This window comes from Loxodonta africana, chromosome 15 (assembly GCF_030014295.1).
Source record: "Loxodonta africana isolate mLoxAfr1 chromosome 15, mLoxAfr1.hap2, whole genome shotgun sequence".
Taxonomy (NCBI): Eukaryota; Metazoa; Chordata; class Mammalia; order Proboscidea; family Elephantidae; genus Loxodonta; species Loxodonta africana.
Genome location: NC_087356.1, coordinates 63264157 through 63336245, shown reverse-complemented (window position 1 = coordinate 63336245; position 72089 = coordinate 63264157). Strand labels below are relative to the sequence as shown.

The 72089-nt window shown below is 38.7% G+C and overlaps 3 protein-coding genes across 3 annotated transcripts; 1 reads left to right on the top strand and 2 right to left on the bottom strand.

The window, feature by feature from the left end:
* The first annotated feature begins 1831 nt into the window (after positions 1 to 1831).
* LOC100676757 (olfactory receptor 143-like) lies at positions 1832 to 3605 on the top strand. The gene has a single exon (XM_003422596.3). It carries the CDS (start codon positions 2343 to 2345, stop codon positions 3417 to 3419), a length of 1077 nt encoding a protein of 358 aa, XP_003422644.3. The 5' UTR covers positions 1832 to 2342; the 3' UTR covers positions 3420 to 3605.
* A 26289-nt stretch (positions 3606 to 29894) lies between these two features.
* LOC100676473 (olfactory receptor 8B4) lies at positions 29895 to 32071 on the bottom strand. The gene has a single exon (XM_023541836.2). The coding sequence runs from the start codon at positions 31575 to 31577 to the stop codon at positions 30546 to 30548; it is 1032 nt and encodes a 343-aa protein (XP_023397604.2). The 5' UTR covers positions 31578 to 32071; the 3' UTR covers positions 29895 to 30545.
* A 13776-nt stretch (positions 32072 to 45847) lies between these two features.
* On the bottom strand, positions 45848 to 46831 carry LOC100657024 (olfactory receptor 8B8). Its single transcript, XM_003422608.4, has one exon. It carries the CDS (start codon positions 46793 to 46795, stop codon positions 45848 to 45850), a length of 948 nt encoding a protein of 315 aa, XP_003422656.3. The 5' UTR covers positions 46796 to 46831.
* Between the last annotated feature and the right edge of the window lie 25258 nt (positions 46832 to 72089).

The following is a 72089-nucleotide window of genomic DNA, read 5'->3' as shown; positions in this document are numbered from 1 at the left end:
AGCCCCACTGACATTTGATTTTGGTCTGAGCGGAAATCCAACTGTGCCCATGTCAGATTTCTGGCTTACAGAATGTGAATAATAAATGGGTGCTCTTTTATGTTACTGCATTGTTGCAATGTGTTACAGAGCAATAAAAATTTAATACAATAGGTGACGGTAGGACTGAAGTTTAGGAAATCTTTAGGGTATTCCAGATCTAAGACAGCTTTATCAAAGTACAGTAAAGAGGAAGGGTCAGAGATTTTAAGAAGATTGAATCACACAAAATTTCAACACCAGATGTTAATGCCGATTGAGAAGGAGGATCCCAGAATGACAACCTGTTTCTGAATTAGTTAACAGGCGAAGGTGGTATCATTGGCACAGAAAAAGATAATAAGAGAAACAGTTCTGGGATCACAAGGAGACGCTGAATTCAGTTTGGGGCACTTTGAGTGGGGCTGCATAGTAAGCAGTTGGACACAGAACTGTGACCTTAGAGAAGAGGTCCATGCTATAGATACGGACAAGAAGAATAAAGAAGGGGGAAAAAAAAAAAAAAACAGTTACCATCTTTTCCGACTCATGGTGACCCCATGTGTGTTAGAGTAAACTGTGCTCCATAGTGTTTTTCAATGGCTGATTTTTCAGAATTAGATCACCAGGGCTTTCTTATAAGGCATCTCTGGGTGAACCAGAACATCCAAACTTTCGGTTAACAGTTGAGCATGTTAACTGTTTATACCACCCAGGGACCCCAACACTTAATTAGCACTTATAACATGCCAAGCAACATTCTAAGTGTTCTAAAGGTTATAAGGTATTTATTCCTCAAAACAATATTTGGAAGTAGGAACTATTAGTAAACTCATAATGTAGATAAGTCAAAAAGGCTCAGAGAGGTTAAGTAACTTGTCTAAGATCACACATGTGTTAAGTAGAGGAGTTTGAGTTCAAGCTCTTATTTCTCTATTATACTCTCTATGGGTATGAAAGGAGCCCTGGTAGTGCAATGGTTATGTTCTTGACTGATAACTAAAAGGTCAGCAGTTCAAACGCACCAGGCACTGTATGAGAGGAAAGACCTAGCAATCTGCTCCTGTAAAGATTACAGCCTAGGAAACCATGTGGGGCAATTCTACTCTGTCATATAGGGTCGCTATGAGTCAGAAGTGACTTAACAACACACAGCAACAACATAGGTATGAAAGACACCAGAAGATGGATATTATTAAAGTATAGCATGACATAATACTATATCAATTACAGAGAAATGTAAGAAAGTTTTGGAAATTGTAAATGACTCTTCCCCAAATGTTCCTCTTTTAGAATTGAGCATGGGTTCTGGGGGACAGTGCAGCGAACACAAGGGAGGCTACTCCCTCCTGCTCAGAGAATTCAAAATTCCTAATGTGAACTGATACTTGGAGAACATTGAGCCCCAAAGGAACCAGTGTTAACTCACAGATGATGTAAACATAGGCTCAATAATTTCTTCCCTTGAGAGCCTGATCAAACTTTGCCTAAAATCCTAAATAAAAGGCTCATTTGCCAAGCTTCCAATTAAGATGCTGATATCCATGCAGAACAAGATAAATTAACACTGATGGTGGAGAAAAAAGTTATGCTCTTGCCTAGCCCTGAAGAAGATATTATAGGCAAATCCACAAACAGAATCACCTCCTTTCCACTAAAAAACTAATCCAGCTGTTCAGAGACTGAGATCTGTCCTCAGGATACTGCCTCCTTCATTATCAGAACCTTTGTGTTCTTCAGGACAGTGGAGAGGAATGAACATTTAAGGGCCAGCAGTAGTGAGGTCTCCAGACAGAAAGAAGTTGAGCATCTGAGTAGTCTCTGTTCTGGTGTTTTCCCTCCCAGAGCTACAAGAGTGGAGAGTTCTGGGCAGGCCACCTGCCCTCCCTGAACAATTCATTTTGATTTTGAGGTAAGACTGAATGAAGGGAATGGGTAGGAGAAATGCAGGGTATTAGAGGACATCCTTAATACTTTCTCTAAGCCAGGCACTAAGTATCAGAAAGGTAAGAGGGAAAGAATGGGTTGAGTATTAGGTGCAGGGAGGAACATGGTGACTTTCTTGTTTCAGAGCTTCAGGCATTTCCACAGGAAGCAGTCCGAAGTACCGTTCCTGGCTCCTTTGTTCTCCTGCTGTATAACCTTGGTCAGCCCATTCATCTCTTCAAGGTATCATTTCATTGTCTCTCAAATGTAGAGGTCAATTTTAGTACTCGTACTAAAAGGCTTTATACTGGGCAGTGTCAGCACACGAAAGATGAGAAATTACAGTTGGTGTTTGAAAATACAGAAGGAAAGGACAAATAAGAGAAGAAAGGTAAAACATGAGGAGTCATAGTTGCCCTGGCAACAGCCAGTCTTGGGACTTGAGCCCACCAACAAAACCAGCCTCCTCTAGAAGCAAAGAATCTGAGGCTCTTCCTGACGTGGTAGTCTCCCATTTCCTCACAGATCATTCCCTAAAGACAGTGGCTATGGAAAATGATTCTTCAGTAATTGAGTTCATCCTGATAGGATTGACCAACCAGCCTGAACTCCAGCTACCCCTCTTCTTTCTCTTCTTAGTGAACTATGTGGTCACGGTGGTGGGAAATTTGAGCTTAATGAATCTCACTGTCCTGAATTCTCATCTTCACACCCCCATGTATTTTTTCATCTTCAATCTGTCCTTCATAGACCTCTGTCACTCTTTGGTCCTTACCCCTAAAATGCTAATGAGCTTTATGTCAGAGAAGAACATCATCTCCTTTGCAGGATGCATGACTCAGCTATTTTTCTTCTGTTTCTTTGTCCATTCTGAGTGCTATGTGTTGACAGCCATGGCCTATGATCGCTATGTGGCCATTTGCAAGCCCCTGCTGTACACAGTTGCCATGTCCCCTCAGGTTTGTTTTCTGCTGATGTGTGGTTCATATGTTATGGGGTTCGCTGGTGCCATAGCCCACACAGCTAACATGGTCAGACTGTCCTTTTGTGACACCAATACCATCAACCATTATATGTGTGACATCTTCCCCCTCCTCCAGCTCTCTTGCAGCAACACCTATGCCAATGAACTGGTGGATTCCATTATTGTGAGCACAGTTGTAACACTATCCAGCTTTATTATTTTCATTTCTTATGCTTTGATCCTTTCCAATATCCTCCACATCTCATCAACTGGGGGTTTGTCCAAAGCTTTCAGCACCTGTGGCTCCCACATGATAACTGTTGCTCTATTTTATGGTTCTGGATTGTTCACACATCTCAAGACCTCTTCTGCTGATTCTGTGGACCAGGGGAAGTTCTTCTCAATATTTTATACCAATGTAGTGCCCATGCTTAACCCCCTCATCTATAGCCTGAGGAACAAGGATGTCAGATTTGCTCTGAAGAAAACCCTGAAGAGATTTGCAAATTAAGTAGAACTGATGTTGCTGGGTTGTTGTGTTTTTTTGGTGTGCCTTTTTTCACTGAAATTTCTTCAGAACAAGGTCTTTAAACATTTTTTCCTCTCTAAGCATGCCATGAAAACATATTGTTGAACTCTGTGGTTATTCTCAGTCCTATGATTACCCCCTCAGTTGAAACTTGTTCTTCAAAGGATGTCCCAGGGACTCAGCCTGACTCCCAATCCTTTTTAGACCACCTCACGCTTTGCCTCTTTCTATGTATTTTTCATAAGTAGTAAACATTGGAGTGGAACAATGTCTGAAAAGGTTACCCACTCTTTGTTTTCCCTGAAAACAATTATATATGGCCCTTTCTGCTTTTAAACATTCTAAAAATTAGTGCTACATTACGACAAAATATTAAAAAAAAATTAGGTGACAACATTTATAAACACTTTTATAAACTTTGCAAGATTTTCAAAATTCTTTTAGTCATGGTTTCTGTACTAGATTTCCTGCCTCATATATGAGATAGAGCCATATACTTTGTTGAACCTTTGCTTTTGTCTTTATTCCTGAGAATACATAAGGATATCTGAGGCTCACCAACGGGCCTACCTTCTTAAACCCATCAAAGATGAAAATTACAGATATCCCTTGAGAAATATGGCTCTGTTTCATGGCACTGGGTAAATGGTTTGATATCATAGAAAGAAAGAACATTGCTACTGTCTTGTCTGTTGATTTTTTCTCAAATATTTACATAATTATAGACAAAGATTTTGAGATCTATAGGTGAATGAAATAAAATTCACAACTTAGTAAGCGTCTTTAGTTTCAGAAAAATGAGTCAGGTTCAACATGAGATTTCTTCGCCCAGCTGTTCAAAAGAATTTCCCTTTGCAAAGCCAGAAACCTGTTTCATCTTCAAGACATGAAAACAACCATGGGTTAGCTTTGTCCTGAAGGGTGTTATGCTTTCATTTTGTAACTTTCACTTTTGAGAAGAATTTACATTTGTTGAGTTCTTATTACCAAGAAGGGATTGGGTACTTTATAAAGGCTATCATAATATAAGGCTTAAAGTCCTGTTTTGTAAATGAGGGAACAGATTCAGAGTGGTTATGTAAGATGCTCAAGGTCACAAAATTAGCTTATGGCAGAGCCCAGCTTTGAACCCAGTTCAAGCAACTCCAAATCCTGTGTCCTTTCCACGGTATCATTTTGCCTCTCAAGAAGGAATTGAAGGAAAAATACGGGAAATAAAAGAGATGGGAGATAAAAATCTAGAGAATTTTTTAGGAATCAGCCTAAAACTGAGGCTGTAAATGGCCCCTTGGCCAAAAAATCTCTGTATAGAAGGATGGTCCATAAAGGCTTTGGCTCCAAACTGTAGAAATGCTTATACCTCTAGATACATTTAATCAGTCTTTATCATAGTGATTCTCTCCTAAATTGGAGAGGTATGACAGAATCTTTGTGAATATGTAAGAAAAATCCAAATAGCTATTATATTTTATATTTAGAAACGGGAAAAAACTTGTAGTTTCATAATGCAAAATATCAAAAATTGATTCTGATCAAATTTTCTAAACCTATGAATATACAGAGATGCAGCACTAATTTATTCCCATTAATGATCCTCCAAACCAAAAACCAAACTGGTTGCAGTCGGGTGGATTTTGACTCATAGCGACCCTATAGGACAGAGTAGAACTCCCCCATAGGGATTCCCAGAAGCAGCTGGTGGATTTGAACTGCTGAACTTTTGGTTAGCAGCCGTAATCACTGCACCACCAGGGCTCCTAAAGATACTCTGTTAGGAAAAAATAATAATAATAGAACGTGTTCCCATCGAGTGGATTCTGACTAATATCAACCCTATAGGAAAGCGTACAACTGCCCCCACAGAGTTTCTAAAGAGCGCCTGGAAACCTTGGCGGTGTAGTAGTTAAGAACTATAGCTGCTAACCAAAAGGTCAGCAGTTTGAATCAAAGATACTCAGTGGGGTCAAAAAAAAAAAAGATACTCCCTTAGGTACTGCATCAGGGACTGTGAAAGCTCAAGGAAGGCTCAATGACATCTGAGATGCTCATGCTTAGTGAAAGGGGATCACAGGTATTAAGGCTTTTGTAAGAACAATTACCATTATAAGAATAATTATGGAATTACATTATTATAATGTAAACCGTGAGGTATAAACAAATTTATGACAGTCTGATATATTGGATATGTGTACATAAAAATCAAACACAAAAAAAAAAGCGAACCCACTGCAGTCGAGTCAATTCCGACTCATAGTGACCCTACAGAACAGAGTAGAACTGCACCATAGATTTTCCAAGGAGCACCTGGCAGATTCAAACTGCCGATCTCTTGGTTAGCAGCTGCAGCACTTAACCACTACACCACCGTGGTTTCCACAATGCAAATAGGGTGCATAAAATCACCCAATACAATTATGTGACCTTGCAGCAGTTAGTCAGTTACTATGCAAATTGACTGATGTGTGGTCTACCAGGGGATTGTTCAGTTCATGGTCAGGCTGGGAAGGCCATACCTTGAAATTGAATATAAGGGCCAATCCCACAGAGGTTGAGAGAGACCGCACTACCATTAAGAAGAACCTGGAGCAGAGTCCATCCTTTGGACCAGGAGTCCCTGCACTGAGAACCTCCTAGACCCAGAAGAGAGAGCTGTCACACTGAAGACAGCAAGAAACAACGACAAGCACAGCAGAGCCCAGTGGCAAAGAAGCAGCAGCAGCAGTACAAGCAGCAAGAACCATGGGACTGGCAGTTGACAGGCATGGCCAACAGAAGGGCTGTCAGCTGGTGCAGCTGAGAGAAGGGCCTGCCTGCAGGCACAGCCAAGTAGGAGCTGAGAGCCATCCTGGCTGGAAGCTGTCCTGATTGACGAACTGTGTCCTGTCTCCTGAGTGGTATCCTGTTCTTCCAAGTTGATCCTGATCCCAGGTTGCAGCCTGTTACTTTCCTAATCAACCACGTAATTGTGAGTACAGTCTGTGAGTTCTGTATGGCTATTGCAACAAGTTATCGAACCTCACAGAGAAGCAGAGAGTGTGATGGGGAGGACAGCTGGTGTCAGAAATGGTGAAAAAGCTGAACTCCACCTACTAGGAACCAGGTTTGTGCTGATTCTGGTGATTCTTCTGTCCCCTAAAATTAGAGGATTTCTGACGTTAGATTATACCCAGCTGGCACAGGGGTTAAGGGTTTGTTTGCTAACCAAAAGGTTGGCAGTTTGAATCCACCAGCCACTAACTGGAAACCCTACGGGGCAGTTCTACTCTGTCCTATAGGGTCGCTATGAGTCGGAATCAACTCAGTGGCAATGGGTTTTGTTTGATTTTTTCAGCATGCCATTTAATGTTCATTTTCTTTCAGCTCTACACTCACCCTTCTATGCTCTCCATGGTACTGGGTAGTTCCAAGGCTAGAAACTTCCTGGCTACATTTCAATAACACTACTGCCAGTTTGATAAAATGACAAATGATTTAAACAAGACCTTTGTCCTGGAAGAACATAAAGTCTGCAGTTGAATCTGACAAGCAATTTTATGCTCACAGTGAGAATGATAAGAACATTGATGTCCAAGCATATAAGATTGGTTTAAGAGCCTGAGAGGCTTAATACAGAAAGCAAGATTCAAACGTAGAACAGAACAAGGAAACGGGTCAACTTACCAAAAGGAGAGGTGTGTAGTGTCAGATAAGGGTGTGGGACCATGGCAGGGAGAGAACACTCTAGAAGGAACAGCCTAAGAGTCAAATATGATGCATTCCAGAAAGACCATAACCATACGATGGGATATCAAATGACAATTACAAAATAGAATTGGAAGGAAATAAAGCAAGATGGTAACGGCGGTTATCTCCGGGTGATGTCTAAAGTGTAGCCTAGGATTTAGGGTGAGAATCTTGTCAGTCCTAGCAGGGGCTGGAGTGTAATCAGGAATCCAAGACTGAGGCTAGACTTGAGAATCTTGGTAATTTTCAGCTTAGAAATGAATATGGGTGAACCAGCAGAACACAAACCTCAGTACTTGAGACTGAGTACAACAGGAGAGAGGACTGAGACTCCTTCCTCTCCAAGGCAACCAGCCTGAAGCATTCTTCCTGTCTTCTCCATAGTCCTGTTATTTAGATATAGAACACTAAGTAAATTCACCCTTCAGCTTTTTCAGTGATTTCTCTCCTAAATTGGCTAAGAAAATAATTAGTGGTAATATGTATTTATTCTTTCATTCAATCATTCAACAACTATTTCTTTAACCCCTACCACAGTAGGTGCAATGCTTGGGATGTAATACAAAGCAAAACAAAGTGTTCCCTGCACTCATGGAACTCACACTACGGAATGTCCCATGAAGGCAAAAATGTGTGCAGCTGTGCCTTTAAAAGTTTTACGCAGAGGTAGATGGTCCTTTTGTTTCTGTGATTGATACTGTTCTTTTTCATAGAAAGAAATTCCTTATTTATTATCCAACCTTTTCCAAATGTCATCAGGGTTACAATTACAATTAAAAATAGGAAACCTCCAATTGTGTCACAGTTAAACGATTCATTTCATAATGAATGCTAATGATATAATGGCCATGTCCCTCTAGAGTTCATGGGGCATTTCCTCTGATTCACAGAGCCTCCTAATAATCACAAAAAAGAAAAAGTAAACTCTTAGCTAAGATCACCTAGAAAACCTTCCCAAAAGGAAACCTTGATTTTCTAGCCCCTATTTTTGAAACTTTCTCTCCTAAGTAGGATAGTCACAGGTGGACGTCAAAAGAAAAACCCAATAATGTTAAACTTCTTTAGGTTATTAAAAGAACATACCCAAAAGAACATAGATTTGAGAAAATGTTCAGGACCTAAGGCTAGGCACCAAAAACACAGTCCATAAAAGAAAAATGTATAAATCTAACCTTATCAAAATGAAAATTTTTTTCTCTGTGAAAAACAAGCTACAGCCTGGAAGAAAATATTTGCAAACTCCATATATGACAAAAAAACTAGCATCAAGAATATTTGAAGAGTTCTCCAAACTCAGCAATTGATAGACAAGTCATCGAATTAGAAAATGAGCAAAAGATATGACAAACAACATTTCACCGAAGAGTCAAATGGATGGCAAATAAGCACACGAAAAGATGTTCAAAACCATTGGGAAAATGCAAACTAAAACCACAATGGGATATCACCACACACCTATCAGAATGGATAAAATAAAAAATAGTGGGAACACTAATGCTGGTGAGATGTGGAGAAACTGTATCACTCATATTTGGGAATGTAAAAATGTCACTGCTACTCTGAAAAGTTTTGTATTAAAACTAAATATGAGATTACTATATGGCCCTACTATATGGCCCAGTGATTATACTCTCAGACATTTATCCCAGAACAATGAAAACTTATATTCACACAAAATCTTGTCCATGAATGTTCACAACAGCATTCTTTGTAATAGCCAAAAAACTGGTAACAACACAGATGTCCTCCAGGGGATGAACTGTTAAACAAAACAGTGGTACATCCACACCATGGATCATCAATAAAAGGAATAAACTGTTGGTACATGCAATAACTTGGATGAATCTCAATGGAATTATGCTGAATGAAATAGTCAATACCGAAAGGTTCCATGCTGTATGCTTCCATTTATATCACATTTGTGAAACTACAAAATTACAGAAATGGAGATGAGATGAATGGTTTCCAGGGGTTAAGGATCGGAGGAAGGGAAGAAGGGAAGTGGATGTGGTTATAAAAGAATAACTGGAGGGGTTTTTGTGTTGATAAAACTATTCTATATATTGATTGTTGTGGTCAATGCACAAACATACACATGTGATAAATTTGTATAAAACTAAATACACACAGACACACACACCTGCCCGAATGGCTGCAAGTAAAACTGGGGTGATCTGAATTAGGTTGATGGATTGTACCAATGTCAATATCCTGGTTATGATATTGTCCTATAGTTTTGCAAGATGTTACCATTGGGGGAAACTGAATAAGAGGTATATGGGATGTTTCTGCATTATTTCAAACATCTACATGCAAATCTATAATTAATATGTTGTTAGGCGCCGTGTACTCAGTTCCAACTCATAGTGACCCTATGCACAATATAACAAACCACTGCCTGGTCCTGCACCATCCTCAGAATTGTTGCTATATTTGAGACCATTGTTATAGCCACTGTGTCAATCCATCTCTTCAAGGGTCTTCCTCTTTTTCACTGACTCTCTACCTTACCGAGCATGATGTTCTTCTCTAGGGACTGGTCCCTCCTGATAACATGTTCAAAGTACATGAGACAGAGTCTTGCCATCCTCACTTTCAAGGAGCACTCTGGCTGTACTTGTTCCAAGATAGATTTACTTGTTCTTTGGGCAGTCCATGGTATATTCAATATTCCTTGCCAACACCATAATTCAAAGGCATCAATTCTTTGGTCTTCCTCATTCATTGTTCAGCTTTCGCATGACTATGAGGCAGTTGAAAATATCATGCCTTGGGTCAAGCGCACCTTAGTCCTCAAAGTGATATCTTTGCTTTTCAACACTTTAAAGAGGTCTTTTGCAGCAGATTTGCCCAATGGAATACATTGTTTGATTTCTTGACTGCTGCTTCCATGGGTGCTGATTATGGATCCAAGTAAAATGAAATTCTTGACAACTTCAATGTTTTCTCCATTTATCATGATGCTGCTTATTAGTCCAGTTGTGAAGATATTGGTTTTCTTTGTGTTAAGGTATAAACCAACAATTAATATAAAAGCTTGATTTTTAAAAAGGAGCATAGGGTTTTATCTTAGATACAGAAAAGCTATTTAGGGGAATTTTTTTAAATTATATTCTCCTTGAAACCGAAGTATTTAGCTATTGCCCATTTAGGTTAATTTTATTATTATTTTGAACATGAGATCAATAGTTTCAGTGTAATCAACATTTTACCTACTAGAACAGCTTTCTCTTAAGCCTTGGTATGCTCTCAATACATATTGTTAGGGAATATCCTATGTGCACGTTGTTCCTACCTGCGTGAATTCTCCCCACTAATAAAGGCCCCAACATGCCAGCGGACTCCCAAGATTGAAAACTGGGCGTACTAGAATTGTATGTATTAAATACTTGATCTGTCCTACACCAGTTTAGATGGGTGAAAACAAATCACATTTAAGCTGTTGTTGTTGTTAGTTGCCATCAAAGTCAGTTTTGATTCATGGCTACCTCAAGAGTGCAGAGTAGAACGGCTCCATTGGGTTTTCAAGGCTGTGAAGTTTTGGAAGCAGATTGCCAGGCCTGTCTTCAGAAACTCAACTGGGTGGGTTCAAAGCACCAACTTTTCATTAGTAGTCTGGTGCTTAACTGTTTGTACCCCTTTGTTTAAAACCAAAGAGCTGATCATACATTCCCTGATCCCTACACCTTTGCCTAACTCATTCTTCTGAGATGTACAAGGTTTTCCATGGCCAACACAGCCAAAATCTACCTTTCTTTCCCCCCTTCTGCTACCTCTACATCCATATAACTTTATTAATTATCTTGAGTCTGAACTACCCTTCCAGGAATCTCTGTTCCATGTCTCAATTTCCAAAAGCATCCACACTCTTCCTTCCCTGGGAACATTCACCTGACCGAGGTATCTACCAACTTTAAAGTAACAAAAGCTTTGTGCAATCCTGAGCATAAAAGAAAAAGGTTCCAAACGCTCAGTTTCTGGGCTCCCTAAAGGTCTAGCAACTTCATAACACACATGGTATGGAGTATATGCTTTTTACCTGTGATTCAATGGGCTATTATTATTGTTGTTGTTATTTAGATTAAGTTTACAATTTCATCATTAAACTCAATATGGATTAATTGTATCATTTACCAAAGGTAGTAAAATCAATACTTATATAACAGGACTGCAGATGAGCCCAAAGGAGTGCTGGGCTTCATTCATTCATGGTGAGATGATCGTTTTGTGTCTATATTTATTTGTTAGAATGGGTGTTTCATGAGAACTGGGGCCACGTCTTAATAATTCCTTTTTTATATCTCCAGTGCCAAATACAGGGACAGTACATTTTAAGTATTTGTTTAAATGCTTCTTAAAAGGATAATTTTTTTTAAAGGAGATGGCAGAGGCCAGCATCCAGAAATTAGCAGATGTGTGTGGGAAATGGAAATGAAGGGCCAAGGAGGGTGGATCCTGCATCAGGACCTGGTAGCAGAGCCTTGAAGAATGTGTCTATACTTCCTTAGACCAGTTGCTGAGCCCTGGAGGGAGAGGGCAGCAGGAAAACTGGCAGAAACCCAGGGGCACCAGCAGCACATCTCTCCTCTCCAGAGCAGTGTATCACCAGCTTTGGTGCAGGAGGGTTGCAGGAGAGGGACAGAGGATGCCTGGAGGGGTAGTGATGCTACCCAGAAGATGGGCTGGTTCCTGAGCACAACCAGATCCCAGGTGTTGTTAAGGAAATTTCACAGGAGTCAAATTCCTGCAATAGTTAGTGGAAGTACAAGCATATGGAAATTAACTATTTTAATGAGTCATTAAAAATAAATAAATAAAAACAGTTGCTGTGAAGTCAGTTCTAATTCTTAGTGACCTCCTGTGTGTCAGAGCAAAACTGTGCTCCATAGGGTTTTCAATGGCTGATTTTTCAGAAGTAGATTGCCGGGCCTTTCTTCTAAGGCACTTCCAGGTGAGTTCGAACCTCCAACGTTTTGGTTAGTAGCCAACCACTTCACCATTTGCACTACCCAGGGACTAATGAATCATTAGTGGTTTTAAATTTTTAAGATTAGAAGTCTTCTAGTACAAATCATTTAGCTTCTGCCCAGATATTTCTAGCCATGGCCTCTTGGAGGAAGGGTCATCTCCAACTTCTGAGATTATATATATCATGGATCTGACAACGAGACTTTTCCCAGACCCTATTAAGTGAGCATTAAGCAGCTGCAAATTCCATAGACACTTTAAGATATTGTAAACAAGTATGAGAGTGATTATTTCCAATCCACAAAGTATTTATTAAGTCTCTAGGGAAGAGAAGAATTGTATTTAAGAAGAACATGGCACTCCCTTTGCCCTCAAGAAATTAAGTTCGGGGGGAGACAAATCAACCTATCACATGGTTTTTAGAAGACCAGGTTGTATAGCATTTTGAAACATCTAAATGTCTTTTACAAAAATGGGTTGTATACATTTTAGAGTATTTATAAAAAATTTTAAGTGTGGTTTAAAAAAAATTTTGCCAGGTCATCAGAAGAACACAGATACAATTCACAAGAGAAGCTTAGAGATTTCAAAACACTGAACCAAGCAGTTCACTTAAGCAGCCACCAGGTTGTGCTGGTGCCTCAGTCATGGTGTTTAAAGTGCAAAATGTGAACTTTTCTTGAAATTCTTATTTTTCATCTTTCTCGAAACCCGAGCCATGGATTTTATATAACTTCTTATATAAAATTTTCAATTCCTTATTAAAACACAAACTTAAAAAAAAAAAAAAAGATGTGCTTTAAAGCAAAATTTAAATTAAACCAGGAGTCTCTGGGTGGCTCAAATGGTTAAGCGCTCGACTACGAGCCAAAATGTTGGTGGTTCGAACCCACCCAGAAGTGCCTCAGAAAACAGTGCTGGTGGTCTGCTTACAAACGGTCACAGCCTTGAAAACCCTAGGGAGCAGTTCTACTCTGCACACATGGGGTCACCATGAGTCGGAATCAACTCAAGGGTGTTGTAAAGAAGACTCTCTCTTACCAGATGAAGGTCTGTGCCCTGGAACAGTGGAGCCAATGAAACATACTCCAAGTCAGAAAGAGTGAGAAAGTTTAATAAGGAGATGTATACATCACCGGGGACCCAGCAGCAACACAGGTTGTCTCTATGGAGTCCCAAAGAGCAATTTTACGTTAGAGCTTATACAGAATCTTACAAGGGTTACAAGTGTATTTGTGCCTGGCTGGAGGTAAGCTCAAGAGGAGTTATTCATTACAGGATAGTGACGAAAGATACCTGCCCAACATCTCTTTATTAGGCTAAAGATATACCTGGGCTCTGGTTTTCCTCTGGGGGTTGTAAGCCACAGGTGGTCGGACAGAATAGAAGATTATTTGCATCAGTTTAAAAACAAAGAACAAAGTCATTAACATTAGGTCAAAACAAAGTCATTAACAGAGGTATGTGAAGGAGGAGGCAGGCAGAGGAAGGAGAAAAACTTATAGCTTCATCATGGTGTTAGTTCTGTCAAGCTCTCAGTCACGCATTTTGAAAAAGGAGAAAACATGCTGTGCTGGGAGTATTGGGGTCACATCTCCTTTACTGGTTGCATGAGTACATTGATTGCTTAAAAGACATAATTGAAAGACATGGGGACAGTGGGGGTTTCGTGTTGGTTACAAAGCAATGTGACATGATGGATATTTTCAGGAATGGTTGGTTAAAAGTTACCTCGCTCAAAAAAGAAAAAAAAAAAAAGTTACCTCGCTCAGAGCGTCAATCTCATAGAGGAAATTGGGAACAAAGAATTTCCGTGTTCTATCACTTTGCCCAGTATGTCAGAAACTGGAAGAGACTGAGATTAAAGTTTCCATTAAGTGTTCACATTCTTTAGCCTGAGGGCAAAGAAACTCATTTCCTTAATGATAATGGCTTGGTTCCTAGGCAATGAAGATGGAATCTGGGGAAAAGGTTACCTGGAGCTGCTAGACAACAAGTGTAAAAGTTAAGGTGAAAGATTGCCTTGAACTTTTAGAGTTAGTCTAGTCACTTTCTGAGAGATCAGATACCTATTTTATTTTATATCCCTTATAAACAGCAACTAACAACAGAACATAACCTCCACAAGAGAAAGTACTTTTTGTAGTTTTATTCACTGCTTTATCCCTGCCACCTAGAATATAATGGGAGCACAACAAATGTTTGTTGAATGAATGAATGATTTAGTCAATTAATGATTATATAAAAGGTGTTTGTAGAAAATGCTATGAACATAAAAATGAGGTATTTTTTGGAAACTTTCTTTTCTAGTTTTAAATGGTTACCAATACAATCTACAATCTAAATGTTTTCCTATACATTTTCAACCATCTTAAATCCATTTGATGAAAATTTAAATTTTACAAATCCCCTGAGATTCTAATATATAACTCCAAAGGAATAAACTTTAGAATAAGTTATGTCAGGAAGATAGATTCTATTTTTTTTAGTGTACCTTCATTAGAGTCCTACGTATCATTAAGTTGATTTTAAATTATTTGTTCTTATTTAATTTTCAATATACAAAATTATATGACACTAAATCATTTTTTAAACTATACATGATGTCCTTGGAGATCCTGACATATTCCCAGAATGAGGTTGGCCCATCCCTCAACTTTGTGAAATTTGTTGTTATGACTTAACTGATTCAATGTTTCTTTATAGTCAACTTTGTTCATCCAGCCCTGTAGACAAACTTCTAAAGGATAGTGTGTGCATGTCTTCTTTGGCATTTACACCAATGCAGATTAGATCTCACTTATAGGGATTTGGAGTGCCTGGGTGGTGCAAATGGTGCTTGGATGATAACCAAAAGGCACTTCAGAAGAAAGGCCTGATGATCTACTTCCAAAAAATTAGCTGCTGAAAACCCTATGAAGCCCAGTTCTACTCTGACACACATGGGATCGCCACGTGGATTTAGGACATCGTTTCTGTGACTCCCCTCTCGTGCCGATTCTCAGCCATTTATCCAGATTGTCACCCTCTTCTCTCCTATTTCTCTATTTCGTCTTCTTATTCTTTCCATTCCTTTCTGGAAGGAAATGTTTATTAGTGCAAAAAACACAGGAGTTGGAGCAAAATAAAGCAGGGTTTAAAAGTGAAATCTGCCACATTTTGGTGACCTTAGCTGATTCTTTGAATCTGAATCTCAGTGTGCTCTTCTGTAAAAGACAAAGGCCAGACATACACATGTGTTATTTCTGCCTTACAAGGAGCCAAAGACATGAGTGACAGTTGCATGGAAAGGTATTCAACCCACTCCTAAGGGGTTTCTCTGCCACATTTCTGTTCTTTTTCAAACAGGAATAAAAAATCTTGTCTTCATTTGTACTAGAGAGCTCTAAGAAAACAAACTTCATGCTGCAGAAAGCCGTTTGGTCCTAAGCAAATGAGAGTATGCTGTGTCTTTTGCTCTGTCAATTATGGAGCCCAGGATATTTGTCAAAACTTGGAAATAGCAGAGAGATAAAAGGACCTATAAATACACCTGAACAAGACAGTGATAACGTTATATTTTACTTTAACATAGCATGAATTTCTTAGGGGCAGAAAAGAGTGTTCAACAAATAAAGTGGCTCTGTGAATTTTGTCCAAAGAGGGTGTGCAGTTTGATAAATATATATATATATCCCTAGAGATAAAAGTAAATGAGAAAAAGCCAACAGGATTTTCAGTTATAATAAAAGAAAATTTTTTTTAAAAGGTCCACACTTCAAATTGGCTCTATCAAGTCCTATGTTATGAGGAGAATTGATTTAAAAATGGATAATGAATCTTAATAAGTGTCTTTTAAGAATCTATGGAAATAATCATAGGTTTTCTCCTTGGCTCTACTAATGAATAAATTATATTAGCGGGTTTCGTGTTGAGTCATCCACACATTCATGGAACAAATCCCACTTAGATTTGGAGACCTATTCTTTTACTTGAGGCTGAATAATGTTTGATAGCATTTTATTGGAAACTCTATGGGCAGTTCTACTCTGTCCTGTAGGGTCGCTATGAGTCAGAATCAACTCCACGGCACTGAGTTTTTTGAGTAGAGTGTTTTATACAAGGTTTTTGTATTGATGTTTATTAAGTGAGGTAGGTCTGTAATTTTCTTGCCAGATTTCAGCATCAATGTTATGCTGACTTTATGAAAATAATTTGGGAGTTTCTCTTCTTGCTCTAGATTCTGGACCACTTTAAATAGTATTGGAATGATCTGTTCTTTAGTAAAAAATTTAAAAAAGCCATCTGGAACTGGTAATTTTTACAATATAACTGACACATTCTTTATTTCTCCTATGGAATTGGGCTCTAGATTTTCTGTTTGTTCCAGAATTCATTTTATTAAATTATATTTCCCCAGAAAATTGTCTATTTCATCCATGTCATTCGTTTGAATAGAGCTGAACAAAGTATTTTTATTTTTTATTCCTTCTGTCTCTGATTATTTCCCCCTTATATCGTACTTTTTCCACCATGAGTCTGTCAGTTATCCTAGGCATTAGTGAGCAGAAATGGACTGCTATTGGCCATTTTGAATTGTACAATCATATCGTTTCCCTACTGGGAATGACAAATTGAAGAGGAATGGTGTCCTATCCATTGTCAAAAAGAACATTTCAAGATCTGTCCTAGAGTACAACACTGTCAATGACAGGGTAATATCCATACACCTAAAAGAAAGACCAGTTAATACGACCATTATTCAAAAGTATACACCAGCTGCTAAAGGCAAAGATGAAGAAATTGAAGATTTTTACCAACTTTTGTAGTCTGAAATTGATCAAACATGCAATCAAAATGCTTTGATAATTACTGGTGATTGAAATGTGAAAGTTGGAAACAAAAAAGAAGGATCAGTGGTTGGAAAATATAGCCTTGGTGATAGAAATGATGATAGAGATTGCAAGATGGAATTTTGCAAGACCAATGTCTTCATTCTAAGTATCTTTTTTCAACAACATAAAAAGCAACTATACACATGGACCTCACCAGATGGAATACACAGGAATCAAATCAACTACATCTGTGGAAAGAAATGATAGAAAAGCTCAATATCATTAGTCAGAACAGAGCCAGGGGCTGACTGTGGAACAGACCTTCAACTGCTCTTATGCAAGTTCAAGTTGAAGCTGAAGAAAATTAGAGCAAGTCCACAAGAACCAAAATATGACCTGAATTTAGAGGCCATCTCAGGGATAGATATAACTCATTGAACACTGATGACAAGACGAGTTGTGGGAAGACATCAAAGACATTAAACATGAAGAAAGCAAGAGGTCATTAGAAAGACAGCAAATAATGAAAAGACCAAATCAGGTGCCAGAAGAGACTTTGAAACTTCCTTTTGAATGTAGAGCAGCTAAAGCAAAAGGAAGAAATGATGAAGTAAAAGAGCTGAACAGAAGATTTCAAAGGGCAGCTAGAAAAGATAAAGTAAGGTGTTATAATGAAAAGTTCAAAGACCTGGAGTTAGAAAACCAAAAGGGTAGAACACACTCATCATTCAAAGTTTGTTTTTCTGCCTAATACACAATTTTTGTGATTATTTCTTGGACTCTTGTTAAGTAAGTGTATTCTAATTTCTAGAATATAGAAGTATACACACACATATTTATATATATATGCCTATATAATTTAGATTTATTATATATAACCTGTATATAAATTAAATAATCTTACCTTCATTTTCTATATCCCTTCTCTTTCTCTTTTTCTGCAATCTTCTTTTACCATAAACTGAGAAAGGTAATTTAGTTTCTCTCTTCTAGTGTGTTTATAGCTCACTGTTGCTCCTGATATTTTATTATTAGGTGTATAGAGAGTCACGACCATTACAAAGTCATTAGGAATTGTACCCTATAGTCTTATTAAGTTTTCTTATTTAACATCTTTTTACCTGATTTCCATTCTGGCTGATACCCATAAAATGGTTAGTTGATTGTTTTTATTTACCTCATGTATCTCTGGCCACCATTTTTATTTTCAATCTTTCTGAATCACTTGCTTTTAGGTGTGTTTCTTTTTGCAGCGTGGAGTTGTACTTTTTTTTACTATTATTAAGTGAAAGTTTACAAATCAAGTCAGTCTCTCGCACAAAAACTTATATATACCTTGCTACACACTCCTAATTACTCTCCTCCTGATGAGACAGCCCACTCTCTCCCTCCACTCTCTTTTCCTGTCCGTTTCCATAGCTTCTAACCCCCTCTACCCTCTCATCTCCCCTCCAGGCAGGAGATGCCAACATAGTCTCAAGTGTCCACCTGATCCAAGAAGCTCACTCCTCACCACCATCCCTCTACATGGATTGTCCAGTCCAATCCATGTCTGAAGAGTTGCCTTCGGGAATGGTTCCTGTCCTGGGTCAACAGAAGGTCTCGGGGCCATGACCACAGGGGTCCTTCTAGTCTCAGACCATTAAGTCTGGTCTTATGAGAATTTGGGGTCTGCATCCCACTGCTCTCCTGCTCTCTCAGGGGTTCTCTGTTGTGTTCCCTGTCAGGGCAGTCATTGGTTGTAGCCAGGCACCATCTAGCTCTTCTGGTCTCAGGCTGATGTAGTCTCAGGTTCATGTGGTCCTTTCTGTCTCTTGGGCTCATAATTATGTTGCAGCCTTGGTGTTCATTCTCCTTTGATCCAGGTGGGGTGAAACCAATTGATGCACCTTAGATGGCTCCTTGCTAGCATTTAAGACCCCAGATGCCACTCTTCAAAGTGGAATGTAGAATGTTTTCTTAATAGATTTATTATGCCATTTGACTTGGATGACCTCTGAAACCATGGTCCCCAAACCCCTGCCCCTGCTACGCTGGCCTTCAAAGCATTCAGTTTATTCAGGAAACTTCTTTGCTTTTGGTTTAGTCCAGTTGTGCTGACCTCCCCTTTATTGTGTCTTTCCCTTCACCTGAAGTAGTTCTTATCTACTATCTAATCAGTGAATACTCCTCTCCCACCTTCCCTCCCTCTCCCCTCTCGTAACCACAAAAGAATGTTTTCTTCTCAGTTTAAACTATTTCTCAAGTTCTTATAATAGTGGTCTTATACAATATTGGTCCTTTTGCAACTAATTTCACTCAGCATAATGCCTTCCAGATTCATCCATGTTATGCAATGTTTCACAGATTCCTCACTGTTCTTTATCGATGCATGGTATTCCATTGTGTGAATATGCCATAATTTATTTATCCATTCATCCATGGATGGGCACCTTGGTTACTTCCATCTTTTTGCTTTTGTAAACAGTGCTGCAATGAACATGAGTGTGCATATATCTGTTCATGTAAAGGCTCTTATTTCTCTAGGATATATTTAAAAGAGTAGGATTGCTGGATCCTATGGTAGTTCTATTTCTAGCTTTTTAAGAAAGCACCAAATCAATTTCCAAAGTGGTTGTACCATTTGACATTCCCACCAGCAGTGTATAAGTGTTCCAATCTCTCCACAGCCTCTCCAACATTTATTATTTTGTGTGTATTGGATTAATGCCAGCCTTGTTGGAGTGAGATGAAATCTCATTGTAGTTTTGATCTGCATTTCTCTAATGGCTAATGATCATAAATATTTCCTCATGTATCTGTTAGCTACCTGAATGTCTTCTTAGCGAAGAGTCTATTCATATCTTTTGCCCATTTTTTAATTGGGTTGTCTTTTTCTAGTTGAGTTTTTGAAGTATCATGTAGATTTTAGAGACCAGGTGCTGATCGAAAATCTCATAGCTAAAAACTTTTCCCTAGTCTGTAGGTAGTCTTACTCTTTTGGTGAAGTCTTTGGATGAGCATAGGTGTTTGATTTTTAGGAGCTCTCAGTTATCTAGTTTTTCTTCTGCATTCTTAATAATGTTTTATACTGTATATGCCATGTATTAGGGCTTCTAGCATTATCCCTATTTTTTTTTCTATGATCTTTATCATTTTAGATTTTATATTTAGGTCTTGGATCCATTTTGAGCTTGTTTTGTTGCATGGAGTGAGCTATGGGTCTTGTTTCATTTTTTTGCAGATAGATATCCAGTTATGCCAGCACCATTTGTTAAAAAGACTGTCTTTTCCCCATTTAACTGCTTTGGGGCTTTTGTCAAATATCAACTGCTCATATGTGGATGGATTTATGTCTGGATTCTCAATTCTGTTCCATTGGTCCACGTACCTGTTATTGTACCAGTAGTAGGCTGTTTTGACTACTGCAGCGGTTTAAGAGGTTCTAAAATCAGGTAAAGTAAGGCCTCCCACTTTGTTCTTCTTTTTCAGGAATGCCTTATTTATCCAGGGCCTCTTTCCCTTCCATGTGAAGTTGGTGATTTGTTTCTCCATCTCATTAAAGAATATCATTCGGATTTGGATCAGAATTGCATTAAATGTATAGATCGCTTTTGGTAGAATAGACATTTTTATAACGTTAAGTCATGAGCAAGGTGTTTTTCCACTTATGTAAGTCTCCTTTGGTTTCTTAAAGAAGTGTACTGTAGTTTTTTTTGTATAAGTCTTTTACATCCCTGGTAAGATTTATTCTGAAGTATTTTATCTTCCTGGGGGCTACTGTAAATTGCATTGATTTGGTGATTTCCTCTTCGATGTTCTTTTTGTTGGTGTAGAGGAATCCAACTGATTTTTGTATGTTTATCTTTTATCCCAATACTCTGCTGAAGTCTTCTATTAGTTTCAGTAGTTTTCTGGAGCATTCCTTTGGGCTTTCTCTGTATAAGATCATGTCATCTGCAAATACAGATACTTTTACTTCTTCCTTGCCAATCTGAATGCCCTTTATTTCTTTATCTGGCCTAATTACTCTGGCTGGGACCTCCAACACAACGATGAATAAGAGCAGTGATAAAAGGCATCCTTGTCTGGTTCCAGATCTCAGTGGGAATGCTTTCAGGCTCTCTCCATTTAGGGTGATGTTAGCTGTTGGCTTTGTATAAATGCCCTTTATTATGTTGAGGAATTTTCCTTCTATTCCTATTTTGCTGAGAGTTTTTATCATGAATGGGTGCTGAACTTTGTCAAATGTCTTTTCTGCATCAATTGATAAAATCATGTGATTTTTGTCTTTTGTTTTATTTATGTGGTGGATTACATTAATTGTTTTTCTAATGTTGAACCATCCCTGCATACCTGGTATGAATCCCACCTGGTCATGGTAAATTATTTTTTTGATCTGTTGTGGAATTTCATTGGCTAGAATTTTGTTGAGGATTATTGAGGGATATAGGTCTATAATTTTCTTTTCTTGTGGTCTCTTTGCCTGGTTTTGGTATCAAGGATATGGTGGCTTCCTAGAATGGGTTTGGTAGTACTCAGTCCTTTTCTATGCTCTAAAATACCTTTAGTAGTAGTGCTGTTAACTCTTCTCCAAAAGTTTCATAGAACTCTGCAGTGCAGACATCCAGACCAGGGCTTTTTTTTGTTGGGAGTTTTTTGATTACCTTTTCAATCTCTTCTTTTGTTTTGGGTCTATTTAGTTGTTCTATATCTTTGCTAATTTAGGTACGTAGTGTGTTTCTAGGAATCCATCCATTTCTTCTAGGTTTTCAAATTTATTAGAGTACAATATTTCATAGTAATCTGATATGATTCTATTAATTTCAGTTGGGTCTGTTGTAATATAGCCCCTCTCATTTATTATTTGGGTTATTTGCTTCCTCTGCTGTGTTTCTTTTGTTTGGCCAGTAGTTTATTAATTTTGTTGATTTTTTCAAAAAACCAGCTTTTACTCTTGTTAATTCTTTCAATTGTTTTTGTGTTTTCTATTTCATTTAGTTGAGCTCTAATTTTTATTATTTTTTTTTTCTGGTGCCCATGCGTTTCTTTTGTTGCTCTCTTTCTATTTGTTCAAGTTGTAGGGTTACTTCTTTGATTTTGGCCTTTTCTTCTTTTGTATGTCTGCATTTATTGATATAAATTGGCCTCTGAGCACCGCTGTTGCTGTTTCCCAAAGGTTTTGAAAGGAAATGTTTTCATTTTCACTGGATTCTATGAATTTCTTTATTCCATCCTTAATGTCTTCTATAATCCAGTCTTTTTTGAGCAGGATATTTTTCAGTTTCCAAGTGTTTGATTTCTTTTCCCTACTTTTCCTGTTATTGATTTCCACTTTTATGGCCTTGTGGTCAGAGAAGATGCTTTGTAACATTTCAGTGTCTTGGATTCTGCTAAGGCTTGCTTTATGACTTAATATGTGGTCTATTTTAGATAATGTTCCATGTGCACTAGAAAAGGAAGTATACTTGGTTGCTGTTGGGTGGAGTGTTCTGTATATGTCTATGAGGTCAAGGTGGTTGATCGTGGCATTTAGATCTTCCGTGTCTTTATTGAGCTTCTTTCTGGATGTCCTGTCCTTCACCGAAAGTGGTGTGTTGAAGTCTCCTACTATTATCGTGCAGCTGTCTATCACACTTTTCAATGCTGATAGAGTTTGTTTTATGTATCTTGTAGCCCTGTCATTGGGTGCATGAATATTCAATATGGTTATATCTTCTTGGTGTATTGTCCCTTTAATCATTATATAGTGTCCTTCTTTATCCCTTCTGATGGATTTAACTTTGAAGTTTATTTTGTCAGAAATTAATATTGCCACTCCTGCTCTTTTTTGACTGTTGTTTGCTCAATATATTTTTTTCTACCCTTTGAGTTTTAGTTTGTTTTTTTCTAAGTCTAAGGTGTGTCTCTTGTAGGCAGCATATAGATGGATTTTGTTTTTTAATCCATTCTGCCTCTCTATGTCTCTTTATTGGTGCATTTAGTCCACTTACATTCAGGGTAATTATGGATAGGTATGAATTTTTTTATGAATTTAGTGCTATCGTTTTGATGTCTTTTTTTGTGTGTTGTTGACAGTTTCTTTTTCCCACTTAATTTTATGTGGCGAGTAGATTATATATTGTCCTTTCCTCATATTTGCTGTTGTTGATTTTGTTTATGCTGAGTCTCTATTTTTGTCTTGTATTTTATTTTGATGAGTAGGACACTTTGTCTCCTTTGTGGTTATCTTATTATTTACCCCTATTTTTCTAAATTTAAACCTGACTTTCATTTCTTTGTATTGCCGTATCTTCCTCTCCATATGGAAGGTATATGATTACATTTCTTAGTCCCTCTTTATTATTTTAATGTTGTCTTTTTTGATAGGATAACATCACTGTTACCCTGTTTTGAGCTTTTTTTTTTTAATAATCTTCCCTTGTGTTTTTGGATTTCCCTGTCTGGGTTGACTTCTGGTTGCTCTGCCCAGTGTCTAGTCTTGGGTTGATACCTGATATTATTGACTTTCTAAACAAAGAACTCCCTTTAGTATTTCTTGTAGTTTTGATTTGTTTTTTTTAATTCCCGAAACTTCTCTTTATGTGGAAATGTCCTAATTTCACCTTCATATTTAAGAGACAGTTTTGCTGGATATATGATTCTTGGCAGGCAATTCTTTTCCTTCAATTTTTTAAATACGTCATCCCATTGACTTCTTGCCTGCATGGCTTCTGCCGAGTAGTCTGAGCTTATTCTTATTGGCTCTCCTTTGTAGGTGACTTTTCATTTATCTCTTGCTGCTCTTATAATTGTCTCTTAATCTTTGGTTTTGGCAAGTTTGATTATAATATATTTTGGTGACTTTCTTTTCAGGTTTACCTTATGAAGTTCAATGAGCATCTTGGATAAATATCTTCTCATCTTTCACGATATCAGGGAAGTTTTCTGCCAACAAATCTTCAACAGTTTTCTCTGTATTTTTTGTTATCCCTCCCTGTTCTGCTATTCCAGTCACGCGTACGGTATTTCTCTTGATAGAGTCCCACATGGTTCTTAATGTTTCTTCATTTTTTTTAATTCTTTATCTGATTTTTCTTCAAATATATTAATGCCAAGTGATTTATCTTCAAGTTCAGAAATTCTAGCTTCTACTTGCTCAATTCTGCTCCTCTGACTTTCTATTGAGTTGTCTACTTCTTGTAATTTTATTGTTAATCTTCTGAATTTCTGATTGCTGTCTATGGATTTTTCCAGCTTATTAAACTTTTCATTATGTTCCTGAATAATCTTTCTAATTTCTTCAATTGCTTTATCTGTGTGTTCCTTGGCTTGTTCTGCATATTGCTTCATGTCCTTCCTTATGTCTTGAAGGGTTCTTATATTAACCTTTTGTAATCTGGCTCTGGTAATTCCAGGAATGCACTTTCATCTAGAAGATCCCTGGATTCTTTGTTTTGAGAGCCTATTGAGGTGATCGTGGTCTGTTTCTTTATGTGACTTGATATTGACTGCTGTCTCCGAGCCACCTATAAGTTTTTGTATTAGTTTATGCTTGCTTACTATGTCTTAGAGTCGTGCTTTGTTTTTTTGTTTTTGTTTTTGGTATATCCCTATGGGATGCTTGAGTGATCTAGCTTGATTATTTCTGCCTTTGGAGCTCTGGTGTCCTGTCCCCAGCTGGCTAGTGTTGTTATCAGGTATATCAGACTAGGAGTCCATTCAGTTTTTTTGTATGAATTCAGCTCAGATTTCCAGGTAGCTGATCGAGTGTGTGCTACAGGCTTTGTCGTACAGTCTTAGAGGGGCAGGGGTGATTGGCATATATACTGGTATCTGATTGCAGCAGAGGGTCATGCTCTCTGAATAAGGTAGGGCACTGAGAACTGACCCCCATGTGTCTCTGAGGAAAGCACGTCCCTGTTCCCTAGAGCGTGCTGGTGGGTGGGTTCTGCAGATGGACCATGGGCACACAAAGTTTTTGGTTGTAAGGAATGGGAAGCACCAGTTATCTTTGGACCCCTGTCAAGGGTGGCCAGGTGACCTCAGTGGAGCTACCAGTCCTTAGGGCCCTAATGTCGGTAGGTGAGGACCTAGTTTAATACGCAAAGTAATGTCAAACATCAAAGACCTGCCTCTCCACTACACAGCTGAAATGGTTGGAGTGTGCCAACAAGGGCCTGTTCTCCCAAAATAGGCCCACACAGGTCCATGTAGAAGGGAAAGGTGCTCAAAGTCCATTGACGGTTTATGTCTGGTAAGAGCCGGTTCCGTCTTGAGCTCCCCCAGTTAGTGGAGCTGGCAAATTATCTTTTCCCCCAATTGCAAGTGTTTTCCTTCCCCAAGGCTGGGAGGATGGCTCTAGATGTTCAACAGTGCCTATCTCAGGCCAAGAAATTCAGCCACTGAAGCTGGCTTGGGGGTGTGGGGGTGCAGTAAAATATATGCAAATACTTAGCTTTTGCCAAGAGCACCATACTTCTCTGGTTCCGGAGGTGTGAGTAGGCTGTGTGGCTGGCTGCTTCTCCCTCAGGAAACTGTGGCCAAACACTAGTACCAGTCCGCCAACACTGTTGCTCTGATTCAGGTCCAGTAACTCCTCTCCTCTTCTGAATGGTCTCTTCCTCCCCCTACCCCTCAGTTCATTTTCTAAACTTGCCTTTGAAACTCAGGGCTCCCAGCTTGTCACAAATACACTCGTTTCATTTGTTTTTTTGTGTCTTTGTTATAAAGAGGGCTCACCAGAAGCATCTGTCTATTCCACCATCTTGGCTTCGCCTCCTGTATTTTGTTTTTTCATCCAGTTTGTATGTTTCTTCTAATAGAGAGGTTAGGTATTTACATTTATTAATGTAATATAAACGCTTGCTTTAGTTCTATCAAAATATTTTGCTACATTTTCTCATCTTAAATATACATTATTTTGTCATTCACTAGGTGGTTTGCTTTCTTTGTATGTATGTGTGAAGTTCTGTTATTTAGAAAGGTTTGCATTTTGGTTCTAGTGTATATCTTTATAATTATATTTGATATCCTTAAAGTACCTATTACTTCCCTACAATAATTGATGATACAATTAATGTATTTCCTCTTCTTATCCCTTCTACTCTCTCTTCTCCACCACCCAGTTTTAGCCAATAATAAATCCTTCCTCAGTGCTTACTTTGCACTGTTTAAATATGCATACCCTTTTATCATTTGTCATCTTTTAGGCACTCTTGTTTCACCTCCAAGGAGAAGAAAAATTGTTCTAATTAGGAACATGTTCTAAATAAGATTCTTAGTTTTCAGAAAGCAATGTCAATCCCATCTCAGCTTACTTATCAATTAAAGCATGTGACTGTGCATATTAATGGAACAAAAGACAACTAATGTCCTAATAATCCAATGAAGTGAGACTTTGAACTCTTTAACTGTCTATCTGTAAAGTTTAGTGAATATCTATCTGTTGAGCCAATCAATGAATGGGGAAGTCTTGAGAAATAAACGCATCTTATTTTCTGTGAAATTATGGATGCCCTAGCCTAATTTTCTTGTCCAAATTCCCTATTATCTCTCAATGAACCTCTCTGTCCGTGGTCCTATTTGAGTTGCATTTTATGTATGTGGGAAGTTTAACAGTATTCTTCACTCATTCTGACACCCCCGTGGGATCTAACTAGTGAGGACAAGCACAAAGAGCCAAAGAGGATCAAAATACTATGACATCTTTATTAACAGCAAATGTAAAGAGGAAAACATTTCAGAACTTAAACCTCCCTCCCAGAACCTGGACCTTAACATATCAATCAAATCAGGGACATTGGAAATGAAATAGCACAGATCTGGCACAGCCTTGCCAAGAGCTTCAGTACCAGCAGGTCAATGATGAGGAGACACTGTGCATATTTCTATCAATGACCAACCTGTCAATCTCTTTCAATCTTATCTTTCAGATTAGCCTATTCTCCTCTCATAGAGTAAACCAAGTAAGAAAGCAAAAACAAGGACGAAAAATGTTCACTTAACTTGTCACTCCTGGTGAGTATAATCAAATCCTGTCCTTTAGCTGAAATTGCTAGTTGCCTAACCAATGGCAATTTTCCCTTTCTTACTTAGTAACAAAGCCCTGTTCTTTTTCCCACAGTGGCAACACTCTGAAGTAAAATGCTAAGTTTCCCACTCTTCCTTTCAGGTAGAGGTGGCTAAAGAGATGTCAATGGAAGTCACTCACTTTTGAAAGCACCCTTTTGCTTTCTTTCCCCCTTTTTCTTTCCTGTTGCTTGGAATGTGGACAAAACAGCAGAAGCTCTAGCAGCCATCTGAAAACAATGATGCCTCAGTGAGAATGAAGTCACTACTAAGAAAAGAAGGATAGAGATAGGCTGCATCCTTGATGACTCAGCAATGTCATATCAGCCCTGGACTGCCTACCTCTAGAAATCTTTTATGTTAGGGAAAAAATAAAACCTTATGTGTTTAAGCCATTGCAATCTGAATTTTATTACTAGCAGTTGAAGTAATTAGTAAATGATATATTTCATTTGGGGAAATGTGAGGAGAGGGAGTGTCATATGTATCTCTCTCTAACACTTAGGCTAGGGGTTAATCACTGACATCCTCCCATCTGCTCCACAGAGTATAGGAAAGCCTCTGGCCTTTCCTTTCCAAGCTCCATGGAAAGTTCCTCTTGGACTCTCACTCCCACTTCTTGGTGTCCAGCACTTAACCCTGCACTTTCCCACCTGTTTAGAATGTAGGAGAATGAGTAAACACCTAGAACAGTTTATCCTTCCTTACACTGAAAAACTATATCACAACCTAAAGTCAGACATCAGTGTGGATAATACTTTCATGTTCCTGACTTACAACTGATGATATATCAGGACCAAAATTATGGCTTTGGAAGTCATCATCAGATACGTAGTTGTGGAAGCCATGGGAGCTGGAGAGATGTCTCAGGCAGAGCTGAGAAGAAAAGCAGACCAAGCACTGAACCCAGGGAAATCCCAGTTTTAAGAATGTTAACCAAAGGGGAAAAAAACTGACCTTCCTTCAAATCAAAATGTCATGATGTTATAAGGTAACAGAATTGTGGTATTGTGGCAGAGGGGTTTACTTTATGAAGTCTGGCACTGAGCCATCAGATCATGTCTGTCAGTTACAGTAAGGCAGAAGTCCCCAAACCTGTTTTTATTTGCTAACCAATGAGAACCAACAATTCCTCAACACAACCTGAATGTATGTTCAGGACGACCTGGCCTTGGTTTGTGAGAGAGCTGAAGATGTCCAGAATGAATAAAATGTTGTATTTTCTACGGGAGCCTTAGATGGCTCTTACCTGGCTGCTCGCCAGAACCAGGAAAAGTTCTTCTGAGTTTGTCATTTCAGATCTCCAGTCACAATTTGACTTGTTTCCAAAAGATCCAAGCCAGTATCTCATTAATTCAAACTTACACTTTCACTTCTACTCACCCCAATGCCAATATGGAATAAATGTAGGCAGATATCCTTGAATTTTAATGCATTTATTACAAAAATATGTTCCTTTCCATTCAAATCTTTATGGCCTTACTTGTTCCTTTTTCCTACTCATTTCTACCAGTGGTAAATGATTTTTTTCTTTATCAAAGTATATTTAATTTTATCTTTCTTCATTCTTAACTCTTTCCTAATATCCCACGATCTTCATGGGCTCAGACACAGACAGTCCTCTGAAGAATAAGATTCACCTAGCCCCACAGGACATACTCACAAGGTTCAGTGTGGCATTAATTCAATCCCAGTAAAAGAGTTAGTACATGTAGGGCACCTCAAACAGTACACAATCGTATAGTACATTCTCAGGAAATGTTAAAACCAAAAACCAAACCATTTGCCATTGAGTCAATTCTGACTCATGGTGACCCCATGTATGTCAGAATAGAACTCTGGTCCACAGGGTTTTCAATGCCTGATTTTTTAGAAGTAGATCGTCAGGTCTTTCTTCCCTGTAAATGTTAAGTATCATTGTTATCATAATCTAAGAATAATCCAGGTATCATATCATTTCACCTTCTTTACAGAAATCCTCCCCGTAGCATATCTGGTGAAAATAAGGCTGGTCTCATATTTCCTTCTCAGTCCATTCCATGTTTCAGATGCTTTTCTGTGCTGCTCTCAACTCCACCTTAGGCCTCCTTGTTCCTGGCCATGACCTGGAACTCTTGTACTACTTTTCTTCTGGGTGTGATGCTTGCATCTCTGTACGAGTGCCAGCAGAAAAGTAAATGTGAGGCAAATGAAGGCATTACTTCTTTTTACTGCTTCATTCCTTACAACGGCACACACTATGAAACTATTTGATTTTATGGAAGAGTCGGGGAAATACAAGCATAAGAAAAGATATACACTCAGCACTTTATGACTCTTCATTAATCCAGAAAAGCACCAAATACTCTTCAGAGAAGTTCCCCTCAAAGACACCCCTGAATTCCTAGCCTTCACTCAGACAGTACCCCATTCTTCTGACCACACTGTGAGTCTACAGCCTCCCACCTCTCCACATCGGTTGGCTGGCTCTATGTCCATTTCCTCTTTACCCCCAGGGCAGTTTATGAGGAGATATTCCTCCAAATCTGAGCTATTCAATATAGTAAAGCAAAATCTTCAATAGAATGCTACAGAGTAGTCTTTGAGACTCAAAATCCAGATTGATTCCATATCTCCCTGAGAGTGAGAAGTGTAATATGACTCCTCTCCTTTCTGATTCTCTAATGGTTAACTGTAACTCTCACTCCCTCATTCTCTCTCTCTCTCTCTTTTTCCCTTGTGCACACAAAAACACATAAATTCTCAGGGAACATAAATCGACTTCAAAGAAAAAAATCATTTTCCTAAATGCTGCATTATCCTCACAGTGTCTCCAGGACAGGATAGAAGTAGCATTTATTATAATCATGCAAATCCATGGACGTTCTCTTTTCTTCTTTTGTTTTCAGCCGGAATCCTCCAAAGCCTAAGAAACTGGCCCAAATACACAGCCACCTACTTCATGATAACCATCCCAAAGGCCAGGAGTTTTGAAACTTTGAAAGAAAGATTTTGGTTTGAGTTTATCATTACATTTCAGGTCATGTAAAATTCTTGGACCAGGGCTTCTCCTGTGTGTACATATATGTACATGAAAGGGTGGACTTATGATCTTCCCAGCCAAGAAACCTCTAAAGGTTGAAAGACTTTGTTACCTATGGCAACAAAGTATCTACCTTTGGTCGTTGGTAAAGCTGCTTCCATAATTGAGGAAAAAATAAATTTACTCTCCTGTGCTCTCACACTGCTGCCTGCTCCATTTCCCAGCAAGAAATGTATTTTTGCTTGGACAAACCCATTTAGCCTGCCAGGAAAAGGATGGAAGACATAGAGCCTCATCTTATTCATCTCTTTAGCCTAGTACAGAGTTCAGTAAACACGAGGCACATAATAGATGCTAGGTTTCATGCAGTGAACCAACTTAAATGGTACAAAATGATCTAATCCAAGAAAATAGGATAGACAAGAGATTTCCAATTTTTAGAAACAAAGAAAAGACACCATTGAAAGATTAAAATCCCTCCATCTGTAGATAAAAAGGTACTTGAGTGTGATGCTTACCAGGAATCAAATGCCAACAAATCAAGCAAAACCGTTACAAGAGCACTCTCTTCAGAGTTTTGCATAGGGCAAGTTTAACATCCTTATTCCTCAAACTGTAGATCAAAGGGTTAAGCATGGGAACCACATTGGTGTAGAAGACTGAGGCAAATTTACCCTGGTCTGTAGATCCAGGAAAAGAAGTTGTTAAATAGGTGAATGCCCCTGACCCAAAAAACAGAGCAACAGCAACTATGTGGGAGCCACATGTGCTAAAGGCTTTGGATCTGCCCTCAGCAGAGGGAATACAGAGGATGTTGGAGAGAATCAAAACATAAGAGATGAAAATGCTGACACTGGATATTGTGATGACAACTCCAACCACAATAAAAAACACCAGCTCATTTACATGGGTGCTGGTGCAGGAGAGCTGCAAGAGAGGGAGAACTTCACACAGATAATGGTTGATAATGTTGGAATCACAGAAGGTGAGTCTCAGCATACTTCCAGTGTGGGCCATGGCCCCAGCAAAACCAACCACATATGAACCAAACATCAGCAGAGAACAGGTTTGTGGGGACATGGTGACCAAGTACAGAAGAGGATTACAGATGGCCACATAGCGATCATAGGCCATTGACACCAATACATAGCACTCAGAATTGACAAACAAGCAGAAGAAAAATAGTTGAGTCATGCATCCCACATAAGAGATGGTATTTTCTGACACCAAATCATTCAGCATTTTTGGGGTAAAGACACAGGAATAACAGAGATCTATAAAGGACAAATTGAAGACAAAAAAATACATTGGGGTGTGAAGGCTAGAATTCAGCCCAATTAGAGTGATCAAGCCCAAGTTTCCCACCATGGTGAGCACATAGATCCCTAAGAATAGAAGGAAGAGGGAGAGCTGGAGCTCTGATTGTTCTGATAATCCCACAAGGATAAACTCAGTCACCGAGGAGCTGTTTCTCTGAGTCATTCTCTTCTGGAAAGTCGTCTGTGGAATATGGGAGAAAACGCATAGAGTGATGTTGGATACATGCACGTCTGCTAGAATGCTCAGGAAGATCAGCCAGTGCATGGATGTTCATCCTTTTTCCTTCCTTCCTCTAACATATTGATAATGTGTCTGTGACAATACCTCAACTACCCTAGGCTGATCATGAAGCCGAGCTAGAGTCTGTTAGCATGGGCAGCAATAATTCTGTCCCTGATTGAGAGATAAGTATATGGCATATCCAAATCAGGTGCTCAAGGGCTCCCAGAAAGACACCAAAGTACAAACTAGACCCACTGCCTAAGGTGCACCACCAGGCTCTGAGAGATGGTAACTCTCATGCCCCTCATTTTCTCTTCCCATTCTCTGGTTTCTCTCCCAACCAGATTCCAGGTTCCCACTCTGGAGGGAAATCTGAGAGTGCCTCCTACTATTAGTGCACATTCTACTTTCTTACTCTAAGCACCGTCATTGAATCTCACCTCAGGATTAGTTCTGAGAGCAGGGAAGAGGTCAATATTTCCCAGAGCCTTTGGGTGTGGATAATTAAAAAAGTCAGAAAAGAAGGGATTTAGACAGTCACCTTCTTTCTTCTGGCCCCTTTAGTGCTGGGCCTCATGCATTGTCTTTTTCCATTAGCCAGGAAGAGAAAATGGTTCTGTTAGTGCATGAAGCAGACAGCATTGAGTGTAAACTCTTCTGATTCCCTTGGTGGTGGGAATCAGAGCTTTTACATACAGCCCCTACTCTCCAAGGTGCTCTAGGAATAGAACAAAATTTCTATTTGAGGATTTTCCCATATGGTCTCCTCCAATTCCAGGAGAAAAATATAGCAACCCTCATTTTCACCAGAACCCCAGCTGGCAGATCATGGAGAACTTTATGCTGCCTGATTATCCCAGGGACTTGATTAGACACAATTTCCTCAGGGAATTTCTTAAAGATCAGTCTCTAAAAGAAAGAAATTGCACTGACTTTGTTTACATTTGGATTATAATGCTTACTGAGCATCTTGGGATTCACAGGTTCTACTCAAACTTTCCTTTTACTCCACGGATTTCACGTCCTTTAGTGCTGAGTTTGAAGACTCATTTGTCCTTTTCTAAATTGACTCTTGAAGCCTAATCTTTACTGTGAGAGTTGTTGTTGTTGTTAGGTGCCATTAAGTCCAACTCATAGCGACCCTATGCACAACAGAACAAAACACTGAAACACTGCCTAGTCCTGTGCCATCCTCACAATCTCTGTTACATTTGAACCCATTGTTGCAGCCACAGTGTCAGTTCATCTCATTGAAGGTCTTCCTCTTTTTCACTGACCCACAACTTTACTAAGCATGATGTCCTTCTCCAGGGACTGTTCCCTCTGAGTAACACGTCCGAAGTAAGTGAAACAAAGGCTCATCATCCTTGCTTCCAAGGAGCATTCTGGCTGTATTTTTTCCAAGACGGACTTGTTAGTTCTTCTGGCAGTCTAAGGTATATTCAATATTCTTCACCAGCACCACAATTCAAAGGCGTCAATTCTTCTTTGGTTTTCCTTATCCATCATCCAGTTTTCACATGCACACAAGGCTATTAAAAACACCGTGGCTTGGGTCAGGCACATCTTAGTCTTCAAGGTGACATGTTTGCTTTTTAACATTTTAAAGAAGTTTTTTGTGGCAGATTTTTTCCAATACAATGCATCATTTGCTTTCCTGACTGCTGCTTCCATAGGTGTTTATTGTGGATCCAAGTAAAATGAAATCCTTGAAAACATCAGCCTTTTCTCCATTTACCATGATGTTGCTTATTGGTCCAGTTGTGAGGAGTCTCTTTTTTTTATGTTGAGCTGTAATTCATCCTGAAGGCTGTAGTTGTCGATCTTCATCAGTAAGTGCTTCATGTCTTCTTCACTTTCAGCAAGCAATGTTGTGTCATCTGCATATTGCAAGCTGTTAATGTCAACTTTGAGAGTAGGACTAAAAAAAAAAAAAGTCAAATAAGGGCTATAGGGGCTATAATGTTCTCCCATAGGATATCTGAGAGCATGTCTGTCAAAAGACTTCTAGCACTATAAGCTGTTCTGCTCATAACAATAGTGATATCCACCAGCAGCAACACAAAGACCACCTATCCTTAGGTCTACTAAAGGCCACAGACAAGTTTTTGCTATATATAAAGAGATTAAAATGTCACAACACACATGCAAGGAAGCACATGCACACACACACACACAGACACACACCTGCAAAAGGTTATTCTACACATGTGCATGCTGAAGGTACACAAGCAGGTGTACCTGAAGGCTTTAATTCCACCGTTCCCCAGAAGACAAAGCTGCTCTCCATATGGTCTGCTACATGAATATGTGAGCATCTGCATTTGCATGTTCCTATTGAGGCTCCCTAAAATAAGCTCAGTTTGCCCGGGACAGTACTGATTTATATCTGTTATCCCTGCATAATTACTAATAGCACACCCTCTCAATCTCAAAGCTGTCTGAATTTAGGTAATAAATCATGTGGTTAGCCTATTAAGAAGAATTCAATAGCTATTCAGGTGCTCTGTCCCCTAGATTCACTTACCTCCATTCTTTTTCCTAAGCAAGTCTCTGTTTTGCATGCTTCTTGCCCTTAAAGTCCTCCTTAAGTGAATTTACTCTTCCGGGTCAACCAATGCTAATCTCTTCAGTAGACTTCGGCTTCAAAAAGGGAAAGTGCATTGACAGCAAGATTCTTGTGATTTCTAGCTAGCCAAAAACCCTAAAGCAAAAAACTACGAACCTTGGACATCTGCCTGAAGTCACTAATAAAGTCACTGGAAGGGAAAAATAAAGGAAAGGAATTGCATTGGTACAACACATTGCTGCATACTGTTGTACATTGGTATTTATTGGTTGTTTGGCAGTATTTCACAAAATTGAACATGTACATATCTTTGACCCAGAAATTTCATTCCTAGGTGTATACCCAACAGAAATAAGTATATATGTTCATCAAAAAACATGTTACAAATGTTAATAGCAATATCATACATAATAACCAAAAACTGAAGACAACCCACATGTCAGTCAACTGTACATATTTAAAAAACAGAATTCTATATAGCCATGAAAGTTAATGGCATACAACTACATACCAAACCAAAACCAAACCTGTTGCCATCGAGTCAATTCTGACTCATAGCGACCCTACAGGACAGAGTAGAACTGCCCCATTGGGTTTCCAAGGAGAGGCTGGTGGATTCAAACTGCTGACCTTTTGATTAGCAGCCAAGTTCCTAACCACTATGACCCCAGGGCTCCTACAACCACATGCAATGTGAATAAATGTCACAAACCTATTATGTAGTAAAAGAAGCCAGACACATAAGAGTACATACTTTATAACTCCATTTATATAAAGTTCAAAACTGGAAAAATCAATCTGTGGTGTTAAAAGACAGCAGTTACCCTTGGTTAGGGGCTTGGGGGTAGTGACTGGAAAGGGATACGAAGGGTTCTTTGTGGTTAGTGGTCATATTCTGTTTCTGATAGGGTTGCTGATTACACAGATACGTTCAGTATGCAAAAATTCATTGAACTATATCCTTCTGTTACATTAAATAAAATGTGCACTTAAAACGTAAATGAAGAACAGAAATTAACATTTTAATAAACCATCTGGTGAACCAGTTTAAGAATAGAATTACTAAACATCTTTGACCCATAATTTCCTCATTTGTAAAATGGGAATTTATGGACTTAACAACTCAGCATACTAGAACATACAAAAATAACACAATTTTAATCTCGCGTGTCTTGTGCCTCTTAAAATAAAAACCCATTATATTTTTCTTATATAAAGGGAAGAAATAAAGGAGAGAATTAATATATATGGGACAACTACAGAGTGCCTGGAATTATGCTGTATGTTTCCTAATGTTATGATGTTTATAACAACTATACAATGTGTGTTTGTGTGTGGTGTGTGTGTGTGTGGGAGTGTGATGGTATTTTCCAAATATACACCATACCAACACATACACACACACATACGTACCTTGCATCCCACATGTTCTGGATACAATGTGACTAACACATCTCCCATCAAGAGATGAAGTCTACATCCCCTACCCTTGCATCCAGTCAGGGGCTTGGAACTTCTCCAACCAACAGAGTATGGCAGAAGTGATGCTTTGTGACTTCGACAGTTAGGTCACAAAAGAACACAACTTTCACTTAGATTTCACTATCTCTCTCACACTCATTTCCCTTTTGCCATCCCCCAGACTTTAGGACACTCATGTTAGAACCCTTTGGTCTTGTCTCAAGATGTACCACATAGCAGCAGCAACCAGTGTTGAGGGAGAGCAGTGCCCCCTCTGAGACATGCATACTGGTGGGTGAAAATCAGGAAAACTACTCAAGAGAAATGGCTAGAAGAATCTCTAGCACAGGACTGGATTATTTTGTCCAATTCCTCCTCACTATCCCAAAAATCTCTTATAGTTCGATATTTAGATGATACTTTTGAAATTTATTTTTATGAAGAAAGCAGCATTTCTTTTTAGTGTACATAATTCATCAGCTATTGCATTTTCCACTCTTGAATGACAGTTTAGCAGATGTGTAGCAATGGCTCAAGAAAGGAAGAGACAGAGAGAAGTATCTCTGTTCATTAGAATAGAAGTCCGTATATTCATTTATTCATTCAGTAAATATTTAATAAGGCCAACCGCTTCCAGCAACATCACAAACTTGATAAATAGAAAAATTTTTCCTGGGAAAATGAAACTAATAATTTCAGATAAAATATAAAATAATCAATTTGTTAATGCTTGAGCTGGCAAAAATTTACTGAATTCCTATGTGACCGAAGGAGAAAAGATAATAAAGCAAGAATCCAGAAGGGTACATAAGCCCTGGACCCAAAGTTCGAATGGGCTGCATATGCAGGACGTAAAAAAAATAAAGCCTGAGTCTCGAGCAGGTTCAGACTTTGGAACTATGAGTCACTCATCATATTGGATCACAAAAAGAAAACATTCAGTGGCTAATTAGAGAAGGACAAAAGTCCCACAGAGAAAGAAGACAACAATATGTGCTTAACTTGGCCTTGGCTCTCAGAGGACAGAAAAAGAGATAAAATACCTCCTGTGAATTTATAATCACCTCTGTGTCTGAGACAAAGAATTCATATTACATATTTTCAAGAGAACACAATTTAAATCCGGATATCAAAGTATTTTCCCATATAAATATCCAAAGATCAGGAGCTCATAATAAAAATCACCAAACACAAACTAGGCCTCCCTGAAGGAGAATCACCATGAATTAGAAACCAAACTGTAGAATTAGACCTGTAAAATTATAAGGCTTGTCAAGGAGAGAAAACAAAATAAATGGATATAACATGTTTAAGGCAATAAAAGAGCAACTTGAAAATATGATGAAGAGCCATCAAAACTGACCTGGCAGATTTTTGAAAGAATCAAACAGAACTTTTAGAAATAAAAATATGATAATTGAAATTAGGAACTTCATGGATATGTTAAATAGGCAATTAGACATGGGTGAAGGGAAAGTAAGTAAACTGGAGGAATTACCTGAAGAAATTATTCAGAAATCACCATCAGTGAGCAAGAGAGAGAAAAAGAGACAGGGAAAAATTGAAATATGAAGATAATTTTTAAAATGTAGACTAAAGATGGTCCAAAAATGCAGAAAACATATTTTATGTACTGTGCTTTGCTCTAAGAAGAAAGCAACAATCAAGACAGACCCAGCCACTGCCCATACAAATTTATAATCTAGGTGGAGAAAAATAGACTAAACAGATACTTACAAAAAATTAATTACAAATATAATAAGTGTGCCAGAAGAAAGTTGTGGGGTGCTATGACACCATTTAACAGAGAGGCCCTACTGATTCTGGAAGGTTAAAGAAGGCCTCCGTAAGGAACTGAAATTGAGGTTTAAAACTAGGAAGTAAGACGGGATAATGGATGCTTGTTTATTTGTAACATTCAGCATTGGAACTCCTCCCATGTTTGAGGAATCTGTCCTGCATGAGCTTTGTTGAAAACAAGACTCTCCTCCTTCTGTGAAAGCTCCCCAGACCCTGAAAGATGAGATAGGAACATAAGACCTGGATTCAGCCACTCAAATGTTCCCAAGCAGGACTCTCCTTCTGGCACAAGTGACGCAAAGAAAACAGGAACAATTCGTATTTCATTTTGACAAGACAAAATAAAACAAAAACCCCACTGACAACAAACTTTGGGCACTAGTGGCAGCAGTAATCAGCACAGCCTGACCAAACTGCTCTGTGGTATAACTTGGCTGTAATTCGACTGCCTGGCTTCCCCTAGATCCTGCCTGGTTCCAAAAGCTGGTGCCCCAGTCTGCTTTAAGATTGTGTGAACTACCCTAGTCCAGGCACTAAATTCCTTTTTACCGAAGTTAACTAAAATCAACTTCCTTTGTTTCCCGCTAAGAACCCTGAGTGGTACAGTAGGGACTGGAGCTAAAGGGGGCTGTGGGTGGAGAGTAAGGAAGGAAGCGGCATTCAGGTTGTGGGGGGCTTTCTTGTATTCTTGTGATGAGGATAGAAACACTTACCACAATCACCTTCTTAAAGGGGAGTTACAAATCCTACCTCTAAGTTTTGCTCTATTTTGAATGATTTTTTTCCTTCCAAGGAAGTGGTGTTTAGATGTGGTTTGGAGGATAAAATGAACATTTCATATTTCAGAAACTGTTATTCTTCATATTCTTGTACAAAGTTTTTAAAACCATCAATTTTTTAATGACTCCTTTTTTATAAGTTGAATTTGCTGCTTAGTGCAATGAAAATATGCTTATTTGCTGGATAAACAAATTATTCAATGATAATTATTCAATTATCTCTAAATGGAGGGCAGCTTTTTTAATATCAAGTGAACCATACACCCTCCCCCCCCAAAAAAGGATTACATTTAACGTCTTAGGATTCTAATGGCACAATAATTACTTTCACTAATTAAATAGCTAATGTATGTTTAAACTGGTCAATGTTATAATAGTTTTATTTTTCATGTACTCTATATTCACTTTATTGCTTATTAAGATGTCTTATAAAATCAAGGTATAGTACGTCTTTTGCACACTAAGCAAAACTTGAAAAATAACTGTGCTTTTAAAAATCAGGTTATTATAGAAAATATATCTTTGATTTTATATACGGTTATTTTATGCTAGATCTTTATTCAGAAACAGTCTCCAAGTATTCCATTGTTACTATGGAAATACACAATCTGCTTTATGATATAGTTTTTAAGATACATTGCTTTTCATCTTTAATAATAAGTAGAAGGTTACCAGCATAGAAAATCAGAAGGGCATTGTGAGCAATGAAACTAGAAAAGGAAGTACAAAGAGTAAAAAAGAAAAAACCCACTGCAAATTTGGAGAATGGCAAGTGACGTTGAGAATTGAATCATTGTACACATGGCTGGGAGGAATGGGAGATTGATAGGGTGGGTTAAGGGTGATAACTAATCACATCTCTCTTCCTTCTCTGTCAAGAACCAATAGAAAAATTAGATAAAAATACCACCTTTGTTGCTGATAAAGTTTATTGGTGAGCCCAACTTGGACATGTATGTACAATGGGATCCTGTAATTTCCTCTTTGTACAACATGGATTAAATTTATGAATCTAGGCTTAAACTGAGCAGTACAACAGCGCAGGGCAGGGGTTGCAAATGAAAGAGAAGAGCGTGGGTCCTGAGAATGGGGCCTGACCATGGGGCCTGACCTTACAAGTAAACTGGGAGAGGGGGTATGCGAAGGGACTGGGCCACTCTGAGTCACATTACAAATTCCTCCTCCTAATTTCTCATCAATCCTACAAATCACTCCTTTCCCTTGGGGTACAGAGGGGAGAGGATACGGGGAAAAGAAAGCATTCCTTCCTTATTTGCCTGCCTCGTACATAGAGGTTCCTCCACTTCTAGAGAAAGCAAAGATGCAGCTAGAATCACAGTTTGGGCCCAGACTGGTTGGCATCACAGAATTTAGACTTTACTGTAGTCATTGGTGAGCAAGATGGGAAAAGCTTGGCAAGGCCATACTTGCATTTTGACCTTTGGAAATGAGGAGGATGAGCTTGGAGACAAGGAAACCTGAACTAAGGTGGCGGGAGGGCTATGCAGATTTGACACCTAAGTATGACGAAGGGAATCAAGCATAATTTAAGAGACTGAAGGGAAGAGAAGGATAAATAAAAGAGAAAGCTACTCTTAAATTTTGGAAAAAGAACTTAGGATCATGCAGATGAGCACATTACTGTTAAAACGCTCTTGGCAAAGAGGAAACAATGCTGCTTTTCTGTGTAGCAGAGAGAATTTTGCATCATTCCACTGACCTTACAGCTTTAAACACAATCAATGTAGTCACTTAAAATCATGATTTTCATATACAGTTAACCACATAGAAATTTCACAACATATTGCAGAATGAAAATAAATTTACAAAACCTTTTTGCATGTATTTATAGTTTTTGCAAACTGATCTAAATCATCAAAACTATGCCCACATACACACAGAAAAATATGCCAAAAAATATTTATTAAAAGGCTAAAAGTGGTTATCTTTAAACAGTGGGATCATGGATTTTTTCATCTTTTGCTTCTCTCTACTTTCACGTATTCCTACAGCACTCAAGCATTGCTTTTGCAAATTTTAGAAAAAGGATTTAAAATTAAATTAAAAACAAAACGCTGCATAATTTAAATATTTTAAGGTCTCATTAGAGATTTGCTCAACATTCATTTAGCACCTTCTATATTTATTTTTTTTATATATCTGCCAGGCATTGAGTTCCCTGCATGTGTTAGACCACCTAGCTGAAGTTAGGAATATAACTTCAAATAAATAAATTACTTCACAATCCATATAACAGTAGTTCATCAGCTCTCATACTTATTACTAACCCTACAAGCATAGTGCATTAAAAAAGGAGAAAAATCTTTAGTATCATCTCCTTCACATATCTTTTTGGCAAAGTGTTTCCAAATAAGGATCTATAGGGGCTTGTTCAGATCAAAGGCAATATGGTAAGTAATTTGAATATTGCACAGGATGGCTATATATGCATCACATGTTGTCTTAGTTATCTATTGCTGGTGTAACAAAAATTTATTATCTCAGAGTCTACAAGTCCAAATTCAGGCCACCAGCTCCAGAGGAAGGCTTTCTCTCTCTGCTGGCTCCTGAGGAAGGTTCTAGTCAATCTTTCCCTGGGCCTAGGAGTTTCTCAGCACAGGGACCCCAGGCCCAAACAATATACTCTGCTCCTTGCTCGTCTTTCTTGGTGATAGGAAGTCCCTCTCCACTCTGTTCTCTTTTATATCTCAAAAGAGAGTGACTCAGGATACAACCTAATCCTGTAGATTATGTCCTGCCTCATTAACCAACTGCATCTATTCCTGCTTCATTAACATCATAGAGGTTACGATTTACAACACATAGGATGATTACATCAGATCACAAAATGGAGGACAACCACACAATACTGGAATCATGGCCCAGCCAAGTTGACACGTATTTTGGGGGGACATAATTCAATCCATGAACCCATAAAAAAATCCATTTCTGTCCATGACACATGTGTTAGTTCTTACACACTCAGAAGGCAGCTAGTGTTAAGAGTGTGGGCTCTAAAGTAAGACAACCTAAATTCAATTCTTTACTACTACTCTCTGTGCAATCGTAGACAAGTTCCTTAGCTTCTTTAAGCCTCAGTTTACCCATCTGTAGAGATAATTACTTCATACGGTTGTGAGTTTTAACAGATGTTATTATTAGGTTTTGAGGTTTTCAGAGTTTGAAGAGCATGAGTCATTTGAATGGGACCATCTTGTCTACCATCATCCTCAAATCATGATAGTCTGGAAAGTAAAAAAGGGCACTGGAAGACACAATGTGAGTGGAGGAAGGAATTGGGACTACCAGTCACATCTGTTAAGGAAACAAGACAAAATGGCATTTTCAACTAAATTGTGTGGCCAAGAGTCTCAGGGCTTTTTTTCCTCCTACCCATGACCTATTTCTACCTTTCATACAGTCCCACCAGTAACTGATAGGAACCTGAAGAAACTGGCATTTGAGCAGTAAAAAGTGATGCTAAGGGGACCATAGATGACATTTAGGAATCATCAGCTTTGAACCAAAAAGGATTGGTCCATTCATAAAGAGCAAGCCTATCATTTGCTCACAGACGGGAATCCTCACATGGACAAACATATAAAGAGTATTTTACAAACATGAATACTCTCCCATTAAATACCTGCTTACAGAATTTCATTAAATACATCCCATCTAGCATGCATATATCTTAGTCTTAAACATCATTCATCTATAAATAGAACCAGTGCTGAGGCAGGGAAAGTACAGGATGATACTGAAGCATGTTTTTTGCAAGAGAGTAATAAAGTGCTCAAAAATCTGATAGCCATATGTCAAAAGGACATAGGAACCAGTGGCCTATGGGGATAAGCTGAGCATCAAATTAAATAATGACAATAATTAATTATTACCCATTAGATAAAATGAGAATGCATAAATCCATAATGATAAAAATCAGTAAATGAAGGAGAAGAAAACGTGTTTCCTGACAGTAGAACGCCGACTAAAAAATGAAGAAAAACTGATGGAGCTAGAGAATCTCCATTTTTAAATCATCAAAGTAATAACTGATTCAGGCAAATATCATCAATGGATGTTAAAATTAATGTACGAACATTTGAAAAGGAACAATTTATTTGTATAGTCTCAAAACATTTCCCCAAATTTTACTTTTAGTAAAAAAGGAGAAAAATAGTAATCTTCCCTCAATAACATCACTATGAAACTTGCAAAGTTACCAAACCATTGTATTAACATGTCCCCAGAAGCCATTCTGGGAGGATATAAAACATATTCATTTGGAAGAGTAAAAAAAAGGAAAGTTTGCTATGGCGCCCTGCAAAGTCAGTATATACATATTTTCTGCTTTTTTATGCATTTATTTATCTCAGCAACATCCCCCAACTCCCTCCTGTTCTAATTAATTCCATCAGTAGATACATTTTAAAGCGGCTTTTCATAGAATTTTAAGACAAGAAAAAGAACACGTGTGTGTGTGATGTATACTGTGCAGACACACACACACACATGTATACGCAAAGACTCTAGAGAAATATACAGGTAGTACTTTTTTTTTTTCCCCCAACTTACGATGTATTTGAATTACAACAAAAGGTACTTACTTCTGTCTTTTTTTTTTCTTACATTGCCTTAGTTATCTAATGCTGCTTCAACAGAAGTACCAGAAGTGGATGGCTTTAACAAACAGGAATTTAGTTTTTCATAGTTTAGGAGGCTAGAAGTTTGAATTGAGGGAGCCAACTCTAGGGGAAGGCTTTAGCTCTCTGTCAGCTCTGGGGGAAGGTCCCTGTCTCTTCAGCTTCTGTTTCCTGGTTCCTTGAAGATCTCCATGTGGTTTGGCATCAATCTTCCCCATCTCTGTTTGACATCTTGCTTGTTTAGTCTCTTTTATATCTCCTGTCTCATTAACATAACAAAGACAATCCATTCCCAAATAGGATTATAACCACAGGCATAAAAAAAAAAGGCATAGAGGCTAGGATTTACAACATATATTTTGGGGGGACACAATTCAATCCATAACATAGATCTTATCATTAATAATATGTACTGCATACAATGTTGTAGTGCATAATTTACTGTCATCATATCTGTAAGTTTATATGTAATGTTTTCAACTCCCAAAAACAAATAAAGAGCATATTTACAAAGATATTGACAATAAAAGGCAATAATAATGAAAATTAAAAAAAAAAAAAGTCTTACATAATAACCGACTTAGGACAGAGTCGTTGGAACAAAACCCCATAGTAGTAAGACGAAACTACCTATACAAGCAACAAGTAACAGTGATTGGACATGAGGAGGAGTATAGGAGGACCTGAAACTGGAGTAAAGGCAGACTTGCACTCACTGATTATTCTTTGGTAATAATTTTAAATACCACGAACATGTACTACCCAACCGGCTCATAGCGACCCTAGTCAATATAAAAATAAATATATATTTTAAATGGAACATAGAAAGAATCTGGTAGAACATGGTCATTTTTTTTCATATAAGCAAGCATGGGCCCCAAAAGATAAAGCAATTTCCCCAAGGTCACAAAATAAATTAGAGAACATGCTGATACTAGGAGGAAGGGAGCCTAGCAGGGATGGGAACGTACTTGTCATTTAATTTTCTTAATAATTCTGTGAAAAACATTGTTAAAGATGAGACTCAGAGACAGCAAGTAACTTACTTAGGTCACACATGAGAGCTAGGCTTCAAAATTGATTCTAGCCTCCAACTCCATAATCCCTGCTCTTTCTGAAATATTATGCTGCTCTGCCTGCCCCTTTAACCTGCCTCAGTTACCTGGGCTCCATGCTGTTTGTCTATTTCATTCTATCTAAAGCACACTCCTCTCATTCTTTTTAATTCAGCCTCATTGACCTGTCCTATACTGAAAGGCAAAACTAAATGCTATTCAAACTTCTGTTTTTCAAATAGAAGAGAATTTGCCTAAGGAGAATCTCATAAGTCAAAAGTATTCAGACATGTTATCACTATTCACATATTAGCAACGTTTCACATATTGCTTCGCAAAGAATCTTTACCACTTATAATTTTCTTTGAAATCAAAAGACAACTCTTCCTCCCTCCACACAATACCCTTTGGCTATGGATTTACAAATCTGATTTGCACCAACTCTTTTACGCTTTACTGGAAGGTGCACTAGTCAGGGTCCCAGCAGAAATCAGATAATCTACTCAAAGTAATTGAAAAATATAATGAGGGGACTGCGTGCAAAAATGCAGGCAGGGTTCAGAGAAATCACAAAGGGATGGTGAAGCACCCAGGCCTAGCAAAGCAGGGAGACATTACCCCCCTCAGCCTGAAGAAGCAAGAGGAGGGAGAAGTTACTGTAATCACAGGCACCACCCCTACAATCCAGCTAGGAGGAAGTCAGGGAAATAAATACTGTAATATCTCCCTTCTCCTGCCGTCTGATTTCCTCTGCTGATGCTTCCGTTGGCCTAGCCCAACCAGAAACCAGGGAACAAAGGAGTCCGTGGACACCATCTATTAAGGAATACCTCCCACAGCATGGAGTAAGGTACATAGGGGCAGAAAGCTGACCTGGAGAGGCACACAGAGAATACCTGCATAGTCTCTGCTGCATGCAGTACCATAACACCCAGTGGTCATTTCCTCTGCTAATTACTGTCTAGTAACACAAGGTTTTGTACAGTTCTGAAACATTTTCTCAGTCCTTAACTGATCACCCTGAACTGCAGCCTTCTCCACCCTGGCTTTAAATCACAATTTAAAAGCAAGGAAAAGATTGTGTGTGAAATAATTTGCAAATTCTGTTCTTCTTAACCTTGATATTTTCTGTAAGTTCTATCCCCCCATCTCACTCCACCCCAGCATTGTCAAATCTTTTTAAATCCTAAGTCCCTGAAGCTCCACACCACTAACTCAGGAGGTGCTATGCTTGCTGCTCCCTGGGTCCTAGCACACTTCCCTGCACACTGTAAAATTCTTCAAGAATTTATCTGATCATTTAGCCAAGACCATCTCAACATAATCCCATACCTCCTACCTTCTTGCAAAAATGTGATATTTAAAATTAGTCCTGGAAAAGTTGCTTGAAAATTCTGTAGACAGAACCAGATTTTAACGTCCTAGCCCAGCTCACACTTGAAATGAAATCTGGCAGAGATTGAGGGAGGAAGAAAGTGAGCCACAATGGACAGTAACCAGTATTAGAAATCAAGAGCCTGAGTCCTAGTCACAGCTCAAAAACTAAGTAGATGAACAACTTTGGGGAAGGTACATAAGCCTGTGTTTATTCTCAGATAAAGGTGGGAGATGAATTAACTGATTCTCAAGACCCATTCAATGTAGCTCTTCTATAGGAAATCTTCATAAATTAAAGAACCCTTAAAGTGGAGAGTGTAAACACATAAGTTCTCAGCTACTAACTGAAAGGCTGGAAGTTTGAATCCAACCAAAGGTGCCTCAGAAGAAAGGACCTGGGAATCTGTTTCCTAAAAAAAATCAACCATTAAAATCCCTATAGAGCACAGTTCTACCCTGACACACAGAATTGCCACAAGTCAGAACTGACTCAATAGCAGCTCTTACCTAAAGTGGGGAGGATAAACCTGTCCGAGAGCCAAAATTTCTTCCCCGTAACCACTGCAGTCTGAATTGTCTACTGAAGAAAAAAAAAAAAAAAAAAGCCCCTTTCATAAGTATTGCCCCTTTCTCAGGAGAATGATTTTTTATTCAAGGTTTTCTTTAGAGCAACTTTGACATCTTTATTCCTCAAACTATAGATTAACGGGTTGAGCATGGGCACTACAATGGTATAGAACAAGGAGGATACTTTCCCCTGGTTCATAGGCAAAAGAGAAGATGGTTTGAGGTACATAAATGCCCCTGAGCCAAAGAAAAGAGAAACTGCAATGATGTGAGAGCTGCAGGTGCTGAAGGCTTTGGACCTGCCTTCAGTGGAGTGAATATGAAAAATGCTGGAAAGGATGAGGGCATAAGATATGAAGATGGTGACTGTAGGCATGCCAATATCGATGCCCACAACAATAAAGACAACCAGCTCATTCACATACGTGCTAGTGCAAGAACGCTCCAGAAGGGGAAGGATGTCACACATGTAGTGGTCGATGAGGCTGTTGGCACAGAAGGTCAGTCTCACCATGCATGCTGTATGGGCCATGGCCCCCACAAACCCCATCCCATAGACAACTAACAGAAGGATTAAGCAGACCTGGGGAGACATGGAGCTGGTATACACCAGTGGGTTACAGATGGCCACATAGCGGTCATATGCCATCACCGACAGGATGAAGGACTCAGAAACAACAAAGAAAAGAAAGAAGAAGAGCTGAGTCATACACCCTGCATAAGAGATGATGTTCTTCTTTGAGACAAAACTCATTAGCATTTTGGGGGTGATGACAGTGGAATAACAGAAATCTATGAAGGACAAATTAAACAGAAAAAAGTACATGGGGGTGTGCAGGTGAGAGTTCAGCCCAATCAGAGTAATCAAGCCCAGGTTCCCCACCACAGTGAACACATAGAAACCTAGGAACAGGAAGAAAAGGGGCATCTGGAGTTCTGGCTGGTCCACTAAGCCTGCGAGGACAAACTTTGCCACCGAGGAGTTTCTGGCTATCATTCTCATTAAAGGCATTCTGTGAGAACAAGGGAAAAGAGCTTCTTAGAGAGAAAAAAGAGAGACCATCATTCCCCTCCTAGTCACCTCCCTCATTCTTGAGAATTGGATCCACACAGAGAATTTGAACTTCAGCAGAAAGGCCTTTCCTGATCCCTATGGTTCTCTTCTTGCAGACCCAAAGTGATTGTACCCTCTGGAGCATACTCAGGGAGACGGACCTGCCTCCATGGTAAAGGTAGGTACTCCTGGGAAGAAGGGTCCCAAGGATGAGCCCAGGTGGCTTTCAAATTTTTGATTCCTTTATTGTGTCCTTCCAGCTCCAGTTTCTGCTCTAGTTTATAAAAAATGCTGCCCCTCTTTGGAGAGAGCCCTCTCAGAGGTTGGAGCCAGACCAACTGTGCCTAGGGTGTCTTCCTTACCATCAACCTGGACAGAGCAGAAAGGTAAGGTGGTCTTTCTCAGAGCCTTTTATGCCCGAGGCTGGGAACTTAGGAGAAGTTTAACCCAGATTCATTACTCAACTCCTTCAGCCTAGAGCCTCAGCACTGTATCTTTTAGACAAGTTCTTATTCTCAGTTGTTCAGGCAGAGAAATGGCCCTGGTGACAACATGGATGAAGGAAGGATATACCGACTTGTTTGCTCCCTGGCCTATTTACAGGATCAGAGCTTTTACTGCCTTAGAATTCCTTCTCAGCCAAAGAACATGATACCTGGTACAGACTTTGCCCCAAGGCTCTTCTTCAACTTGCAAAAGGGAGCCAGCATCCTCTCCTGTCATTAGTGCCTGCCAGTGACAGGGGACAGAGCAGTTTTATTCCAGGTGTAGAGAACTGGGACCTGATTAGAAGTGGAAAGCCAGAGGTTCCCTTGGGATCGCAGCTTAGAAGATAACTTTAAACTGAAGAAATTTTTGCTTATGCCCTTGATAATAATTGAATAGGCTTTTGGAAACATTATTTGTTCAATTAATATCAGTAATATGCGAAGACATCCCTGGGTGGTGCAAACAGTAAAGCACTCAGCTGCTAACCAAAAAGTTGGTAGCTTGAGTTCACCCAGAAGTACTTCAGAAGAAAGGCCTGGTGATCTACTTCAAAAAAATCAGCCATTGAAAACCCTGTGGTGCACAATTCTACTCTGATACACATGGGGTCGCCATGAGTCAGAATCAACTCCGCGGCTACCAGTTCGGGTTTTTTTTTGTTTGTTTGTTTTAATATGCAAAGTGTTGTGCAAAAATAATAATAATAATAATAATAATTTACCATGTATTGGTCAGTTATAGTATATTCAACTCTCTACCTGTTCGAGCATTTATATATTAAGCCTAACCTGCCTGGATCCAATATCATTTTATGTATAATGCTTCATTTTAATTCTCCCCAAATCCTATGAGCTCAATTTTGTTACTTCCATTTTAGAGATGAAATCATTCCCAGATGTGAAGTTACACAGGCCATATTCAAGCCTAGGTACATCTGACTCCAAATGCAGTGTTCTTAACGACAGTTTTAATATCTCCCTGTGGAAGATAATGAAATGTATAAAGCCAGGTCCTTGCTTTTAAAACTCTGACAATCTCTTGGAAAAGATGAGATAGCACATAACTAAATATGCAGAAAAATGTGAAAAGATCCAGAAACAGAAAAAATAAAATGCTACGTGAATTCAGAGGAGAGCATTCAATATACTGCCTAGATTCCGGTTTATCCAGGCAATGGCACAGTATTGATGCAGAGAAGAAATGAACCTTCTCTGTCTTCTCCTGGAATTGAAGCTGGACAATAAAGAACAGTTCCCATCAGTTAAGAGCAGTCTTTTCCAAAACTGTTAAATTGCTGGAATTCTCCTTGATGGTCCCTATCCTCCATCTTTACCCTTTCCGATAGTATGCTCAGCTCCCTTTCCAGCTGTCATGCCTCATATTGAACCTGATGGCCTGGTAGCTTGATTACTCCTCTCTGTTGGACCCAACGACTTTTGTTTCCCTGTTTTACTTGCTTTGATGTTTTTCTAAACTCCCTTCTTTCATGGCAAACATTACCGCTGTTTCCCAATCTCTCAGAATATTGCTTGAGCTCAGTGAGAGTTAATTCATACCCTTATAGCTTTGATGGTGAAACTTTGGCTTGCTTACTGTAGACACATCATAAGGAAAGACTAATCTCTGAAAGAGGACATTATGTTTGGTAAAGCAGAGAATTAGCAAAAATGAGAGAAAATCTCAATGAGATGGACTGACACAATAGCCGCAACAATGTACTCAAACATACCAACAATCATGAAGATGGTGCAGGACTGGGCAGCATTTTAATCCATTACACGTAAGGTTACCATGAGTCAGGGCCAACTCAATGGCAACTAACAATGACAGCATGGCTTTGAAGCAATATTAAAAATCCATCTAATCCTGTAGTTCACAACCCTGGCTGTATAATTGAATTAGATAATTATATACTTACTAAAAATATATATCTTACTGCCCCAACCTAGATATAATAAATCAGAATTTCCAGGGGCAGTACCTGATAATCCGTGTTTCTCTTCTAAATCCCCCCACTGGTCTGGATATTTAGCAGGATTGGTATCTGCTGACCTAATTCTACCCCCATCTCTTATCTTTTTCAGGCAGGAAAACTAACACCCAATTGCTCACAGAGATATTTAGTGGTAGATTCCAGAATAAAGCTTGGGTCTCCAACCTCTCCAGGTACTCTGTCTGGAAATACACCTTGGTCTTTAGTTTGGCAGAATGCAAGTCCAACTAGGCGAACAGTTGGAGATCAGGCCTGGGTCATATGGGGAGATACTTGAATGCCAGGACAAGAATGTATGGAGTGTGTTAGGTAATGGGGAGTTACATGATAAGGATTGTGCTGAGGAAGATCTAGTGTCTAGTAAGATATTGGACATTAGTGGTATGATGAACACTCCCTCCAGTGAAATATTCTTCATCTTGTAATTTAGACATGATGCCTTAACTCAAAGCACTACAATAAGGGATGGAATTTCATACCAAGTAACAGGTAAATGAAGCAAAAAGCCTTTCTAAGCTTTTGGTGCATCACAAGTCACATAATGTTGGCCCATACCTTACAGCTATAGTATCCTATACCCTCTATTGTAAGTATTCTTACCAGGCCTGAGTTCAGGCCCCAACACCAAGCTCTCTGTGTTGGACGTGTTTTATGCCTCATTTCATATTACTCAACCCATCTTTTTGGCTTCTATTGTTGCTAGGGCAGCCAGCTGCACCCAGGCATAGCCAAACAGTACCTTTGCTTGGCTACACCACTTATCTATCTCTGCCTTCTGCTCTAGGACTTCCCTCCAACCACAGTGTGGAATACCTGCGGGAATCCACTCAGCTATTCTAGTGATGTGCAAACCTGGAAGCATAAAGGAGTTAATACCCCCTGGGAGCTAGTGGATAAATGTTCCTCTCTTCTGTGTCTCTAGTGAATCACTTTTCATGTATCTCCAATGGGCCTCAGAAAGATTGATCCAAAGTTTCCCTTTCAAGTTAGCAGCTCAATAACCTGCCCTTGGACTGGTTTTCCATCCTTCCCTGTTCCACTTTTCATCTTCCCTCCAAGCTTGTTCCCTGGTATCACTTCTAAAAAGTGCATACACTATATACAAGTCCTTGTCTCCATTGCTGTTTTTTGTGGGGAATCCAAGCTAAGATACACAAAAGAGCATTTGGAGCAGATATGATCAAAATGTTCCTTAGTCCACCTGTGAAGAAGCAATCTCACCTACAGTTGTTGAGCTCTAGGTCAGGAAAATAAAGCTAAATCAGTAAGTTCATCAAGCACCTGAAATTGCACATTACAAGGAGTTTTTGCTACTTGAGCATGCCCTAGCAAAATGCCAGAAGGATATCAGCTCATACCAATAAGGATTAGCCAAGAAGTCTCTATCTTTAGATCTACTGTAGCTCTACTCACAATGTACTATCTGTGGGATCATCCATATCCCTCCATGAATGTAATGGAGGGGAAATAGTTTCATTTACTTTTGTGTCTTTAGAACCATATGTAAAACCTGTATTGTGGCACCTCAAAAAATATTTATTAATATCTCTTATTCTTAAACTCCTCATCTGAAAAATGGGGATAATGATAAAAATTCACAGGGTAGTTGTAAGGGTTAAATTAAATTATGAAAATTGAAGAATCTAGCAGAGATGCTACCACTTGGAAGAACCTTGATAAATTATCAGTAATATACATATAACAATAATAACTTACAGAGGGAATGGGACAGACATAGGGTTGCTGGAAGACAGATGAGCCTGAAAGTGGCAAGGGAGGGGCCCAATAGTGTGGAAGATGAGATCTGACAGAAGAAGTGATACAGCCTCTGAAATAATTTTTTTTTTTTTGCAAAACTTTATCTAAGGCTCATCTACCCAACATAAGTTAATCCACAGACAGGCTCGGGGTTCCTGAGTATTCCATCTTGTCTCTACTTCCTCTCCCACCGCCAACATCATAGTTTTCAAATACCCACACTCTACCATACCACAGTGGCTACAACAATGGGCTCAAACATAGCAACGATTGTGAGGATGGTGCAGGATAATGTAGTATTTCGTTCTGTTGTACATAGGGTCACTATGAGTCAGAAACAACTTGACGGCACTTAATAACAACCACACACAAAGACCAAATGATGAAGTCAGATGAGGTTTCCCTTACACCTCCCAGTCTTCACTTTCTGGACCCATTTCTAGAAATTTCTCTTTCCCAAACTTTCACAATCCTAGTGCTTGCTTTGCCTTCAATGGTACATCAAAACCAGTTCTCAAGGAGGAGCTCACACACTCATCGACACAGAGACTACTAAAGCTTGCTGGGGTCATTCACATTCCATACCCCCTTCCAGGCATTTCTATTTTAAAGAAGAGAAAATTTTAGCCAAAAAATTAATCTCTAATTATGAAATTTCACTCAGCACTGAGTTGATGAGAGGTACATTTTGATCAGCATGGGGCAACTGAAGTCATCATGTTTATTGTTGTTGTTGGGTGCCACCAGGTCAATTTCGATTCATAACAACCCCATGTGATAGAGTAGAATTGCCTCATAGGGCTCTCTTGGCTGTAATCTTTACCACATTGGCAGCTGCCTATCCTCCACTTGGCAAACCAATTACAACGGCTATATCAGTCCTGTGTGTGCATGGGTGTGAGTGACATTTTTGCATTCCCCAGTGCTTGCTATTCCTCCCCATGTGGGATGTATTTTAGTCACTGCTCAGTAATGAGGTTTCAAACGTAAATCTTACACTTACAAATTTGCCACTTCCTTAATGATTATGACAAATCCCAGTCCCTGTTCCCATCCCTACTGTAGTCAACTCACAATTAGAATAAATAAATCATTATTAGAAACCTGAAATAAGCCCCACAGGAAAAGCTCTGCTTGGGGCACAGAAAGCAAAGGCATCATTAAAAAAGTTGACTTTTCTCTAGGAACCTTAGAGGATTCTTCTATCAAGAATTTATGTTACTCCAGAGCTTGTTGCCGGGGGAATCATATTTCCAAATCTTTTCAACTGGGACTGTACTAAAGTCATGTTCCTTGATGAGCAGATGAAGCCCAAACAGGAAGCTGTGTAGGAAGAACTATTCTTGACTGAGCTCCTTTTGTTGCAGAACTGCCCTCTTTCCAAACTTTGAATCTCTGTATAACTCTTCCTTGTTTTAATTATTTCTATTTTTTCATTGCATCCTGTTTGTGTCATCCCATGTGTGATACATAGAAATGCAATATAATGCCTCTTATGCCCCTGCATTAAACCTCAGACTTCTGGTACACCCTTAAGTGGATGAGGTTGGCCCTGAGTGCACTGACCATCACTACACACAAGAAGAGGCCAAACACAGGTCCCAGTTATATAAGAAGCACAGAACCTGTTCAAAGACAAAAAATGACAGCTGAAAGGTCTTCATTTGAAATGTCCTCAGTTAGCCTCTGAGAAAGTAAATAAAATTAAGTTTATCTATCAGTTATATACAGGGTGGCTGTGAATCAGAATAGACTTGATGGCAATGGGATTTTTTGGTTTATCAGTTATATGGTTTTGTGTTATGTTTAATCTCAATTTATATTTAGTAAGTATTTTTAAACTCCTTAATATACAAATCTGTACATAAATTATATATGTACTCAGTATGGAAAACTACAATTAAAAAGGAACTTGTAGGTACATATTTGAGGTAAACCAAAAATGAAACCGGTTGTCTTCAAGTAGACTCTGACTCATGATGACTCCAGGTGTGTCAGAGTAGAACTGTGCTCCACAGGGTTTTCAATTGCTGATTTTTCAGAAGTAGATTGCCAGGCCTTTCTTCCGAGATAACTCTGGGTGGATCTGAATCACCAACCTTTCAGTTAGCAGCCAAGCATGACAACTGTTTGCACCACCATGTATTGAGAACCTCTCAGTGGTGCAAATGGTCACCATGCAGGCAATAGTACTTAGCAAAATGTTGGCAGGAACTTTGCTAAGTGCTTTATACATAGTAATTAGTAATAATAATTCAGTTAACTAACAAAAATTCTATGAAGTAAGTATATTATTAACCCACTTTGCACAAGAAAGCTACCTTGAATCAAAGGAATCAAACCTGCTTTTCTCTTAGTTTTGAAAGCCTGACCTCCTTAGGCCTCCAAGTATTGATAGAAAAAGGAAGTGAGGTACTGGGGCAGGAACCTCAGCATTTTCAATCCCAGTGCTGCCCACTAAGAAGTGGCATGACACTGGACATATCACTTCACTCTTCTGGGCTTCAGTTTCCTCATCTGTAAAGTGTGCAGTTGAACAAGGAGTTGTCCGGGGCTATTTTCAACTCTGACAGTCTATACCAAAGTTGAAATATGCCTTTATGTAAATCACCTCATCAAACCCCCCGAGTTGCTAAAAAACATGCATTTACTCAATAAAATAAGGAATGAAAATTAATAACTTAGGAAGTAAAGACTGCTTCCCTCAATAGCCAAGAATGATATATAAGTTGTGAAGAAAGTATTAAATGTGCTGCCCATTCTAAGTCTTCCAGTGTCATCTATCCATGTCAAGAGGGTCATTCCTTAGTTGCGCAGCCCTGTACAAAGCTACCTTCAGGTGCTGTAGCACATACCGACAGTTATCACTAAGTAAACTTTTTCTTGTTCTTTCTTAATTATACAACTCTAATTTCATTGTAAGTATTAATGAGCCCAGATTTTAAAAAACAACTGTATTGTCCAGCCTCCCTTGGAGCTAGAAGAGGGCATTTGATTTAGTTCTGACCGATGAGATGTGAATCAACATCTTATAAGGGTCTTCCAGGAAGTTTCCTTAAAGGAAACTGACTCACCTTGAAGGAATTTTGGTTTTTATATTCTCTTCTTCCTTCCTGCTGCCTGGAATTCAGATTAATGGCTGGATCTCCAGCACCAACCTTGGACTATGAAGTGACTTTGAGGGTAGAATCCATGCTTTCAGACTGGCAGAAAAAAGACAGAGAAGAAGTCAGAGTCCTTGATGATTTCCTAGAACTTCTGGGTTCACCATATACGAAAGAATGTCAAGTTCTGAAAGTACATCCAAGAGCCAATGGTCAGTAAAGAGCTGTCAGTGAGGAGTCAGAGCTTGGAAGGAAACAATATAGACATATATTGGGCAACTGTGTAAATAGAGGTGATCACAGAAACCACAAGTCACAGGTTCAGAATCAAACACTCCAATTGCCCACAATGAATAAGAAAAGAGGAGGAAGCTGACAGCAAATATGTTAGCAAAGGCAACTGTGGTGGCCCTGGGATTGGCCTGGTACACTTATACTGTTTGCACCTTAGTGACCCCCTCTATAAGCAGAGATATTAACACCCAACGTGTAGAATTGTTGTGAGGATCGCTTATCATAATGTTTAATAAATATTTTTAATAGTTTATTTTTGTTGTGTTTTAAAATATACACAGAACATACACCAATTCAATAATTTCTACAGGTGCAATTCAATGAAATTGATTACATTTTTCAAGTTGTGCAACTACTCTTGTTGTCCTTTTCCAAATTGTTCCTTCCCCACTGACATTACTCACTACCTCCTAAGCTTCCTAACTTTTTTTAGTTGCTGTTGTCAGTTAGATCCCATATAGTTCTTTAAAAAAAAAAAAAATACTCAAGGAAGACATTGTTTATTAACTAAGCTAAAATGTTGTTTTGTTTAAAGAAAACTTCAAGGAATATTTTTGGTTTAAGGCTTAAAGATGATCACATGGCAATAGCTTCAGGGTTCATCCAGCCTGAATAGCTACAGAAATTCTGGATTCCATAAGAATCTGAAATTCTGTTCTACCTTTTTACCTCTTTTGATCAGGATTATTCTACAGAATCTTTTATCAAAACAATAAATATTTTTAAATTAATATGTCACAGGGCACTTGTTCCTCCATATATCTCTTTATCTACTTGGTCAAATTCCATCCTGTATGTTTCATCCACTGTTTCAGGAGTGAATTTCCCTAGTTCCAATTATAAACTACTTCAAGGCAAGATCGTACCTTAAAATACTGTTCAATTTATACATCTTTTATATTGAACACAAGGATGGATGCACATATTATTCACTAATATTTGTTAAATTCAATAGAAATAAATATGATTCAATAAAAGTCCAGGTTTGAAAATTGAAAATTTCAGGGATAAATTTATCTTTCAAATGCTGAAATAATTAAAGGTTTCCAACAAACAGCTATGTGGTAAGCTCACTTCCAAAAAATAATAATAATAATAATGTTAATTATTTGTACCTGGTTTCGCTGTAATTTTAACTTTTTAAATCTGCTAATGTTGATACTTCACTGACAGTGATGCTAGATGATATATGCCCATTAGATGTGACTTTCTAGAGCAAGATATTTATAGAATAGGAGGTCCCTCCCAATATTTTGAGGGCTGGCAAGGGAAAGTTACTCAGTGACAGAAAGAGCTGCAAAGCTTTTACAGTCAGGAGCTCACAGTTAGGGGCTCTTAAAATAGGAATCCATTTTTAAGTGACATTCATCTCAGGAATATACATGCTATAAAAAGCAAATTACACTAGTTCCAGCTATGCAAAATACATGATTTTCAAGGAGTGTTAAGGGCACACCATGTTCCAAGATTGTGCTGGAGGGGGAAAAAAGGACCCAACATTGACTTTAAAGAAAATTTGTTGGAGGAGAGGTTATTCTACGCATTAATGGGGATTTCTCAATTGATTTAAGAAAAATAAATCGTAAACATGAAAATCCACAAAATTTGTGAAAAACAAGACTTTCCTTGTTGAATAGAGATGTCTCAGGAATCCTAATTGCAGGAATGTGGAGACTGCTATTTTAAAAAATCTCTACTGGTCAGAAAGCCACAAAACCTCTCTGTAAAATCTTCCCGTATTTTTCAAAGCTTTCTCTGTTGTTGTTATGTGCCATTGAGTCGGTTCCAACTTATACAGACCCTATGCACAACAGAATGAAACACTGCCCAGCCCTGTGCTATCCTCACAATTGTTGCTATATTTGAGCCTGTTGTTGCAGCCACTGTGTCAATCCATCTCTTTGAGGATCTTTCTGGTTTTCACTGACCTTCTACTTTACGAAGCATGATATTCTTCTCCAGGGACTGGTTCCTCCTGATAACATGTCCAAAGTACCTGAGATGAAGTCTTACCATCCTCACTTCTGAGGAGCACCCTGGCTATACTTCTTCCAAGACAGATTTTTGTTCTTCTGGCAGTCCACGGTACATTCAGTATTCTTCGCCAACGCTGTAATTCAAAGGCATCAATTCTTCTTTAGTCTTCCTTATTCATTGCCCAGTTTTCACATGCATATGAGGTGACTGAAAATACCATGGCTTGGGCAGGGCAGGATTAAGGCATGTGAGGCCCCTAAGCACTAAAAATCTGTAGTGCCCCCTCCTCTGCTTATTCATACATGTGAACGGGATATGTGAGTTATATATATATGTGTTTGTGTGTGTCTATCCATGATGTGACTTTTTAAAATGTGACTATAATATTAGTGATTGAACACAAAAGTGTCATATGCCATTTTAGTGGAATGAGATGAACTGGACTATAAAATTTTTGTGGATGCAAGGTACTAAGATTTTTACTATATGCCACATTTTCTATGAAAAAATATTCCACATATTCTACAACATAGAAAATGAGTCAGTGAACTTTAGTTGTTTCAACAATCAATGTAAAATTCTGTCGATCTCCCACAACGAAAAATTGACTTTCACCAATTTTGCTTTAAAGAGTTCGTGCTTCAATTTTGATGCTTGTTTCATAATAAATACTATAATTATAAATGGACAAATGAAAAAATGTCATAAAGTAAAATTTAATGATCAGAAAACTAATATTACAACAAATTACTATATTTTATCTTTAGATAATTTTTCATCTCTAACATGTTATTATTAAAAACATTTCTTTCTATTCTTTGCTCTTACAAATTCTTCAGTGTTTCATCACAAGTAAGCTGCTAATAATATCTACTTCCACACATAATAAGAACAGTGAATTGAATCTTTCTTAAATCTTTGTTGTAGACTGAGGGTTTTTGAGTCTCTTTAAGGGATAAAAATGAGTGTTCTGTTGTGTAGTTTGTGATCATTAAAGTTAGAAATATGCATAAAGCAATCTTCTGTTATGGAATCATACATGCCTACATGAGTAAAATTTGTCTTTGCTGAATCTGTAAACTTAGTTCTTATGTAAGAATGAAATTGTTGCACTTCTCCTTAAAGGTTCGTACTAAGTCATCGGGATAAGCCTGCACTAATTTCTTGGATGGCTTCGTGCATTCTTCATTATTTAAGAAGGAAAACCTATTTGAAAGAACTTCATACACTTTCACCCTTCTTTTCATGCAAGATTCAAGTGTGTCAATAATGGTGTGATATGTGGTTACACAAAATTGATCGCTGGCATTTGATATTTCTGGAGCACTTCCATCATTTACTTGTTTCTTTCTAATGCTTCTGCAATGGTGAATTGCTTGACAATCAGTATTTGGCAGTATGTTTTGTTATGTTTTTAAATTTTTCAAAATCTTCACTTCATGTAAATACCCTGTTAATGACTGGTAGAAATCTGTGCATGTCTTTAAATTTACTTCTGAATCTCTGAGAGCTTCACTTGTCTGATGAAAATGCTACAATATATTATTCCACATAAGCAACATAATACATACTGTACTGTTTGCATTATGTTGATGACGTTTTCAGCTTCTCTTCTGATATCTCATTTTTATGTCTTTCTTCAGCAATATTTTCTAAGGCATCTAGAATCTGAGTGTACAGTTCCAGGATTGCACTTGTTACTATAGCATGGATTTCCCAACATGCATTAGAAAAACATCTTAATACTCAATCATTGCTTAAGTACATTTTAAGAACTGCCATCGGTGGTGCAGAGGTGGCAAAAAATGTGTAGAGTAACTGAACAGTAGGAAAAAACCCCACTACTTCTGGACAACAATTGACTGTGCTACATCCTACAAGATTAAGTGAACGTGCAGCACATGGTATGAAAATGGCATATTCCTTTTGTTCTAAAATGTTCTGTTGTGTGCCTTTATAATGCCCTGACATATTGGCAGCATTGTCATAGGGCTGGCCTCTGCACTTCGAAAAATCAATTTTGCAAACTTCACATAAATAGTGAAGTACTCGTTTTGCAATTTCTTCACAGTGTAATTTTTTAAGCTAGTAAATGTGATAAATCGCTTGACAGGTTTTCCATCTGTTGGAGATAAAATGTACCTTAAAACAATACTTAGATGGTCTGTATGTGAAAGATCAGGAGTGCAATCTAGAGACAAAATATCAAGCCATACTTAATTCACTGAAAATTAGTTGATCGAATCTTATCACCGATTAAGTTTATTTATTCTTCACCTGTTATTTTAGACATATATGAAGGGTTGCCGTTTCCTGTGTTACTATATTTTGAGATGTGACCTACTAAAAATAGATCAAACTGAGCAAAAAGTTCAAGTAAACCAAAAAAATTTCCATTTTCTTGGGACCCAAATACTTTATTTCTTCCTTGAAAAGATAGTCCACATTCAGCAATTGGGAAAATGAAAGAAACAACACGTTGCTAAACGGCTTTCCAATACTGATGTTCTTCGTTAATATATGTTGCCAGTTCATGAGTTAAGCCAAAACCAGGTTTAAATATGACAACATACAATTTCTGTGAATTGAAGCGTTTTCATCTTTATCAATCATATTCGAGTTGTACCAATCGCTAAATCTACCCATAGCAAACCGAGAATTAAGTGATTTAGGACTGAACAAAAACTTCAAACAAAACAGTATACAGAGCTGACTGATGGAGAATACAGTAGCCACTCCTTCTTGTAATTTTCACCATTAGCTTTGCACTGTAGAAATATATTCAGGCTACAGAACCTTGTTTGTTCACCATCCAGAAATTTCCAACACAAATTTTCAAATGGTCTGCTGTGATGCTGAAAATCACTTGGCCCTCTTTTGATCCAGTAATACACATCATTAGAAGAAAAATTATTCCACAAAGCAGAGTCTGTATTTCTGTTATTTATGGGATCTGCAGACATGACAATTTCACATTGTAAAATAGTTTCACTTTCTATATCATTATTATTTTTTTTTAACGCAGCAAGGGATAGATGCAGAATTTGGGACAAATTCTGTAATATTCACATTGCTATTAGTAATTTCAGTACCTAGCAATACTAATACAATGATTTACACCCATTAAACCTGAGCCGTCAGTGGAAGAGACCTCTTCTGATTCATTATGTTTTAAAAAGCAAGTTAATTTTGAAATTGTCGTTAGGGATTCACAAATCCTTTTATCTTCTGTGAGTTTCGTTTTTGTGCTCCACTTAGTTGTTGCCATTTCATTTTACCTGGATATAAAATTATGTCACTTTTTAAATTTGGTTCTACCATACCAAATAAATTTGAATAATTGAAAATAAATAAAATGTATAAAATATGTAAAATTTATAAAATGAAGTTTATACTCTAATTTGGACGTTAACACAAAAATTTATATTTGAAAATTAGGAAATAAAAAAGTTGATTTGGAACATGAAATTTCGTTCTTCAGGTCAGAAATAATCGAAAGAAATAGTACTTATAAGGCAGTTGGAAATAATTTCATTCATTTGTAGCACAATATTTGTTGGCAGGCCCTTCGCAGATCTCCATTAAGTGTTTTTCATCTTGAAATAATACTTACAAACTTTTGCACTCATTTTCTGTCCTTTGCTGCTTGTCGTCACAGTTCATTGGACTACTGCTGAAACTCAGTGGGGGCAAGAGTGATGGCAAAGAGTATGATACAAATACAAAGGGTATGCTCTATCTGAAGACACATTTTAGTTTGCTTTGCACAGGACCAGATACATCATGAGTCACATGATTATAGTGCCTCTGGGCATTCTCATGTGGTCAGTGAGAAAGAACTGAGTGTGAGGTTACACCTGATCAGTCTGAAATGAAAAGGAAAATGTAATTGTTATCATTTACAAAATTTATCAAATGGTATCACTGCCAGTGCTTGCTTTTCCTTATGTCCTGTATGCTTGGCTTCTATGGGCTTTTTTGCTTTGGGCAACTGGTGCCCCTGTTTTGTTGATCCCAGAAGCACATGCTTACCTTGCTTATTGGATAATCTGTCCCTGGGCTTGGGTCAGGTGAACCTTAGTCCTCAAAGTGACATCTTTGCTTTTTAACACTTGAAAGAGGTCTTTTGCAGCAGATTTGTCTAATGCAATACATCGTTTGATTTCTTGACTGCTGCTTCCATGGGTGTTGATTGTAGATCCAACTAAAATGAAATCCATGACAACCTTCATATTTCCTCCATTTATCAGGATGTTGCTTATTAGCCCAGTTGTGAGGATTTTTGTTTTCTTTATGTTGAGGTGAAATCCATACTGAAGACTGTAGTTTTCGATCTTCATCAGTAAGTGCTTCAAGTCCTCTTCATTTTCAGAATTTTTTTCTGAAGACTAGTTTTAATCAAGAGGCAATATGATGTAGTTGAAAGGAGCCCAGGCTTAGGAGTCTAAAGATCTAGTTGTGTGGCCTTGGACAAGTTAAAAGTTTTTGAACCTAGTATTTCCTCTTCTGTAAAACAGGAATGTTAAAACCTGACGTGTATCTACCACATGATGCTATGTACATTACAACAGATTTCATCTTCCCTGCCCATCATTAAATGTGGAATTTCCTCAGATCTTCAACCTCACTTTTCTTTCTCTGTCACCCCATACAATTTAATTGAGCAATTCCATTTACCCCTGTGGCTTGAATATCATGTACTGGTGTGTAAGCCATGTATTAGTTGCTTTTAGTAACAGCAGTTTAAAGTATTCACAAGACAAACTATTTATATTCAAAAAGAACTTTATTACAGGTAAAAGATGCAGCACAGCAGCAGGAATGGGGTATGTATTCAAAAAGGTCCCGAGATTTCAGGCTTGGGCTTCTTTGTCCTCCCATCACTGGATTGCACAGGATGAGCTTTGTCTCCAGGTCTTATACCACCACCAACATATGTGGGAAGTTTCTTGGTACTGTTAAAAATAATCAGAACTCAACGAAATTTGAATAAAAGGTTTATTCTGAGCAGCTATTCTATATGCATACAGAGGGATCATACTGATGCCAGAAAAAGAAGCTAGGTACAATGAGGCTTATAAAAAGAAGACATGGGAAAATATAGAAGATCAACCGTTGGCTAATCTAAACATGCTTGGTTGAACCCTACCCTCCCTCTTTTACTGAGATCAGTGGATATCAGGTCACAAGATGGTCTCTGGCCATCCACCCAACCATATCTTTTGAAATTCAAATCCAGCAAGCTAGGCTTCTAACAGGAAAAAAAGGATCTGCAACTGCAGGTGAGAGAAAAACTGCTGGCAGGATTAATTTTAGTCAGGAATTTCTTTAGAGTGAATATCCAGTTTTGTGAATAAGAAAACCCCAAAATCAAAGCAAGAAATCTGCATCAATCTCTCTTTGACAGTACCAACAAGTCCAAAGTCTGCTTGTACTGGGATCTCTTATGATGAGCTGGTCTTGTAGACACAGTCCACCTATGTGACAAGCCTGAACTGTTGGAAACCCCCAGACTCCACTGGCACCAAGTGCAATGATTATTATTATTATTAGATTACTATAATCTTACTAAATAATGCTGGCAAGCTGGTACATCCTGCCTCAAAACAGCTCATGAACTCACAGCTCATGAACCAAATGATTACAGAATATCATTTATATTGGCCAAGGGTCAATATCATGCTCCAGTGAGCGTGCACTCAATCTGTACTGGCTAAGATCACTAAACCATTCTGTACAATTGATAACTGCCAAACCTATATTTCTAGCTCAGATTTATGTCCTATACTCCCAAAAGCCTATCAGATTTCTCCACTTGGATATCCCAAAAAAAAAAAAATTATCCCAAGACACCTAAAACTCAGCCAGGTGAAATGAATTATCTTCTCCCTAAAATGCTCTCCTTCTCATATGTTCTCTGTTTAATGAAGGCACTCCCTTCTCAGTTGCTCAACCCAAAATACAGATGCCGTCCTATACCCTCCCTCTTTCTTGTCCTGTGCAACCCAGTTAGTAATCACATCCCCTGTGAGGCCAGTTTTTTAGATGCCAATCCAACTTGACAAATGGCTGATTTTTCAAAATTACTAATTTCTTTTGATTATTTAGCATTAGTTGAGTTTCTATTCCTTATTACCAACAATTTCCAAACATACACAAAGGTAGAGAATTGTCTTATGAACCCCATACACCAATCACTCAACTTCAAGTTATGCTCATTTTAACAATCTTGATTCATACACTCGCACACTTTTTTTTGACTGAAGTATTTTAAAGCAAATCTCAAATATTATTTTAAACAAAAATACTTCAGCATGTATTCCTAACACATACCCTTTTTTTCCTTTAACATAATCACAATAACATTAAGTTGGCTTTTTTTTTTTAATAAACTAGAGAAAAGTATAAGACAGACAGAGAGATAAGACTATATGCCTGACATACGGCAAGCACTCAATGTCATTATTATTATTATAAATTCCTCAAATTCAAGAGTATATTCCACTCCTAGTCCCCTAAAACATAATATTCTCAAACTTATTTTCTAAGGTTATATTCAGCAAAAACTTCCTTCATAAAATTTTATCCAGTAAGTATGCTCCTCATATGAATATATTCAATGAATATATTTTTATTTACCCAGGATATTTGATAAGTATATTCTGGTTATATTCAGTAAATATACTGATGATATTCATCTCTCTACACTCGCAACCTCAAACTATAAGTTTTAATGAATATTGAGTTATTATGGATACCCTGGAGGCGTAGTGGTTAAGAGCTACAGCTGCTAACCAAAAGGTCGGCAGTTCAAATCCACCAGGCTGCCCTTGGAAGGCCTATGAGGCAGTTCTACTCTATTCTATAGAGTCACTATGAATAGGAATTGACTCAACAGGAATAGGTTTGGTTTTCTGTTTTTTTTGTTTTTGTTTTTGAGTTACTCTTAGTTCTTTGAATGTATAGAACTCTCTCTTGCCTCCAGGCCATTGTACCTGCTATTTCCTAGACTTAAAACACTCAAATCTTTCTCCACACCTCCCTACTTCTCACTCCTTACTTTCTTGTGGCAAACTTTTATTTATCCCTCAAATTTCATTTTAGATATCACTTAATCCAAGATCCCTTTCTCTACACTCTACATCCAGATTAGGTGATCCTCCATACATGTACTCCCTTGTTGTTAATGTTTTGTGCTATCAAGTCAATTCCAAATCATAGTGACTGTATAGGACAGAGGAGAACTGTCCCCACAGGATTTCCTAGGCTGTAGTCTTTACAGAGGCAGGTTGCCATATGTTTTTTCCCAAGCAGCTGGTGGGTTCAAATGCCGACATTTTGGTTAGCAGTTGAGCACTCAACCATTGTGCCACCAGGGCTACTTGTGTACTCCCTTACCAAAAACCAAACCAAACCCTTTGCTGCCGAGTCGATTCCAACTCATAGCTCTTAGAACTCTAATTCCTCTAGACAGCACTAATCACACTATATCGTAATAATCTATTTTTTTGGCCCAACTCCCTCATGGGCTGTAAGTTATGTAAGACCAGAAAAAGTGTGATGGGCACTGTCTTAGTTATCTAGTGCTGCCATAACAGAAACACCACAACTGGATGGCTTTAACAAAGAGAAATGTATTCTCTCACAGGCTAGTAGGTTCAAAACCAAATAAAACTTGTAAGTCCCCAAATTCAGAGTGTCAGCTCCAGGGGAAGGCTTTCTCTCTCTGTCAACTCTGGAGGAAGGTCTTTGTCCTCAATCTTCCAATGGTCAAGAAGCTTCTGAGGCTCAGGGACCCAGAGTCCAAAGGACGTGCTCTGCTCCTAGTACTGCTTTCTCAGTGGTATGAGCCCTCTCACTCTCTGCTTGCTTCCCTTTCCTTTTATCTCTTGAGAGAGAAAAGGTGGTGCAGGCCACACCCCATGGAAACTCCCTTTACCTTGAATCAGGGAGGTGACCTGAGTAAGGGCGGTGTTACAATCCCACCGTAATCCTCTCAACGTAAAATAACAATCACAAATGGAGGACAACCACACAATACTAGGAATCATGGCCTAACCAAGCTAATACATACATTTTTGGGAGGATGTAATTCAATCCACAACATTCCATCCTTTAGGCCCCCAAAAATCATATTCTTACAACATGCAAAACATATTCATCCCATCATATCATAGAAAAGTCTTAAACCCAAGTCCAAAGTCCAAAAATTCCACTTCATCTGTAAAATCTAGAACACAAGTTATCTGCTTCCAATGGTACAATGACAGAACAGGCACAAGCTAGACATTTCCATTACAAATGGGAGAAACTGAGGGGAAAGAAGGCATAACAGGCACGAAGCAAGTCAGCAGAACACATTACATTATCCCTCAAAGCTTTGAAAATAATCCTCTGTTCTCTGAGACAATTTACACAATGGCCCTGCCCTCCAGACTCCAGGTATTGGCCACACTCGCCAGATTCTGAGTGGAGGCCCCTCAGCCCTGGGTTTCAGCTCCACCTTACAGGCTCACTGGGATAGCAACTCTGCTCCCTAGGCTTTAGATACACAATTCTCCTAGTCTGAGTGGCAACTCCACCCTTAGAAACACCAGCGGCCATGGCTCTACCCTTTGAAAACTCTGAGGTCATGGCCATACCTTTTGAGACTGAGGCAGCTCAACTTCTTGTCTTTCTTGTCTCTTCAGCTTCTGTTTTCCTGGTTTCTTGGCCTCTGGGCTCCTCAGGCCTCATGCCCGCATCTGCTCTGCTGGGGTGAGTGTTCCAAAGCTCAGTAGCCCCACCGATAACTGCCCAGAGGCACCCTACTATGCCAGGAAGCCTCCTGTGCACAGGCACTTAGCTCTCTCACTCCATGCGTTGGCTCCAGCGCTGTCTGGCATTGGTCTCCTGGTTCTGCTGCTGCTGGTTTTCTGACACAGCTGCCTTTCTGCCGCTGCAGGTTCTCTGCTGTTCTGATCCTCTGCCTCTGTCACAGCTCTATCCATTCAGAGTTTCAAAACCACTTCCACATTTTGGGTATCTGTTAGAGCAGTACCCCACTCTCTTGGTACCAAATTCTGTCTTAGTTATCTAGTGCTGCCATAACAGAAATACCACAAGTGGATGGCTTTAACAATGAGAAATTTATTCTCTCACAGTCTAGTAGGTTACAAGTCCAAATTCAGAATGTCAGCTCCAGGGGAAGGCTTTCTCCCTCCGTTGGCTCTGAAGGAAGGTCTTTGTCCTCAATCTTCTCCTGGCTGAGGAGCTTCTCAAGTACAGGGACCCCAGGTCCAAATGATGTGCTCTGCTCCTGGTGCTGCTTTCTTGGTGGTATGAGGTCCCCCAACTCTCTGCTTGCTCCCCTTTCCTTTTATCTCTTGAGAGAGTAAAGGTGGTAGAGGCCACACCCCATGGAAACTCCCTTTACCTGAATCAGGGAGGTGACCTGAGTAAGGGTGGTGTTACAATCCCACTGTAATCCTCTCAATATAAAATTATAATAACAAAATGGAGGACAACCACACAATACTGGGAATCATGGCCTAACCAAGCTAATACACACATTTTTGGAAGGACATAATTAAATCCATGACAGGCACCATCTTATGTGTTTCTACACCTTTGCATTTTAGCTCAGTGTCTGAGTTAGAAAACATTGAATGAATAAGTGAACAAATGAATGCTTGATACTCGATTGCTACTATTAAGGTTGAATTTGTGTACATCATTCATCTTCTTTCTTCAGCATATAACCCACTGTCCTTGACACACTTTCTGCATTCAATAAATGCTCCTTGAGTTGTTCTGAAGATTAGACACATGTCTATTGCAGAAAGCTGCACGGGGCAATAAAAAGTGAATTGGTCCTAGAACTAGTACTTACGGTTTGAGATTCTAGCTATGGCACTTTCTGTCAAGCTTGACCCATTTAACTCCATAGGTCTTGATTTTCTTAGAAACCAACATCACTGATCTACAATCACATAAGATAGTTTAGAAGGACAAATGGGATGAAGTACTATTTTCTAAAGCATTTTGAAAAATGCAAAGCCAGTACAAACGTAAAGTATCTTCCCTGCAGTGTAAGCTTTTTTGACTTCTGTGGAGGGAATGAAATATTTCTCAGACACTTGCATGTGGATCTCTTCTTAAAGCTATAAAATCTGAAATTCAGAAGGTTGAGCTCAGAAAACTGCATTTTAGCAAGCTTCCTGGGGGATGTGTATGCAGGCTAATGTTTCAAAATCACTAAATTCTAATGAATAGCTGGTCAGAATAATCTCTGTCCTTGAAAACTCCTATAGAGTTGTCCCTCTTAGTCATTTATTCATCTTACAGAGGACTCCAAATTCTAAGTAAGCTTTCCTCAGTATTCCACTCATTCTTAAGCCTCATTTCTGTATTCTGGACCAATCCACATTCTATATTTTAAACTGTACCTTATAACTCCAGTATTCCCAAATAGGGGAAAATCCATGCAAAGGTTCTACAACCCTCTACAGGGCATCATTCATTCATTGTGCAGATATATAGCAAACAATCCCTATATGCTACACTCTGGTGATAGAGAGATGAATAAAACACAATCCTGGGCTCAAATACAAAATTATTCTCTAGGCTTCCTGAGGCAGGTGGACCCTAAATAGATTCTTCAGGTACAGATCAAGGCAGAAAAATCATAACCAAGAAAATATTCAGATCTAGTAGTGTAGAATTTCTTAATTCACAGGTTAACAATTTTCCTGGCTCTGAAAAATCTATTTACTATTATACCCCTTCTTAGAAATTTTAGTAACACTGAAGCCAACGCTACCCATGTTTGAAAAGGGAACAAAGTTCTTTTGGTGATAAAGATCATGAAAATGACTGATTTTTTTCAATGATGAAAGGAAAAAAAGACCAAACTTGTTGCCATCAAGTTGATTTCGGTTTATAGCTACCCTATAACATAGAGTAGAACTGCCCCATACGGTTTCCAGGAGCGGCTGGTGGATTCAAACTGTCAACCTTTTGGTTAGCAACTGAACTCTTAACCACTGTGCTGCAGCTGGTAGCTCTTACTCACTGTGCCACCAGTGCCCCTGGATGATTAATAACATTCACAATGGTAACAGTGACTAATGGCAGAGGTAAAGGTGGTGGCAGTAACATTGACGGTGTTCAACAAGGTGATAATGGTGGTGATATTACACAGATGTGTGTATGAGTGTGGGTATGTGTGTGTATACACACATATATATCCCAGAGCTGGTATTTGGCTTAAAGTTTCCCAAGTTGCAGGATATTCTCCCATTAAGCTATATTACTCTACTATCACCTTGAAGACAAAGCATAATTTACACTGCAATTATCAACTCAGACAGTAATCGCTTCTTAGCTGAGATTCCCAGTCTACAGTAACTATCTCCCAGGGATATTTCTGTCCTTACATTTCTGATTGGAAATCAGGTTTCCAATCTCAGAATTTTATAACTATGTTGGCCGCTTTGAGTAAAGATAGAGCTAGATATAAATCTGTGTCATTTTCTCCCAACTTTAACTTCCAGCGCTTCTATTTGAACTTAATTTCTGTTTTGGTTATAATATTTTTAATTTTCAATAGTACTTTAATTTTTCCAATTCTATTTCTTTATTATTATTTTATTGTGCTTTAAGTGAAAGTTTACAATTCCAGTCAGTTTCTCATACAAAATCTCATACATACATTGTTATGTGACCCCAGTTGCTCTCCCTACAATGTGACAGCACACTCCTTCTCTCCACCCTGTATTTCCCGTGTCAGTTCAACCAGCTTCTGTCCCCCTCTGCCCTTTCACCTTTCCTCTAGACAGGCTCTGCCCACATAGTTTCATGTATCTACTTGAGCTAAGAAGCACCCTTCTCAGCAGTATCATTTTTATGTCTTATAGCCCTGTCTAACCTTTGTCTAAAGAGTTGGCTTTAGGAATGGTTTAGTTCTGGGCTAATAGACAGTCCAAGGACCATGACCTCTGGGGTCCCTCCAGTCTTGGTAAGACCATTAAGTCTGATATTTTTACTAAAATTTGAGATCTGCATCCCACTTATCTCCTGCTCCCTCAGGGATTCTCTGTTGTGCTCCCTGTTAGAGCAGTCATTGGTGGTAGCTGGGCACCATCTAGTTCTTCTGGTCTCAGGCTAATATAATCTCTGGCTTATGTGGCCCTTTCTGTCTCTTGGGCTCATAATTTCCTTGTGTCTTTGGTGTTCTTCATTCTCCTTTGCTCCAGGTAGGTTGAGACCATTGGTGCATCTTAGATGGCCACTTGGTAGCTTTTAAGACCCCTGATGCCACTCACCAAAGTGGAATGCATAATGTTTCCTTAATATACTTTGTTAGCCAATTCTATTTCTTTCTGTTCTTATTTTGAGGGTGCAATATAGAGTCTCTATATTTAAATATAAAATTTAAAGGCAGGTTTCAAAATATACAAACACCTAAGGACATGGACTGACATAGTGGCTGCAACAAGGGGCTCAAATGTAACAAGAGATTATGAGGATGGCACAGGACCAGGCAGTGTTTCATTCTGTTGTACGAAAGTCACTAGGAGTCAGAACCAACTCCACAGCACCTAACAACAAGGACAGCCAGTTTATTAACTTTTATACGTTCTAAATTGCTATAACCCATTGCTGTTGAGTCTATTCTGACTCATAGTGACCCTGTAGGACAGAGTAGAAATGCCCCGTAGGGTTTCCAAGGCTGTAATCTAATCTTTACAGAAGCAGACTTCCAAATCTTTCCCCTGCAGAGTGGCTGATGGGTTCAAACCACCATCCTTTTGGTTAACAGCCAAACACTTTAAGCATTGAGCCACCGGGGCTCCTTCCGAATTATAATCCTAAAGGCTATAGAATATGTCTTTTCTGCTTATACTCAACCTTCCTTGCCTATTCATATTTTTGAATTGTAATATCTAAAAGTTGAAAATTATCTCATTGGCCATCTAACTCAATCACCTACCTTGGCCAGAACTCTATGACCCTCATACCCATTGCCGTGGAGTTGATTCTGACTCATAGCAGATCCTATAGGACAGAGTAGAGCTGTCCCATAGAGTTTCCAAAGCTATAAACCTTTATGGAAGCAGACTACCACATCTTTCTCCTGCAGAGTGGCTGGTGGGTTCCAACCGTCGATGTTTTGATTAGCAGTTGTGTACTTTACCAGATAAAACACCAGGGCTCCTCTATGACCCTTATCTATTTATTTATTGCTGAAAAAGAACAATCTGTCCACTTCTACCAAAGAACTTTTCAGAAGAAAACTCCAGTTTGAGTTTCTTATGACTTCTACTACTGCCCCATTTGGAAAATGTTGTTGCTAGCTGCCATCAAGTAGACACCCACTCATGGTGACCCTATGTACAATGGAAGTTACAAAGACCAATGATAGCAATTGTATCTAAACACTAGCCTACCCTTTTTGTTTTAGTGATCTTCAAGTTCTTCCCAGGTAGTCTTCTTATAACTTATGTCAATAAATGAGGTCTACTATCCATCTGTCAGTTTGTTATACTGTGATGGCTTACATGTTATTATGATGCTGGAAGCTATGCCACCAGTATTTTAAATAACAGCAGGATCAGTCATGGTGGACAGGTTTCAGTGGAGCTTCCAAACTAAGACAGACTAGGCCTAGCAGTCTACTTCCAAAAATTATCCAATGATCACACCTTGCTTGCTTTGGACATGTCATCAGGAGGCATCAATTGGTAGAGGAGGATATCATGGTTGGTGAAACAGAGGGCCAACAAGGCTGTGGGACAACTTCAATGAGATGGATTGGCATAACATGCATAACGATGGACTCAAACTTGTTAGCAATTGTGAGGAAGATGCAGGACCAGACAATGTTTCCTCCCATTGTGCCTTATGCATAGATCGACTCTAAAAGTTGAAAGCTGAAAGAATACTAATGTAGAAATCAACATCATAAAAATAAGGGAAGGAAAAGCAAAGAGAGATTGAGATTATTCAGTGAGAGTGCGAAAAGAAGGCCAGGGACACACAAAAGCCTGGAGAGTCAAACATTAAAGAGCACACAAAGGCACAGGATATAGTGACAAAGGCTGCTGCCACTTAAACACTCAACTCGTGCAGGCTCTATATTCTGTTTCTAGGTTCACTACTCCTTGTCCTGATCTAACATTAATGTTACCTGAACTGCTGTGCCACCAAAGGAGGAACAGATCTAAACACATTCCTTAATTCCTACCTGACAATCAGAATAAATTTTTCAAGTTACATAATTGACAACCAAAATTAGCAAAGTAGTCTTGTTGTTTTAAATGATGTCCTCATCTACCCCAGAATCGTAGATGTTAACTATTGAGTTGAACCCTGACTTCTCAACTACTGAGCTATGATTCAAAAAACGCCTGTCACTCATTAGTTAGTTACCACATGCAAAATAAAACTAATTGTCATAGATAACAGAGTACTACATCATCTTCTTTTTGATCTTTTGATTTCACTCTTAATGTACATGCACACATATATGCATAACTTTGCATAAATGAGTAAATGTAAGCAAATATGATCTTTCGTGAATGTGTTCATGTGGTATAAGGCCTAAAATTAAGACTTTTTTTTATGTGCTGCCTCAACATCTGGAGGGAAATGGGAGAACCTGAAATGGTCTTACTGTAAGTTCTTCTCCCCACTCTGCTCTGGTAGATAAGGTCCTCTAGCCAAAAAAAAACCTTTCTTATCAAACAGATTGGGTAAAGTTCCTACTTATCCCTGAGTGGTAGGCTTCAGTTCCTGCCAGCCAACAGAATTATTCAAACCAACCAATCACATGCCCCTATGGGAACCAGAGGACACCCCATCCTCTTGATATACAACGTCTACCCCTGATAACCCCTGGTTGTTCACTGCTCCTGAGTGCAATCATTGTATGGCCCTGCAGGGTGATGCATTACTTCCCTTGGCTGTGAGTATATGTGACTAATAAACTGCTATACATTTCATCTGTCCCATGTTGACTGCCATGTGCCATGTGTTTGGGATTCCTCCCTCCATTTCCAGAAATGGAAAACAGTGCATCCATTTCGAAAACTCTTTTTGAAAACACTCTACACACAGTACAGATGTCACACGTAATAGGTCCCTGGGTAGCACAAATGGTTAACATACTCGGCTGCTAACCATCCTGAAGCATGGCGTCCATCTTCCTTCATCTCTGCTTGCTTCTCTGTGCCTACTCTGCTATTTTTATATCTCAACAATGATTGGCTTAAAACACACCCTACACTGATACTGCCCATTAGCAGAACAAATAAAACACATTCTTAAATGGGATTATAGCCACAGGTATAGGGTTAGGATTTACAATCTCTGCTTTTGGGGAGAGCAATTCAATCCATAACATGGGGTTACTATGAGTTGGACTGAACTCGATGGTAACTGCTTACTGGTTGGTCTAAACCAAGGAAGTTTCTCTATGATCATCTTAGTATATAACTTCTGTCACCCAAGCTCCATTAATACTGATACCTTCAGATTCTTCATTAAAATAGAGCCTCAGGTACAATCAAACAATACTTTTTCCCCCATTTATGCCCACTGTTTCAGTTGGTATCTAACCTCCCCACAAATTGGCAGGGCTCCCTGCAGTATTGAA

Coding starts and splice junctions, on each gene's coding strand:
- LOC100676473 (XM_023541836.2), bottom strand. CDS start 31,577: ATGCACTGGCTGATCTTCCTGAGCATTCTAGCAGACGTGCATGTATCC.
- LOC100676757 (XM_003422596.3), top strand. CDS start 2,343: ATGAGGAGTCATAGTTGCCCTGGCAACAGCCAGTCTTGGGACTTGAGC.
- LOC100657024 (XM_003422608.4), bottom strand. CDS start 46,795: ATGCCTTTAATGAGAATGATAGCCAGAAACTCCTCGGTGGCAAAGTTT.